Here is a 72,089-nt window from a genome sequence, read left to right on the forward strand (position 1 = left end):
ACGAGAAGAAAGGAGGCGGCTTCGCATCCGAGCGGGAGAAGGGCAGAGTTGAGTCGACAATCTAGAACTTCGGGTGATAGCCACGGGGAAGCTCGGAACGAGCAAGATCAAGGTTACAACACATACCCGAAGCAGAAAGAGAGCACCTGGTCCAAAACCTCGACATGTCCTTTATGTCGATAGATACAAGAGGAAACATCATCCCTAAGACACCAGAGGCTGGGTATATGGCGACATATGCTTTTATCCTCGCATCTAAACCACCTCCAGGGGATCCAAGGGAAACACTTTACAACATGGCGATAGCAGGAGTTGGAGCCATGGGGACGGCGTTTGTATCAACACCTCCCGAAGGAACAGCAAGGCAAAATAGTCCACGACTCGCGGCGAGCAGCAGCAGCGGCTCCCGAAGGACCAAGTGGAGCAAGAGATACGGCAGCACAAGCAAGGGGGTCGACGGAGCGCGACAAAGCGAAGAGAACATCGGCGGTCCCAGAGTTAAACGACGAGGATATGTGCGGTTTGCCGTGCTTCACGAGGAGAGTGCGAAAAACTCGAGTACCTTCGGGATTCAAATTGCCTGATAATTTCAAAAAATTCGACGGCCTTCAAGATCCAGAAGATTGGCTATTTGATTATCTCGAGACGGTGAAACTCACAGGAGGAACCAGAGCAACAGCTATGCAAAGCATCCAGGTGCATTTGAGTGGAGCCGCATGGTCTTGGATAAAGAAACTCCCTCCAGGATCTATCGACAGGTTGGGAAAGCTTCGAGGACGTGTTCGTCAAGAACTTCAGGTCCACGTGCAAAAAACCTGCGTCGTTAGAGGAGTTGAGAGCATGTCGACAAAAGCCAGACGAGCCAATGAGAAAATATATCCAAAGGTGGAACATCATCAAAAACTCGGCGAGAAAATATATCCGACGAGAGAGCGATAGATGCGTTTGTCGCAGGAATCGGGCATGGAGATTTTGTCGAGGACTTGGGAAGGACCAACCCAAAGACGAGTATCCGCGTTAATAGAAATAGCAAACGAGATGGGCAGATGGAGAAGATGCTGTCCACAACAAACGGCACGAGTCGCCAGAGGAGGACCGTGGTTGAAATTATCAACCGAGGCGACGATTTCCTCGGCAGTACCCGAACTATGATGCTCCAGGACAAATTTCGGCAGGTTTTCGGGCAAACACAGGAGGAAACAACATAGATAATTATCAGAGAAGCAATGAGCAGCGAGGCGATAATAGAGACGATTCTCGAAACAACAGGCAAAATAGCGGGCCTAGGTTCCCGAGGCCTTTCGTGTCTCCTGAAGAGATGATGAATGGGCCGTGTCAGATGCACTTTTTCCTCGACAGCAACGGAAAAAGACAGTCAGGACATCTGCAGAAAGATTGTCGCAATTTCCAGGCAATGTTAAGGTGGGCAGAGCACGCTAACGCTCGGGCAGCACAGAGAAATCCTCGAGAACCCAGGAGCGAGATTCACTTGCCACCTCCTCCCGCGATTACGAGAAGATAATCGACATCAGCTCGGAATAGCGGCAGCACCTCCACCACCACCTTACGTTGATCCTAACTCCAACGGAGCGGTGTCGATGATTCAGAAGGGAAGGCCATCCAATAGAGCTCAGAAAGTAATCTCACCACAGGTGTTCATGGCAGAAAAAATGCCTCCACCAACAATCGAGTATCTTAATTGGTCAGGGCAAGATATTGGCTTCACCATAGCAGATCATCCGCAGCAAGTTCCTCGACCAGGGCAGTCAACACTTATCTTACCAGCAGTTATTGCGGGATTTGATGTCTCTCGAGTGTTCATAGATGGCGGCAGCAGCTTAAACCTTATGTATGCAGATACGTTGAGGAAGATGAACATATCCCTAGCAAACTTGAAGCCAACAGACACGAGGTTCCATGGTATCACACCGGAGAAACCAAGTTATCCATTGGGGAAGATCAATCTCGACGTTCAGTTTGGAACCCGAGAGAATTATAGAATCGAGAAGCTGGAATTTGAAGTTGTGGATTTTCCGTCGCGAAGTACCACGCTCCGTTGGGACGACCAGCATATGCTAGATTTATGGCGGTACCACACTATACATACCGTTGTGGAGGATGCCTGGACCGAAGGGACCAATCACAGTCAAAGGAAGCTTCGCCTTAGCCGATAAGTGCGATAAGGATTTTCATCGGATATCAGAAACTTTCGGGATGCAAGCTGAGTATTTGGCGTCAAGGAGTATGACTGACTACGACGTGCTGCCAGACGTTGGAAGGCCAAATAAAGAATCAACTTTCAATACCGAGAAAAATTCTAAGGAGGTGCAGATTCACCCGACAGACCCGAAAAAGACGACGTCCATCGCAAACGACATGGACCTCGCATAGGAAAGCGCGCTCGTCGAGTTCCTCCGTGAGAACTGGAAAATCTTCGCATGGTGTCCAGCTGACATGCCAGGAGTACCCAGGGAACTTGCCGAGCACCACCTAAACTTGGATCCACTAGCGAGACCAATCAAACAACCCTTGCGGCGTTTTTCGGAACCAAACCGCAAGGCCATGCTGTCAGAAATCGATCGACTACGAGAAGCTGGTTTTATCAAGGAGTTGCACACGAAGCCACATGGGTAGCAAATCCTGTGTTGGTGCCGAAGAAAAACACTAAGGTCCTTCGCATGTGCGTCGACTTTACGTGTCTCAATAAACATTGTCCAAAGGATCACTTTCCCTCCCGAGGATCGATCAAATTATCGACTCCATGGCTGGATGTGAACGTCTTTCCTTCCTGGACGCATATTCTGGTTACAACCAGATCAGATTGAAAGAAGAAGATGAAGTAAAGACAGCGTTCATCACACCTTATGGCGTGTTTTGCTACAGAACAATGCCCTTTGGTCCGAAAACGCGGGAGCAACATATCAGTGGATGATGCAGAAGTGTTTGGCGACACAGATTGGGAAAAACGTGCAAGTATACATCGACGATGTCGTCATAACGTAAAAAAAGGGGGCAACGCTGATCGAGGATCTCAAGGAAACCTTTGACAACCTCGATAAATTCTGCCTCAAGCTGAACCCGACGAAGTGTTCTTTTGGCGTTCCAGCAGGAGAACTTCTGAGGTTTCTAGTTTCAGCAAAAGGGATTGAAGCAAATCCCGACAAAATACAAGCTATCGTAATAATGAGGAAGCCAACAAAGTTGAAAGAAATACAGCAGCTAACTGGGCGAGTCGCAGCTTTGAGCAGATTCGTCGCCAGGCTGGGAGAAAAAGCGTTACCATTTTACGCTCTGATAAAGCAAGGAGAGAAATTCCAGGTGGAACGAAGAGGCCGACGAGCTTTCGAGGATTTGAAGCGCACAATCTCGACACCACCAATCTTGGTGGCGCCGAAGGAAAAGGAACCTCTCCTGCTGTATATTGCAGCCACGCCCCAAGTGGTTAGCACGGTGCTAGTTGTTGAAAGAGAAGAAGAAGGAAAACTCCATGGAGTGCAAAGGCCAGTATATTTCATCAGTGAAGTTTTATCGCCTTCCAAACAGCGGTACCCGCAGTACCAGAAACTAGCATATGGAGTAATTGCAACAGCAAGGAAGTTGCGCCACTATTTTTCGGCACACCCGATAATAGTAGTCAACGAAGCACCTCTTTCAAATATACTGAACAATCCAGAAGCTACAGGGCGTGTCTCCCTTTGGGGAATAGAACTTTCCCCTCGGGACATCACGTATGAAAAAAGAAAGGCAATCAAGTCGCAAGTTCTGCCGGATTTCATTGCAGAGTGGATGGAGCTACAAAACACGGGACCCCCAGATTTGTCGAGAACTTGGACCATGAACTTCGATGGGTCCAAGAGAGTAGAAGGAGCTGGCGCAGGAGTAGTACTTATATCACCTGAAGGCGACAAGTTGAAATACGTCCTTCGGATGACGTTCCCTAACGCATCCAACAATGAAGCAGAATATGAAGCCCTCATACACGGGATGAAGATGGCGAAAGCTTGCGGTGCAACTCGACTAAAAATCTTTGGCGACTCACAATTGGTGGCTTAGCAAGTTATGAACCAATGTGACGCAGTCAATGATAGCATGATGGCATACAAGGAGGTGTACAATCAGCTTGAGAAGCTGTTTGATGGGTGTGAGGTAAATCACATCAGTAGATTGAGCAATGATGAAGCCGACGTTCTCGCAAACATCGGATCGCAGTGCCTCCCAATCCCGCCAGGAGTATTTTGGGAAGAAATAGCGGAGAGATCCACGAAGCCGAAAAAGGTGCAGAAAAAAGCAAAGGAAGGAAAAACTTCGGCGCCCCTCAAAGAAACCACGGAGGATGAAGAGGACCAAGAACTTTTGATGATGGTAGAAGTTGCTTGGATGCAAGCCTATATATCATATATCCTCAAGAAAGAAATACCCGACGATCCAGTTGAGGCCAGGCGAATTATTCGACGATCCAAAGCTTTCACAGTGATCAAGGGGGAGTTATACAAGCGAAGTATTTCAGGCGTTCTGCAAAGGTGTGTCACACCCGAGGAAGGAAGAATAATTCTGAAGGATGTACACGAAGGAATATGTGGCCACCACGCAAGTAGTCGAGCTATTGCAGCCAAAGTTTTTCGGGCAGGATTCTATTGGTTGACAGCAATCGAGGATGCCAAGGAAATAGTAAGAACTTGCGACGCGTGTCAAAGATTTGCCGCAAAACCTCACTCTCCAGCGGCGGAATTAACACCAATACCATTGTCGTCGCCCTTTGCCCAATGGGGACTTGATATGGTGGGCAAGTTGCACAAAGCTTCGCCAGGAGGATATGAGTACTTGCTGGTCGCTGTCGACAAATTCACCAAGTGGGTAGAAGCGAAGCCAATAAATTCACCAGATGCAGCGTCGGCAATAAAGTTTGTGAAAGGCCTCGTTTTTCGGTTTGTGGTGCCTCATAGCATTGTTACAGATAATGGTTCAAACTTCACATCCAAGGAATTCAAGGAATACTGCGCAGAAGTATGCATTAAATTGCACTTTGCATCAGTTGGGCACCCGCAAACTAACGGACAAGTCGAGAAAGCCAATGGTATCATCTGCAACGGCCTCAAAAAGCGCCTGCTAGGACCGCTTGAAAAGCTCGACATACTTGGCCAGAGGAACTGCCAAGTGTTTTGTGGAGCATCCGAACAACACCAAATACGGCGACACAAGAAACTCCGTTTTTTCTCGTCCACGGAGCCGAAGCAAGTACTACCAATTGAAATAGAGCATGATTCTCCAAGAGTAACAGAGTATGACGAAGAAACATCACAAAAAGCTCGGGAGGATGATATGGACGCACTCGACGAAGCTCGCAATGAAGTACTTTCACGAGTCACCAAATACCAGCAAGACCTCAAAAACTACCACAGTCGACGGTTAAGACCAAGATCTTTTCAAGTTGGGGATTTGGTTTTGCGGTTAAATCAAAAAAGTACTGAGAAGCTCGAATCACCATGGTTGGGGCCTTACGTTGTCACGGAAGTCATCGACGGAGGCGCATACAGGATCAAGGACAAGAAGACAGGGGCTCCCGAGAAAAACCCCTGGAACGTAGCGCAGCTCAGGCGGTTCTACGCCTAGAGTTGAAATATAGTCCTTCTCTGTAAAAATACAATGTACTGAAACGCCCGTGAGTTTTCAGATGCACTCTTTTCCTTTTCGGGGCACCGAGTGGGGCCGGAAAGGTTTTTAATGAGGCGGGCTCACGGTGCTGCAATATAATAAAGATAGTGGAGATATACTTCTTATTCTTCGACACGCTCGGGGGCTCAACGCCTTCAAGTCTCAAAATATGTACAATATAGACAAACTAGACTTACCGAAATATTTCGCCTTGGTACACTAATACCTCGCCAAATATAAAAATCGGAAGCTAACAATTATAAATATAGTGTACACGTCAAAAATCTTATTGCTTTGGTCTAAGAACCTCGCAACAAAAATATAGAACTTCGACACTAAGATACTCGGGGGCTTGCAACCTATTTGATGAAAAAATAAAGATATCTTCTTACGGCAAGAGGAAAAATCTTCGAGATGGAAAAAACAGTACAAACTCTAGCCGTAAGGCTCGGGGCTCCAACAATATAGAGCACTTTACAATATACAACAAATTTCTTCGGAAATAAAAAAGAAATCAAAAAAGATACAGACACAATGTTTTGCAATATGGTACAAATCAGTCAAAGCCTAAAATACTATCTATGGACAAGCCTCTGGTTGTTTTATGTTCAGCATAGGACCCCTTGACGAAGAATTCTGAGTCCATCCGAAGAAGCTCATCTATCATCGACTCGGCCACAGGAGTTACCATCTCATTGATTGTGTCAATATCATTTTTTCGCCGCGATTTCTTGGCCGTACAATCAGCAACAATCTTCGTCAGGTCTAATTTTGGATGGCAAATATTTATCATAATCATGGCGAACCTTGCTCCAGCAGTCAATTGAGCTCACACAAAATTATGAATGCGGGAGCATCTCTGAATATCTCCAGCAATTCAGGAAGAGTTTTGGGAACTTCATTTCGAGGAAACAAAGTCTTGTAAACAAGGGTTAATGTTGTCGTGCAAAAATTGAGAAATTCGCGCACTTGGCAAGCACGATCTTGGAACCTGACAATTCGCTGGGTTCGTTCAGGGGTGGCCCGGAATAAACAGCCATGGTTAAGGGAAAAATTGACAAGAATATTTGTTCTCTCGTTTACTCTTCGATCTTCGGCGGCAGCATCAAGAACCGAGCCTATTAAGCGACAAGGCAAGAAATTTGAAGGGGGGCACAACAAAATAAAGAGGAGGCATTGTGAGGTTGGAAAAACATACCTAACATATCTGTGCTAGCTTCCAACATTAGCTCGAGCATGCTATTTTCTCGGGTAGTGGCTTCCTTTGCTTCCAATACAGCAGTATCCTTGGCAGCCATAGCCTCTTTGGCTTGTTGGAGAGCAAGTTTTTCTTGTTCGGATGCTTTCCGAGATTGTTCCATCATTGCCAGAGTTTGTTTCTTCATGGATTGAAGTTGTTGTCGAAGTTCTTGCAAATCTTCCGACAAATGTTTGCTCGAAGAACCTTCATGGGGGTCGTCATCAACTAGCATTTTCTTCGAGAAGGAAGAAGCAGGTGAAGCATCGGCAGAGCAAGGATTGGTCGAATAGTTATCAAATATTAACTGAAAAAGAAAGCGCCAGGATCAATGATAGTGCCAGAAGGAATTTCATTAATTTCTAGAAAAATTTACATAGACATTACAAAAGAAGTTTCTCCAAAAGGACTACTAGGATAATTGTCGCCACAGCTAAATTGGCGACAAGGGCAAAAGAGACAGAGAAAGCAAAAAACAAAGAGGCATGCAACTAGACCTCCGGCCTCGATGAGCTAGGAGTTGAAGATGGCTTGATCCCGAGATAGGCCAGAATTTTCTTCGTATTGGGCTTGGCTGCCTTGATCAAAGACCGCCATTTTGTTTGCTCTATCTGCTCGGTGTCGCCAACCTTCATCCAGTCAACAGTTTGTTGGCTGTCAGCGACCAAGGCAATAGTGCTCTCGACAGCAATCTTCATGTTCTCCTGGCGTATTTTCAGCCCAAGGTCCTCTGATGGATTGAAGCTCTGGGCAAAGGCAAGGAAAGTCTTGGGCTCCTCTTTCTTCGGGAAGAAGTAGGGGAATAGCTTTGACAATCCCGCGTCAGCATTCACCACGCCTTCACGAATTTCGGATCCATGAAACTCCAGATAAGAAAGTGCGTCAAGGAGAGGATCATTGTCGGGATTCTCCAGATCAAACTCTTGGTTTGTTTGGCCTGCCACAGGAAATAAACGTTGGTCAAAAGCAAGAAAAAGCAGGTCCTATAAAAAATAGAAGGGACCGATAAAATTACCTTGGAAGCGCCGATTTTGCGAATTCAGGCGCTTGAGGATCCCCTTTTCACGAGTAGCATGTGCGGCTTTGTGCTCGTTTAAAGCAGTTTCAGTATCCTCAAGTCTCTTCTGCAGTTCCTCGACACTAGCAGCTTTTGCCTTGGCTTCATTAGCCTCGCTTTGGCTTCGCTAGCAACAAGTTCGGCTTTCTTGCGGGCCGCTTCACTTTGCTCCAGTTTTTGAGCAAGAGTGTCGGCAAGCTTGTTGGCCTCTGCAAGTTTCTCTGTCGAAATAGAAAAGAAAGGTCAAAATTGCGACAAAAAATAGGAGCAAGAAGTCAGAAACAACGACATCAAAAAAGTTATTACCTTCAGTTCTGCTGGCATACTCACGGTACCCAATGAATTGGGATCCGATGCGAATAAGCTCTTTGATCATGGGCTGTCAAAGAAGAACAAAGAAAGAGAAACATCGGTATGGAAAAAGAATGAAGGCGTAAAAAAGCAAATAGAGGAAATATAGATACTGGCAAGAAAATTAAAAAACTTACATCATCCAAGAGCGGAGTAGAAGAGCTACCCAATTGAGGGGTAGGCTCAATGATCGTTTCAATCCTTGTCCTTTTTGGTGAAGGAGCAAGGGGGCTTGAAGGCGGAGTAGTGGTGACGACGTTTTGTTGAGGAGGCGAGGATTCTTCTCCTTCAACTGGCGTATCCGAGACAAGTAAAGTATGTGACGTGCTCGTCCGAGGAGCCACGTCAAAAGTTGGTACTTCTTCCTCATCATCGCTGTGATTAAAAATCGACAGCATAAAAAGCAAGATAAGACAAAAATTTCGAGTACGTAAATAAGGAGAAATAAAAATGACTTACGAGCTGACGAGGGATTCAAGATAAGGATCATAAGTTGCCTTCTGACGTGAAGGATCAACTTCTTCGGCTTTGGAAGTGCCGGAATCTTCGACGTCATTCCTCTTCCTTTTGCCTTTTGGAGAAACAATGGGAGGAGGAGATAGTGCCGACACAGTGTCTTCGGAAGATCCCGCAGATTTTCGAGAATCCACGGGTTCATTCACAAAAGACGTGAGCTTCTTGATTGTCATTAGTGACAATGGCCCTTTCTTCGACTTCTCCACCTTCGGGAAGAGGAGGAAGCGAGACAAGGTCCGGATGATTCCGTGCAAAATAAAACAGGAGAGATGTCAGAAAAGAAGTTACAAAAAAGATAGCAAAGCAACAACAAGACAATAGACAAAGATTACCTTGGGAAGTGGATTGGCGGCGCTGAATGGTGTCACACGGCAAGAAGAAGGGATAGCATCTTTTTTGCTGAGAGATGAAATTTTTCGGACAAGTTTTTCTAAATCCTTGACCTCCAAATTCACCGACAGCCGATCTACGTCCTTGTCGCCGGCATATTTCCAGAGAGGATATTTGCGAGCCTGAAGCGGCTGCACTCTAGTCCTAAGAAAGTATGCAGTGATTTGGACACCCGATAACTCTTTGCCGCGAGTATTTTGCAACTCGTGGATACGAGCCATCAAGGTTTCTATCGACGCCCTTTCTTCTTCGGTGGCCTCCGCGTCCCAGGAGCGGCGGCGAAAGATTTTCTCGACGCCATCAAAAGGAGGGATGTTGTCCTCCGCACATCCATGGTTCTCCTCCTGAATGTACAACCACTTCTTGCGCCATCCTTGAACTGAGTCAGGAAGCTTGACGTCGAAGTAGTCAACAGTGGGCCGAACAGAAATTACAACGCCGCCTATATTATAGGCGACATTGGGCGAGCCATTACGGCGGCAGAAGAAAATGCGCTTCCATAGCGCCCAGTTAGGCTGGACGCCAAGGAAGGCCTCGCACAAAGTGATGAAAATGGAGATATGGAGGATTGAATTTGGCGTGAGGTGGTGGAGTTGCAGACCGTAGATAAAAAGAAGTCCACGGAGAAAAGGATGAATGGGGGCGGAAAGACCGCGGATGAGGTGGTCGACAAAACTTACCCGGTACCCCATTGGAGGGGTTGGGTAGCTTTCCTCACCGGGGAAGCACAGCTGCCTTGGGTTTCTTGCCGATCCCCGCCTTCTTGAGCATGTTGATGTCTTGAGTGGAAATCTTCGATCTTTCCCACTCCGCCGCCCCAAGATCCACGGCGGCCATGGAGGACTCCGGCGTACTCGTGCCTTGTCAATCGACGAGGTGGCATCAACAATGGCGCAGTGGTTTGCAGCTTGGAGGCGAGGAGCTTAGGTGGTCGTGGATCGCAGGAGGAAATTTGCAGATGGGAGCAGGAGGACGGCGCGAGCGGAGGTGCTCGAGGAGGAAGAAGAAGACCTTATATAGAGGTGCGCTGAAGCGGCGGACCGTTGGATAAGGAAAATGTGTGACAGATGATAGCCACGTAACAACAAGGGTAAAAAAGTAATTCAACATTGGGGAAGTTACGGTGCGTGCGCCAGAAAAAGCGGAGGACGTGTGTCCCCCACTTGCACGACGTGTCAAGATAGTGGATCAATTGGGCCCGCATGGCAGCGAGAAAAGACTTGTCGCAAATTTCTGACTAGCAATCGTGGCTATCGTCAGCAACAACGTCACCTTGGCAGAAGAAAAAATTCGACTCAACAGCTTCATAAAAGGCGACACGGAAAAATAATGCTGAGCCTTTGATCAAATACAAGTTTTTGATCAAATGCTCGGGGGCTACTTTGGAAAAAAGGAAAAGATCCAGAAGGACAAGATAGAAATGGCGTGAGCCTATGACCAAATACAAATATTTGTTCATAGCCTTGGGGCTACTCCCATCGGGAGCGCTGTTCGCGCACCCGAGAAATTATAAAACTTCGGGAGATAAAAGAAAATATAGCGGCATAAGGCGTGGAGCCTACACCCAAGTACAAGTCCTTGGCTATAGCCTCGGGGGCTACTCCCATCGGGAACGCTGCTCGCGTGCCCGATGAAATTATAAAAAAGAAAGAAAGAAAGAGAAAAAGAAAGATAGAAGAGCAAAAGAGTATATTTCGAGTTATAATCAACTCTACATATACTCCCATCGGGAGGGCAATATAAGTCATCTTTGACTCGATAAAATGTGCCATTCCAACAGCCGAAAAAGCACTCGACAATATATTCTCGTAACGCCAAAGTTGCGATCAATTTCTGAATGCCGCAAATTTGCGAAGGTAAGACCCCAGATCCGTTTCGCTGGGCGTGGCATCGCCGAAGACTCGCGCTCGCTACTTTTATCCGTATCAACAGATACGAAGAAAAATCCTAACGGACGCGTTAGGTACTCAATAAATTTTACTGGGACTCGACAGAATGGTAAGACCTTAAGCGGCACCTGTCGAAGTTTACACCGGTATCCCGAGGTCATGTCCAGGGACGTGATCTTGAAGTAGGTTTTTGCGGATTGCCACTAGAGCAGTTAACTAGTACCTGATCCGTCAGATGAACTAGCCCCAACTACCATTATCCATGTACAATATAGATGTTTATGAGAAGAAATATAGAAAAATCAAAGCTGTCGAATAAAAATAAACGGTCGAGATTTTCCTTGACCCTACGATTCAAGCAAAATCTCGGGGGCTACTGACATAGGCATCCCAAATGGGCCTGCCGAAGATAGTACCCGGGGTTTATCAAGGCCCACTACCCGAAGAATAAGAAGATTCGGAAGCCCAAGATATTATTAAGGAAAGCTAGAGTTGTAATAGAAAGTCTTATTTGTAATTTTATGGGATGAGTTAGAAACCTTCCCGGACTTTGTAACTTGTACAGCACGAATCCCTCGGCTCCGCCTCCTATATAAGGGGGAGTAGAGGGACGCGGAAATCATCGAATTATTGTTTACAAACCCTAGTTTTCATAATCATCGAGTACTTTTCGGCTGAAACCTTCGAGATCTACTTGCCCTCTACTTCCAACTAAACCCTAGCCTACAATCCATAGGCATTGACAAGTTGATACCTTGTCAGTCGCCATCGCGGACAGCGGTGTGAAAGATGTTGGCGGAGACTGTCTGAAAGAACCAGCGGATGATGGTGGCGTCGATGGTGCTCCAGTCATGCGGCAGGGCGAGAAGGTTGATGGTGCCGTTGATGTGGTCGAGGAGATCGTACTCACGGAAGAGGAGGCCAAAGTATGTCTTCCACACGAAGAAGTTGGCCGCGGTGTGGGAGAGCTTGATCGGCACGCGCTCGAGGACGGGAATGTCGCGGATGATGACAACGGAGGGGCCAGCGAAGGGGGTGGAGCTCCCAGACCGCGAGGAGTTGAAGGGGTTGGAGAGGCCGGAGCTGGAGAGGTCGGCCATGGTGGCGGAAGCGGGGCCGCGGCGGCACCAAGGGGAGGCCGCGCGGCTAGGGTATGGGAAGCCGGCGCGGCGGCGGTGCCAAGGAGGAGCGACGGCGGCTTGTTGACGCATAAAGCACACGCCCGTTGGGAACCCCAAGTGGAAGGTGTGATGCGTACAACAGCAACTTTCCCTCAGTAAGAAACCAAGGTTTATCGAACCAGTAGGAGTCAAGAAGCACGTGAAGGTTGTTGGTGGCGGAGTGTAGTGCAGCGCAACACTAGGGATTCCGGCGCCAACGTGGAACCTGCACAACACAATCCAAATACTTTGCCCCAACTTAACAGTGAGGTTGTCAATCTCACCGGCTTGCTGTAATAAAGGATTAAATGTATGGTGTGGAAGATGATGCAAAGAACAGTAGAACAAGTATTGCAGTAGATTTTATTCGATGTAAAAGAATGGACCGGGGTCCACAGTTCACTAGTGGTGTCTCTCCAATAAGATATAGCATGTTGGGTGAACAAATTACAGTTGGGCAATTGACAAATAAAGAGGGCATGACAATGCACATACATATCATGATGAGTAGTGTGAAATTCAATTGGGCATTACGACAAAGTACATAGACCGCTATCCAGCATGCATCTATGCCTAAAAAGTCCACCTTCAGGTTAGCATCCGCACCCCTTCCAGTATTAAGTTGCAAACAACAGACAATTGCATTAAGTATGGTGCGTAATGTAATCAATACAAATATCCTTAGACAAAGCATTGATGTTTTATCCCTAGTGGCAACAGCACATCCACAACCTTAGAACTTTCTGTCACTGTCCTAGATTAAATGGAGGCGTGAACCCATTATCGAGCATAAATACTCCCTCTTGGAGTTACAAGTATCAACTTGGCCAGAGCCTCTACTAGCAACGGAGAGCATGCAAGATCTTAAACAACACATATATGATAGACTGATAATCAACATAACATAGTATTCCATATTCATCGGATCCCAACAAACGCAACATGTAGCATTACAAATAGATGATCTTGATCATGTTAGGCAGCTCACAAGATCCAACAATGATAGCACATGAGGAGAAGACGACCATCTAGCTACCGCTATGGACCCATAGTCCAGGGGTGAACTACTCACACATCAATCCGGAGGCGATCATGGCGATGAAGAGTCCTCCGGGAGATGATTCCCCTCTCCGGCAGGGTGCCGGAGGCGATCTCCTGAATCCCCCGAGATGGGATTGGCGACGGCGACGTCTCTGGAAGGTTTTCCGTATCGTGGCTCTCGGTACTGGGGTATTCGCGACGAAGACTTTAAGTAGGCGGAAGGGTAGGTCAGGGGGCGTCACGAGGGCACCACACGCCAGGGCGGTGCGGCCCCACCCTTTGCCGCGCGGCCCTGTTGTGGCGGCGCCTCGTCGCCCCACTTCGTGATCCTTTCGGTCTTCTGGAAGCTTCGTGGAAAAATAAGACCCTGGGCGTTGATTTCGTCCAATTCCGAGAATATTTCCTTTGTAGGATTTCTGAAACCAAAAACAGCAGAAAACAACAACTGGCTCTTCGGCATCTTGTCAATAGGTTAGTGCCGGAAAATGCATAAATATGACATAAAGTGTGTATAAAACATGTGAGTATCATCATAAAACTAGCATGGAACATAAAAAATTATAGATACGTTTGAGATGTATCAAGCATCCCCAAGCTTAGTTCCTACTCGTCCTCGAGTAGGTAAACGATAACAAAGATAATTTCTGAAGTGACATGCTATCATAATCTTGATCAATACTATTGTAAGCATATGTAATGAATGAAGTGATTCGAAGCAATGGTAAAGACAATGATTAAACAACTGAATCATATAGCAAAGACTTTTCATGAATAGTACTTTCAAGACAAGTATCAATAAGACTTGCATAAGAGTTAACTCATAAAGCAATAGATTCTTAGTATAAAGTTTTAAAGCAACACAAAGGAAGATATAAGTTTCAGCGGTTGCTTTCAACTTCAAGATGTTTATCTCATGGATAATTGTCAACACAAAGTAATATGATGAATGCAAATAAGCAAGTATGTAAGAATCAATGCACAGTTAACACAAGTGTTTGCTTCTAAGATGGAAGGAAATAGGTAAACTGACTCAACATAAAAGTAAAAGAATGTCCCTTCGCAGAGGGAAGCATGGATTGCTATATTTGTGCTAGAGCTTTTATTTTGAAAACATAGAAACAATTTTGTCAACAGTAGTAATAAAGCATATGTGTTATGTATAAGATATCTTATAAGTTGCAATCCTCATGCATAGTATGCCAATAGTGCCCGCACCTTGTCCTAATTAGTTTGGATTACATGGATTATCATTGCATAACATATGTTTTAACCAAGTATCACAAAGGGGTACCTCTATGCCGCCTGTACAAAGGTCTAAGGAGAACGCTCGCATTGGATTTCTCGCTTTTCATTATTCTCAACTTAGACATCCATACCGGGACAACATAGACAACAGATAATGGACTCCTCTTTAATGCATAAGCATTCAACAACAGATAATATTCTCATAAGAGATTGAGGATTGTTGTCCAAACTGAAACTTCCACCATGGATCATGGCTTTAGTTAGCGGCCCAATGTTCTTCTCTAACAATATGCATGCTCAAACCATTCAACTCATGATAAATCGCCCTTACTTCAGACAACATGAACATGCATAGCAACTCACATGATATTCAACAAGGGTAATAGTGGATGGCGTCCCCAGGAACATGGTTACCGCTCAACAAGCAACTTATTAAGAAATAAGATACATAAGTACATATTCAATACCATAATAGTTTTTTAAGCTATTTTTCCCATGAGCTATATATTGCAAAGACAAAGAATGGAATTTTAAAGGTAGCACTCAAGAAATTTACTTTGGAATGGCAGAGAAATACCATGTAGTAGGTAGGTATGGTGGACATAAAGGGCATAGTTTTTGGCTCAAGGATTTGGATGCACGAGAAGTATTCCCTCTCAATACAAGGCTTAGGCTAGCAAGGTTGTTTGAAACAAACACAAGTATGAACCGGTACAGCAAAACTTACATAAGAACATATTGCAAGCATTATAAAACTCTACACTGTCTTCCTTGTCGTTCAAACCCTTACCAGAAAATATCTAGACTTTAGAGAGACCTATCATGCAAACCAAATTTCAACAAGCTCTACAGTATTTCTTCACTAATAGGTGCAAAGTATATGACGCAAGAGCTTAAACATGATCTAAATGAGCGCAACAATTGCCAAGTATCAAATTATTCAAGACATTATACCAATTACCACATGTAGCATTTTCTGTTTCCAACCATATAACAATTAACGAAGCAGTTTCAACCTTCTCCATGAACATTAAGAATAAAGCTAAGAACATATGTGTTCATATGCAACAGCGGAGCGTGTCTCTCTCCCACACAATGAATGCTAGGATCCAATTTTATTCAAACAAAACGAAAACAAGAACATAATGACGCTCCAAGTAAAGCACATAAGATGTGACGGAATAAAAATATAGTTTCACTAGAGGTGTCCTGATAATTTGTCGATGAAGAAGGGGATGTCTTGGGCATCCCCAATCTTAGATGCTTGAGTCTTCTTGAAATATGCAGGGATGAACCACGGGGGTATCCCCAAGCTTAGGGCTTTCACTCTCCTTGATCATATTGTATCATCTTCCTCTCTTGATCCTTGAAAACTTCCTCCACACCAAACTCAAAACAAACTCATTAGAGGGTTATTGCATATTCAAAAATTCACATGTTCAGAGGTGACATAATCATTCTTAACACTTCTGGACATTGCACAAAGCTACTGAAAGTTAATGGAACAAAGAAATCTATCAAACATAGCAAAACAGGCAATGTGAAATAAAATGCAGAATCTGTCAAAACAGAACAGTCTGTAAAGACGAATTTTTCTGGGGCACTAAACTTGCTCAGATGAAAATGCTCAAATTGAATGAAAGTTGCATACATATCTGAGGATCACTCACGTAAATTGGTAGATTTTTCTGAGTTACCTACATAGAATACTACTCAAATTCGTGACAGCAAGAAATCTGTTTCTGCGCAGTAATCCAAATCTAGTATGAACCTTACTATCAAAGACTTTACTTCGCACAACAATGCAATAAAATAAAGATAAGGAGAGGTTGCTACAGTAGTAACAACTTCCAAGACTCAAATATAAAACAAAAGTGCAGAAATAAAATAATGAGTTGTCTCCCATAAGCGCTTTTCTTTAACGCCTTTCAGCTAGGCGCAGAAAGTGTGAATTAAGTATTATCAAGAGATGATGCATCAACAGAGGGGTTCGGAGTTTTCTCAACTATGCATTGTATCTTATCTATGTAAGTTTCAGAGGCTCATTTTTCATTACTCTTAGGCTTGCTATTCTCATTAAATAAATTTTCAGGAAAAATCCAATCAAAATTCCTTTCTTGCGCCTCGCACATTCCTAAGAGCTTTCAAGGTATTGAAGTTTTAATATCCCCCTCATAATTAACTTTATTAGTGTACTTTTGTCTATCTTTTTCCATCTTTTCAAGGGTACTAGCAAAGTTGGTATAAGAGCCAAGCATCTTATATTTAGTAAAGACTTTTCTAGCTTCTCTTGCTACATCACCAAATTCTTTAAGAAGGGTTTCTAAGACAAAATGGTTCTTTTCTCCTTCTTCCATATCACAAAGTGTAAGAAACATGTGTTGCATTACGGGGTTGAGATTAAAAAATCTAGCTTCTAACATGTGTACTAAAGAAGCGGCAGCAATTTCATAAGTAGGAGCAAGTTCTACTAAGTGTCTATCTTCAAAATCTTCAACCGTACTAATATGAGTGAAAAAATCTTCTATATTATCTTTTCCAATGATAGACCCTCGTCCTACCGGTACATCTTTAAGGGTGAACTTAGGAGGAAACATGATGAAATAAGTAAGGTAAATGCAAATAACTAATTTTTTATGTTTTTAATATGGAGAACGCAAACAATATAGTAAATAAAGTAAATGCAAGTAACTAATTTTTTGTATTTTGATATAAGAAAGCAAACAAAGCAGTAAATCAAATAAAGTAAAGCAAGACAAAAACAAAGTAAAGAGATTGGAAGTGGGAGACTCCCCTTGCAGCGTGTCTTGATCTCCCCGGCAACGGCGCCAAAAATTTAGCTTGTTGACGCGTAAAGCACACGCCCGTTGGAAACCCCAAGTGAAAGGTGTGATGCGTACAGCAGCAAGTTTCCCTCAGTAAGAAACCAAGGTTTATCGAACCAGTAGGAGTCAAGAAGCACGTGAAGGTTGTTGGTGGCGGAGTGTAGTGCGGCGCAACACCAGGGATTCCGGCGCCAACGTGGAACCTGCACAACACAATCCAAATACTTTGCCCCAACTTAACAGTGAGGTTGTCAATCTCACCGACTTGCTGTAACAAAGGATTAAGTGTATGGTGTGGAAGATGATGCAAAGAACAGTAGAACAAGTATTGCAGTAGATTTTATTCGATGTAAAAGAATGGACCGGGGTCCACAGTTCACTAGTGGTGTCTCTCCAATAAGATATAGCATGTTGGGTGAACAAATTACAGTTGGGCAATTGACAAATAAAGAGGGCATGACAATACACATACATATCATGATGAGTAGTGTGAAATTCAATTGGGCATTACGACAAAGTACATAGACCGCTATCCAGCATGCATCTATGCCTAAAAAGTCCACCTTCAGGTTAGCATCCGCACCCCTTCCAGTATTAAGTTGCAAACAACGGACAATTGCATTAAGTATGGTGCGTAATGTAATCAACACAAATATCCTTAGACAAAGCATTGATGTTTTATCCCTAGTGGCAACAGCACATCCACAACCTTAGAACTTTCTGTCACTGTCCCAGATTAAATGGAGGCATGAACCCACTATTGAGCATAAATACTTCCTCTTGGAGTTACAAGTATCAACTTGGCCAGAGCCTCTACTAGCAACGGAGAGCATGCAAGATCTTAAGCAACACATATATGATAGATTGATAATCAACATAACATAGTATTCCATATTCATCGGATCCCAACAAACGCAACATGTAGCATTAAAAATAGATGATAATGATCATGTTAGGCAGCTCACAAGATCCAACAATGATAGCACATGAGGAGAAGACGACCATCTAGCTACTGCTATGGACCCATAGTCCAGGGGTGAACTACTCACACATCAATCCGGAGGCGATCATGGCGATGAAGAGTCCTCCGGGAGATGATTCCCCTCTCCGGCAGTGTGCCGGAGGCGATCTCCTGAATCCCCCGAGATGGGATTGGCGGCGGCGTCTCTGGAAGGTTTTCCGTATTGTGGCTCTCGGTACTGGGGTATTCGCGACGAAGGCTTTAAGTAGGCGGAAGGGTAGGTCAGGGGCGTCACGAGGGCCCCACACGCCAGGGCGGCGCGGCCCCACCCTTGGCCGCGCGGCCCTGTTGTGGCGGCGCCTCGTCGCCCCACTTCGCGATCCTTTCGGTCTTCTGGAAGCTTCGTGGAAAAATAAGACCCTAGGCGTTGATTTCGTCCAATTCCGAGAATATTTCCTTTGTAGGATTTCTGAAACCAAAAATAGCAGAAAACAGCAACAGGCTTTTCGGCATCTTGTCAATAGGTTAGTGCCGGAAAATGCATAAATATGACATAAAGTGTGTATAAAACATGTGAGTATCATCATAAAAGTAGCATGGAACATAAGAAATTATAGATACGTTTGAGACGTATCACGGCTCGGCTAGGGCTAGGGTAGAATCTTTTTTTAGGTTGATACCATGTAGAGAGATTATTGAAGATTGCACAGCTCCAATAGGGCTGACTGTCACGTATATATATAGGAGCAAACAAAAAATAAGTTTTCTCTTTTTTACATAGGCCACAAAAATTATTATTTTTTCGTGAAACTTGACGCACACACATATATTATGGAGATGTACATGTAGAATTTTTTTAATTTTTTTTTCCACACTTCAAAATATGTTTTCTTGGTAGAGGAAGCATACGCACCCGGGAGCCGAATTGAATTTCCGCAAACATATTACAAGCCTTGATGTATAAGGAAAATACCAAAAAAACCTATAAAGATACGTATATCTCAAAAAGAATCAGTGGGTATAATAGAGTCTGATGCACTCGCTTGATGGCGGTCGTATGGGCCATCTTCAGCCGGGATGGATATGGATGACAGGGTACTAATATGATCCAAAATGCATAGATATATCATGTATCTTTTATTTCGTTGGTTGATCCATGTAGCCATTTTATGTGATCCTTCAGTTTGCAATTCTTTGAGAACGAAAACTTGATTTTATAAATGGTTCATAAGTTATTGTCGCTTACCAATGGTGATGCTCATGTTTGAGCTCACTCTGCGGAGTTTTGTTGTACTTTATCTTTACTAGTAAACATGTCTATGCGTTGCAACGGGAAAAAATACGTCAAATATAAGATTTCATGTGTAAAGCCACTATTGCATTATGGTTGTCTATCTGATTGCCATGTCGATGTTACCGACACCATTGACCAAGACCTTAGTGAGTCGACACTGCATGATCCTCCTACGTTGCGGCCAGGCTATGGGACCTAGCAGTAGTCGGGCGGCACGTCACGATGCTAGGATTGATCTCGGACGGCGGGAGTCAAATTTATAATATGATGCTAGGAGAAAATGATCCGGCATGTAAATAAAATAACGAACTATCCAACTACATTTTTTGTTTTCAAATTAACTATCCAACTACATGTTAAGGAAATAATGCACTTTGTTGCTACATAATTTAAATAAATGCATTTCAGGTTCTATGTCTCGTAGTACCCCAATTTGGAATTCAGAAATTCTAGTAGCTATATGAGGAAACTAACATACCTATGTGCCTCCATTGACTTGTTCTTTTACCTCTCTAAATGAAAATTTACATAGTATTGAAATCAGCAAGAGATTAGCACATAAGTAGTAAAATTTTGCATTTGAACATTATCAAAGTTACCGATAGCAAATCCGTACTTAGTTAAGAGGAATTAAGACCTTCATTGCAAGCAATGCAAATGTTGCTTAATTATCAGCTTGATGCTATCTCACATGAATTAGCTTTTGTCAACGGTGCACTTTTAAGAAAAAAGCTCAAATTATTGTTGTTTTCTAGAAGTTTAGTTAAAATAACTTCACAAACTAATATCAAGTGCACCAGATTACATTTATGGTACATATTATTATTGACAGTTTTCCTGAAAATTTGTATACATCATGCATGTAGCAGCCAAGATCATCGTGTCTAGTTTAACATGATGTGCGACAGAGTGATTTTGAGCTCACTCTGCGGAGCTTTGTTGTACTTTATCTTTATATGTTATCCCGGATTGCATACAGAAAGTACTTTGTAGTGATGTTAAGTAATCAATAAAGTGTTGTTGTTCTCTAAACAAAGGTACAACCAATCGAACCGATATAATCTTGGCCAACCGAGAGCTGTCCATGTGTTCAATACAATCATCATTTTTCATTTTCTGGCAAAATAAAAGATGCTCCTGCCCTGGTGTGCTGCCGGTGCGAAGAGTTGTCTTTTGGCAGTTTGCAGAGTTGTAGTTTTTTTTTCATCACACGTGGTTTGGAAGTCCATCGGCTGCTATTTCACGTGTTTTGGTTGTTCTACAAATCGAAACTCCTCCTCCTGATCGCCAGCACTAATAAGCCGAGCAGGCGAGCAGCGCAGGCCGCACCACCACTGCCTGCATTTCCTCCTCCCACCCCCCCTGCTCCACACCCGAGCTGCACACCAATGGAGTTCTTGCTGACTGCGATCCCCGGCGGCGGCGGGGGCGCTGTGGCCGCCGCGGCCGCGGCTGTCGGCACGGTGGCAGCGGCCGCCGCGCTCGCCGAGAAGGCCGGCATCGTCGAGATGGGACACAAGGGCCGCTCCAACGCGCCACCAGGTGACCAACAGCTCAACTGACTCCCGGCGATCATGTTCTCTTCTTCTTGTTTGCGCTGCGCCTTTCTTGGCCGCTATGGTTTCGATCAGCACTCTTTGTTATATTTGATGAATCCGTTGGCGCGCGGGTTCCTCTCTGTGGGTTTTAAACATATGGCAGTTTCGGTTTGAACATTATATTCTCTTTTTTAAAACTACACCCATTGTCATATACTGATCTACTGATCAAAGACATACACTATCAAAACATTTCTAACGGATTGCTTAGTGAATATGTCTAGTATAAAGAAAATAAAGAATCACTTCTTTTTAAGTATAAGCATTAATGCACACACGTAGCAATCATACACGGGTATGCCATCCTTAGAATGTTCTGTTTTGAGATGTAATAAGTCCACGCACGTTTCGTCAGAGGAGACACACACGCTACAGTATTTGATCTGATCCATATAATATGGCGGCGACCTGAACGACGACCGAGACCAAGTGGTGAGAGTTCCTTGTTGACTCTCCCGTGCTACTCACCATCACCGTCGTCGTCGTCGTCGTCGTGCTGGATGGGCTTTTCCTCACTGACTCATATTCCTCGGCCCGTGGCCTTGGTCGCTTACCCCAGCCTTTCCGGCCTTTGCTCCTCCCGTGATACCAGCCGACACGGCCGCATGGAGCTTCTGCTGACCGCGCTCCCCCCGAGCGGCGGAGGCGTGGTGGCTGCGGGCGCCGCGCTCGCCGGAGGCAAGGCCGGCATCACCGGGATGGGGCACGAGGACCGCTCCAGCCTGCCCCAGGTGAACCATCATCTCGCCGGATCTCGTCAGAACACGCGCGCGCGCAGACCTGCGCTCGGCCGGTCGTGCGACGTGCCCTTTATTGCTCTGCTTCCTTTTTTGGATGCTGTGATCTCAGCCCATACTTGGGCTCTTAATGGCATTTTTCCCTATACATTGCTGATCAAACCCACTTCGGAAAATACCTATTTGGCAACTTATGCTCCCTATTTTCTGGCTGCGCGCACGACGGCTTTAATTTTATGCATGGGAGCACAAACCGATTATTTGGTTTACACTAGCAAGCTGCAGCTACTGTGGATCTGAAAACAGGAATGTCCTGAACAGAAGATGTTTTGCCGCCATATATTGCACCACACGATAATTTTAATAATTTGCATATCATAGGTTGTATCTTTCTAGATACATACATGCTGAGCTAATTGTGATCCTGATTATTCTAGTGTTCCACAGTTGCCTCTTTTTCCATAATCTGAGCCTATTTAAGTCCCCTAATAATATATAAAGAGAGAAAAATAGCATTACCTCTTCTGACACCACTTGGTTAATTGTCATGCAGCTGTCCCTGGTTTACCGATTATTGGAAATCTCCACCAGTTGAGAGAAAGGAAGCCCCATAAGACTTTTTCAAAATGGTCTGAAACTTTCGGGCCGATATACACTATAAAGACCGGGTCTTCCTCTGTAGCTGTGCTCAACTCAAGAGAAGTAGCCAAGGAGGTAATATAGAAATTTTATATCTCACTTCTGTTAAATTAACTTGATAACATATCTTTATGTTGTAATGAAAAATATTCTTTGCACATTTGGATTATTCTGGAAATTAAGTCTTTTAGTCTTCTGGGTATGTTTTTTTTTGTAATATTACCTGTTTCATGTTAAGTAAGTATGCTTTTGTTGACCTTATCTTATTAATTGTTTCGCTGAAATGGTAATTTAATAATTCAAATCTAGGTACTGTAGTTCTTTTTTTCACAGCAGAAGTCGAAGTTTAACATGATTATTATTTTTACCTATATTTTTTTCATCACGGATTCTATTAATATCTCTCACAAATAAAAAAGATAATTGAAGCATATAGTTCTTGTTGGTATTGGCTGCGATGCAGAACAGAGAAATGATAGCAGCATTGTAAAAAATATGTCAAACTTGACTATAAATTTACAAGAACATATATCTTACCCTGTATTTACGTACAGGCAATGGTTACGAAATTCTCATCCATATCCACTCGAAAGCTACCTACAGCAATTTCAGTGCTGAGTCATGATAAGTCGATGGTTGCTGTGAGTGACTACAATGACTTCCACAAGATGGTGAAACGTTTAATTATGGCGGGCATGTTGGGTGTTTCTGCTCAGGTACAAGTCTTAACACTTCCGAAGTTACACAGTTTAGTTGCTACCTCTTGGATATGTTTAGGCTTTCCGTTAACTAATGGACCACAATAAAATGCTTACAAAATATAGAGAAAATTTCGGGAGACAAGAGACACGATGATGAATAATTTGTTAAGCACTCTCCGTGCCCTGGTGAATGACGACCCACATTCTCCTCTGAACTTCAGAGAAGTTTTCAAGGACGAGTTGTTCCGCCTGTCCTTGATCGAGGTAAGTCTACAAACGTCATGATATGGTGTGCTCATCCATATATCACTTTCTTGATCTGAATCAAACTTCAGATGCTTTGTTTAGTATTTGCCATACTGATTGTGCACACTGCAATTACAGAGCATAGGTGAGGATGTGAGTTCAGTTTACGTCGAGGAGTTTGGGAGGGAGGTATCAAAGGAGGAAATATACCAGGCAACGGTAGTTGACATGATGATGTGCGCAATTGAGGTTGATTGGAGGGATTTCTTCCCATACTTCAGCTGGGTTCCAAACAAGAGCTTCGAAGAAAGAGTTTTTACCGCAGAATCTAGGCGAACAGCGATGGTGCTAGCCTTGGTCCGTCAACAGAAGAAAAGAATTGAGCATGGCGAGGTAGTACATTTGCATATCGGGTGTATCTGTTTTATTTTGATGAGCTCTTCTGTGTGTTCATTGATCATCTTGAAGTAATACAATTTTGATATGCAGGCAAAGGTATCCTATTTGGACTTGATGCTATCGGAGAACGGCGACCTCACAGACAACCAATTGACGATGCTCGTGTGGGAGGCACTCATCGAGTCTACAGATACGACATTGGCGACGACAGAGTGGGCTATGTATGAGCTTGCCAAAAACCCAGAAATACAGGCAAGTTTTCTACTATTCGGTGCTGATATGTACTGTTCTCTAGCCGGAACCAAAACTCTTGACAAAATGTATCCTTGGCATGCCAGAATCGACTCTATCAGGAGATCCAACAGGTATGCGGTGACAAGACGGTCACCGAGGATGACCTTCGTCGGTTGCCCTACCTGAACGCGGTGTTCAACGAGACGCTGAGGTATTATTCTCCCGTCCCACTGGTGCCTCCAAGGTTCGTCCATGAGACCACCGAGCTGGGTGGCTACGAAGTCCCTGCCGGAACACAGGTAATTGACCAAAGCAATTAATGACATTTTTTTCGATAAAGGGAATATATTAATATCAAAAAGATACCAATTACACCCAGCCTCTGCAACAACGCACCACCCTAATGGCACTACGGATGCACACAGCCAAAAAAAGGAAAAGAAAACTAAGAAACAAAAGTCCCGCTACAGTATCTCGAGCCTAACAACAGCAGTACAACCACCGCCAAGACAACACCTGAATTACGGACTCTCCAAAAAACGACGCCTCCAAGAAGGGAACAGTGCTCAAACACCATCGTCGCCCGATCAAAGATCTTAGGTTTTCACCCTGAAGATAGTCCGCGCTCTCAAAACAATGCCTCCACCAAGGCCATTGTCAACCAGTTAAGGCCAGACCTTGGGTTTTCACCCTGAAAGGTAGGACTCTACGCTTCACCTGTGTTGTCGCCCCCACTTTCATACCGCTGTTGTGAAGCCCGGAACACCAAGCCAGTCTCTCAACAGCGCGGAGACTTGAACCTCCCTTAGCTAGTCCTCCCCACCGGCCTTCATGAAATTCTCTTCTTCCGACTTTCATCATGGATCCATAGTCACTTGATGTCAACACAGAAAAAGAGCTTCGCGCCGCTCCCTCCAGAACCAAACGGTCGGAATAAAAGCATGGGTGCGCACGACCGAATACCTCCGATCCAGCAAACTCCAGGCAAAGCACTGTTACATTCGCCGGCGGAGCCTTCCGGAACTCAACCCTCCGGCCAGATCACGAGTCCAAGCCTCCGGTAGGTCCTCCTCTTCACGCAAGAGAGGCCCTAGGACCGCCGCCTTTATACAGGTCGGACCCCCACATCGGCGACCATCCCGGGCTGGCCAATCCAGCCCTCCACCGGCGACACCATCGCCGGCTTCCATGCTCCTCCATCTTGCCGCCGGATCGCGATGATAGATCAAAAGATCCACCACCACCAACCGCAGGCCGACCCTCTCCGGCGCAGAAGAGAGCCACCTCCTCCGTCGAACCCAAGGCTGCTGCCCCGGGCGCCCTCGTGACGCGGAAGAAGCCCGAGATCGCCTCCACGACCGACTAGAGGCGGGGAGGAGGGCATGGCGCAGACCGAGGGCCTGGCCGCCGCCCACCACCAGCCCCTGCCGGTGTGCTGCGGATGGAAGCCTACGAGAGGGGAGGGGGGGACCGTAGCGCAAGAGCCGCCGCCGCCCCATCACCATCCGCGCCGGCCGCTGCCGCGAGCGTCGAGGAAGGGAGATCCCGTCCGCCGTCCCCCACGCCGGCGAGGAAAGGCCCCCACCGCCGCCACGCCCCGTGGGTCTTTGCCCCGACGGCGCTACCGGCGGCGGCGGCGGTTAGGGTTGGGGAGGGGTCGGGAGAGGAGGGGTTGGGGAGGGGTCGTCGAGTAAATCCACATTGTCCACCAGCAATTAATAACATGGAGATAGATGAACACACTTGAATTGGACCATGAAGTTTGACTGCTTAAAATTTATTTCTGAAAAGAGCTGCTTAATTTATGGTGCTAGATGTTCATCAACCTGTATGGGTGTAACATGAACAAGAAGGACTGGGAGGAGCCCGAGCAGTGGAGGCCGGAGAGGTTCCTGGACGGGAGTTTCAGTGACGTGGACTTGTTCAAGACCATGGCGTTCGGCGGCGGGAAGAGGGTCTGCTCCGGGGCTATGCAGGCGACCAACATCTCGTGTACCGCCATCGCGCGCTTGGTGCAGGAATTCGCCTGGAGGCTGAAGGAGGGCGATGAGAACAATGTGGAGACCATCAGCCTCACAAGCTTCAAGCTCCACCCGCTGCATGTGCATGCCTCGCCGAGAGCAACGAAGTGAAGTGTTTTTTTTTTTGGGTGAAAAGTCCACCCATCTATTGATAATCATTAACAGTAGCACAAACAATTTTAAATATAATAAAATTACTATTAGGTCCTTTGACGACCTGCATTTGTGTGCTCTCATCACCTGCATTGTGTGCTATTTCTTCTATTATCACTTGCATTGTGTGATCTGCTCACTGGTGTTAGTATATGGCAAGGAACTTAAGCCATAATGAGACACTTACTGTTACTCCTGGCGCTGTTTGTAAACTAGTTGTGTTAATTATGTAGTTCAATTATTAGTTGTTGAGATGAGTATGTGTGCCACTGGCATGGTAACCTCGTTACTTTCGAAATAGGTGGTATGGTAACCTCATCACTTTGGAAATAGGAGAGCGGATCTGATTGTGTGTGCCACTGATTATAACTTCCAGGCAACCAAACAATACTGCTTTTGCATCTGTCGAGCCTGAGAACGAAAAGTCCATGCAACCAAACAAGTTTCACCTATGTTGTCAATGATACAATGTAGGGGACCAAACGAGCTGCACAACATGGCCTAGAGGTTGTATCAGTTAGCTAAACTAATATAAGACTATGCATGATGAGTCCATCTATCCCACTTATTACCATTCAAAGTTCGTCTAATACGTATATTTAAAGGGGCTGAACCAAAATATTTGATACAGTAACATTTTTATGATGCACTATAACATAAAGCGTCAGGTGGGTACTCTTCAGCAAGAGACTTGTATCCCAACCAAATATCCTCCCAAAACCTAGTACTACGTCCATTACCGACAACAAAAGACCCTCTCACAAAGAACTCCTCTTTACATTCATTAAGCCCTTCCAAAAAGGTGAATTAACCTAAGATAGTGTTTTAGAGTGCAAATGTGATTTATGCAGCAGCTCTTCCCACATACCATTTTCGTTCATGAGTTTAAATAATCACTTGCTAAGTAAACTATTGTTTTCAACTCTAAAACCTCCACTCCTAACCCCATTGATCTTTTGGTCTACAAATATTATTCCACTTGGTCAACCAATATTTTTTATGTCCATCATTTTGCCAAAAGAAACTTGAACTAAAAAAATCTAACCACTTCTGAACTTCTTTCGATATCTCGAGGAAATAAAGCATAAGCATGGGTAGACTAGTTTAAACTGACTTAATGAGCACAAGTCGATCGCCACATGTTAACATTTACTGACCCAGTTTCTTAACTTCTTCTCAAATCGATTCTCAACAGGTTTCTATTCTCCATTTTTCAGTTATCGAAATGAATCGGGGTCCCCAAATATCTAAAAGACAATGTAGCTACATCACAGCCGAAAATAATCGTGTACTGATTTTCAACCTCTTCTGCTTTCCAGAAACAAAATAACTCACTCTTGTGAAAATTTATTTTTCGTCTAGCAACTGCTAAAAAATGCATAAAACTAGCTTCATGTTCGGCGCTTTATCTAAATCATGCTCCATAAAAAGAATAGTGCCGCTGCCAACTAAGGCCGCCGAGACCACCCATGCAATTAGGATGGCAATCATATCCGCAACGATATTGAAACAAATAGGTGACAGTTGGTCTCCCTGCCTAAGGCCTTTTTGCATTTTGAAAATAATTTCCCATGTCACTATTTACCTTAATACCTGCACTACCTTTCTCAACGTAATTCTAAATCCAAGTACACCTTTCAGGACCAAAGCCGTTCGTACACAACTCTTGTTGCAAAAAGGATCAATTTACCTTGTCATACGGATTTTTAAAATCAATCTTAAACAGAACCTCATCTATTTTCTTACTATAAATAGCATGAATGGTCTCATGAAGTATTACTACGCCTTCAATAATATATCTACCAGTCATAAAAGTTGTTTGAGTCGGATGCACAACACTTTCGGCAACACCAGAAACTCTATTTGTCCCAACCTTGGTGACCACTTGAAAGCTTACATTTAACAATTAAATTGGTCTGTATTGCTGAATTTGGATTGCATTGTATTTATTAGGGACTAAAATGATCATCCAAAAGTTAAGATGGAAAAGAGGTAGCTTCCCTCTTTGAAAACTATCAAACATTGCCATCAAGTCTATTTTTATTACCTGCCAAATTTTTTTATAGAACTCCGCGGGGAACCCTTGTCCCAGAGCCTTCTTATTTTCCATTTGCATTACGGCCTCTTGGGCCTCTTTCTCAGTAAAATCCGCAACTAAAGTAGCATTCTTGTCATCGTATATACATTTTATGTCATGATTCGTCGTCTCAACGAGCGAAAAAGAACTAGATAGGGGCGGCCCAAAAAAGTTCTTATAATATTCTGAGATGAAAGCTTCAAATTATCTTGATCAATAATAGTGCCTTCATCTTGTTCCAACTGAAAAATTATTTTTCTACAATGTTTACCATTCAGAATTAAGTGAAAATATTTAGTATTATCAACCCCTCTCCTGCACATGCTAAACCTTTGCCCGTTGATCCCACTCAGACTCCTCTTCACGCCGCAACTTAGCTAACTCATCACTGGCTAAATGCTATGGTTTTCTCTTATCCACATTAAGCGGAACTATTTCTGCTTTTCGATCAAAAATTTCAATTATATTTAGAAGTCCATCTTTTTCAATCCTATATTGACCACTTAAATTACGCATCCACCCCCTAAGAAACTGCCTAAGGTGGCAAATTTTATTTTTCCAAATTCCCATGGTGTTAGAAACTATTTAATAGAAGCCCACTCCTGGGCCACCATTTCGAAAAAACTTTATCTTTTCAGACAAGCCAATTCGAAAGAAAACGTTGATTTTTGGCCAAGAAAAGCTTGTTCCTGGGAGTGTAAAAGAAGAGGTGTATGATCAGAACTAGATCTAGTTAAATCCCTAACAGACACCAACGGAAATTTATGTTCCCATTCGACACTCGCAATAATTATGTACAATTTTTCATATGTGGGTGAGTCTATACGATTATATTGCCTTCGGGACAGCACTAGGTCTTTTAGATCTAGGCTTTCAATGATGGCATTAAAAATGAAGGGCCAGCTGGCAATAAAATTGATTGCTTTCTTTTAGTTGCGTCTAATAATATTAAAATCTCCACCAACGAGCATATGCAAAGGCTCATCCTCACAGATTCTTACTAGCTTGGAGACGAACTGCTCATCTTGAGCAGCCCCATAAACAACAACTAAAACACATTTAAAATTATTTACTTTTGAAGTTACAAAAAAATTGCGCATATATCCCGGTAACCACGTGTTGAATGGATAGAGTTTATGCATTAATACCAACCAAAATTCCCCTCAATCTCCCAATAGGGATCCCACTTTCTATATGTAATCCAGTTCATTTTTTTTGTTCAAAACATGACTATTGGATTGAAAGTAGAATTAGAAGTAGGATAAGTGGGATCCTACTTGTATCGTAGATCCTTAGGTCCAGATTGTTCTAGTATTTAAAATTCACCTCACCTTTTGAAAGTATAGAGATGGTAAACCTAGAGGGGGGGTGAATAGGTTTCTACAGATTTTAATCCTTTCTTTGCAATATTAGGCTTTGCGGAATATAAAGGTGAGCCTAATGCAAACTAGGTGAAGCAACCTATATGAAGATACAACTATCTCGAGCACGAAGGCTCTCTCAGGCAGTTTAAATCACAAGTAAGGAGTTCGGTTAGAGATAACCGATAGCACGCGGAGACGAGGATGTATTCCCGTGTTCCCTTGCTTTGCAACAAGGTACGTCACGTTTGGAGGGGTGGAGGTCCCACGAAGGATTCCCCACGCCACGAAGGCTCACCCTATTCTCCGGAGCCTATCCCACGAAGGAATAGCTCACTCACTTGTGGTAGACTTTGAGGTAGCCTCCAAACCTTCACAATCTTGCCCGGAGCAAATCCACAGCCCGGATGCTTCCGGACTCCTCTTGCCCACCTAGGGTTTCCAAGGAACCCTAGGAAGCAAGCTTCTCGATGAATACAAGGGGGAATGAGATTTGGCTTGGTAGAACAAGTAGATCGGGTCCTCCTCTAGTGATTCCCCGGAGGGATTTGAGTTTGGGTGGAGGAGGAGGGAGATCGGAGGCTTTTGGTGTTTCTAATAATGGAGTAAGAGAGAGAGAGCTCAAGAACAGCTTGTAGTATGTTGCCTAACCCTTCCAAGGTAGGAGAAGGGGTATTTATAGTGTTCTTCAAAATCTGGCCGTTGCAACTTGCCACCTCAGCATTTTCCTCGACAAACCCGGTTGACCGGACCACAGACCGGACAGCCCGGTCGTGAGGCCGGTCAGACCGGATTAGCGACCGGATCCCCTTTGCGTCGTCCTGGCGCTTCTTCGGTTGGTGGCCGGTTGGCGCCCGGTTGGCGCCCGGTCGACCGGACGGAGCGCCGGACCCGCCGGTCAGTAGCCCGGTTGACCGGGCGGCAACCGGATCTGCTGGCTCTTCGTTTGAAGCCCGGTTGGCGCCCGGTTGACCGGCCAGCACGCCGGACTGGCCGGTTGCTGGCCCGGTTGGACCGGGCTGCAGACCGGATTTCTCCTGTAGACCCTTTTTGATTGTTGTCGAAGTGGGGGTCTCCTTTAGCCTTCTTGTTCCTTTGATACACCATTTACGCCTCATTGCCTAATACCTGAGATTATCCTTATAAACATATTAGGCCAAATACTTTAGCACGGTGTCATCGTTACCAAAATAATGGATAAGGGTAAAATACCCTTACAATCTCCCCTTTTTGGTATACGATGACAAACCGAGCTAGAGTCACAAATAGATATTATGATAAGCTCTAAACCTTGATTCCATATAAGATATTACGACAGCTCCCCCATAATGTGTGCACTTGGAGAATTTGCGTTTGAATGCAAAGTGCACCATTTGTGAAACATGAGAAGCTCCCCCAATATCTTTAGGAAACAAGCATGGTATGGAGATGTGCATATCAAGATATATAAGCATAGCACACATAATCATCCTAACATAGAGTAGCACACATAATAGTCGTCCATACACATCCATACACGAATTATTGGAGATAGCAAATGGTTCTTGAAAAACTCAAAGTAAACAAGCACAAGCCATATAAAATCCAAATAAAGCAACTCCCATGGCTTGTGGCAATCAAAGAACCCCGTGGTCCTAGACTCTACTCTCTTCCCCCCTTTGGCATCGGAACACCAAAAAGGCGAAGAAAAGAGGAGAGATGCTATCGCACCCATCAGTAGTGACCAAGCCCGATCGAGGAGGAGCTCTCGCCATCACCATCGCGTGCAGCCGCATCAACCTCATCGTCATCACCATCATCATCATCAGCAGGAGTGGGAGCACGAGCAGTCCTAGGAGGGAGAGCACCATGAGCGTAGACGGAGAAGTCGAAGTTCTGGATCATCTCATCGGTAAGAGGAGGCATCTCCCACTGAGGTGCTACCACAGGCTCCATCTCAGGTCCAGGAGGAGGAACAGGGTGGTTCCTAGAGGCCATGAACTCAGTCTGGCGCCTCCGTGTCTCCTGGGTCATAGTAAGGGTCTGATGTGCAACATCATTGCTGTTCTTGCACATTTGCCACATGCTGGAGAAGAATCGAGCGGCCCCATGCTGGGAGCGCCGAGAGTGACTGGAGCTAGCATCATGATCATGGTGTGCCTTGGAACGGCGCTCAGTGGTGGGCATCATGGAGGGAACGTCTGGACGAGTGGCCTCCTGAATGGGTATCCTGAATGGGTCCATGATGACTCTTTCACCAAGAACGTTTTGAGGAGCGGGAACAATGTAGTTGATGAGCCGCTGAACATACTGAGCGTAGTTGGGAGTCATGCGGTCCATAATTGCTCTCTTCAGTTCACAGTAGATAAGATCACAGCCATCAATCTTCCTTACCCTGTCAGGATGACAATAGTACATCAAGTTGAGGTGATAGTTCCGGACTTCACTGGAGTCGCCAGACTTGCTGATGAGGCTCTCACGGAACATCTTGGCAAGTACCAGATAGGAGTAGTACATCCCAGAGATAGTGGGAGGTCCAGGCGTAGGGTTCGCAGGATAGCAGAAGGAGATGTCACCCTTAGTAAGCTTGGACCGTGAATGAATCTTGTACCCTGGAACACTGTCATCACCACAACCCATGGCTGCACGGAACTGAGAGTAGGAGCATGAGTACTTCTCCTTGCCGGTCATCCAGGTGAGGGTGCGGTCCGCATCATCATGGAAGAAGACGGTGCAGTGAAACTGACGGACAAGGAGGGGACAGAAGGTAGGATCGTCTTGGTGATCATCAGGCTTGAGGCACACAAGGTCATACAATCCCATACCCTTCAAGGTTTGAACCACAAAGCGGTACTTTGTGGCGTCATGCAAGGCAAACTCGTCAGGATTGATGGCCTTGGGTGATACAATATTACCATGCTTCATAAACTCATGAGAATCATAGTAACCATCCCAGAGGGCTGCTTGTGTCTTGGTCCAGAAGGCCTTGTCCCCACGAGTGTAAGTCCGTTGCTCAAAGCGATACGGATTCACTGTCCTCCATTCCTGCCACTCAACACGGTTTGCATTCCCAACATTGATAGTTGGTACTATCTCATCATCCTCTTGGGCGACATGCTTATCCTTTTTCTTGCCACCAACAGACTTGGTTCTACCCCGAGCTGAGCTGCCAATGTCAGTACCTTGATGAGCTTGAGGGGGTGCGCGACTACTAGAACGGCGGGGAGGATCAGCAGTCCTTCCTCTCTTGGCAACATTGCCACGTTGTGGCTCACCACTCCAACTACCTGTGAATGAGAAAATAGAGCAAGGATAGCAGTGGGGTAAGTGTACATGTCATCAGTAAGAGGGAAGCCAAAAGAGCATAGCATATATCCAAGTGTAGTGATGAGATTGTGCGAAAACTGGGCAAGCCGGCGCACAGGCCGGTCCAACCGGGCAGCAGACCGGACAAGCCGGTTGGCGCCCGGTTGACCGGGCCGTACGCCGGGCCGGCCGGTTGAGCGGCCGGTCGACCGGGCTGGTGACCGGATCTGTCGAGGTGTGAAGTTTTGCCCAGATTTTCTACCACAAATTCATGCAAAAACTCATAAACTTGAATATAGACTATAGCAATATAGTGGAGTAAGTGCATTGTGGTGTGAGACACTCTAAAGGCATGAGGACTTACAAACCCTAACCCTAACCCTAATTTTTCTCAACTTTCCTCAACATGTGGCAATGGGAGAGGGAAAGCAAGAAGGAGAGGGAATGGAAGGGAGATTTACCCGATGACATTGTCCTTGTTGCCCAAGTGAGCAAGAAGAACACGTGAAGAGGGCTTGAGGGCCAAATCCCCAAGATCTCCCAAACGAGCTTGAGAAGGACCAAATCCTTCGGTGAAGAAGCTTGAGAGATCCCGATCTACGGTTGGGTGTAGTTTGGGGAGAAACTAGTGGTGGGAAGGACCTAGGCTGTGGTGGAGATGGTCAGGGCGCCGGCCATGGAGTGTGGAGGTTGGGGAACAATGGGGAAGATGACCCCAAGGGGTATCCCTTCCCCAATATATAGTAGGCTGCGCGGCCGGTCGGGCGCCCGGTCGACCGGACCTAGCGCCGGCTGACCCGGCCCAGAGCTCGGTTGGCGCCCGGTCAACCGGACCATCCGGTCAGGGACCCGGTCCAACCGGGCCAGGGACCGGCCAGCCCAGATTTGTCTAATTTTGCCTCGTTTTTGCCCCTATGCTTTGTGTAAATGTGTGTGAGTGCTCAAATGATGACATGTACATATAGATAGATAGATGATGATGAGATGAGCATAGACATGGGGTTGGAAACACAAAGTTCTCTAGGCATACCCATTGGAGAGAAAATCCAAACAAGATGTGAATAGCAACAATGGGCATGATTCGAAGTATATATCAAGAATCATAAGTCATTTTGGAAATGATGTTCGCAATAAGATCATTTGGCCTTATATAGTCAAATCAAGTTGTAATGAAGGCTCAATGAGGGGCGGGGGATTACTCCCCCTATGTGAAAGCGCAAATGTCATGTGACCGCGAAGAGACATGCTTGGGTCCATATAATGACATTGGGTCTATTTATGTTGCACACATAGGTATGCATCATACCAAGACATGGTAGGATGACTATCCCCATATGTGCTATGCCTCTAAGCTAGATAGCAAGATAAATGCAAGAATATAGTGCAAGAAGTTAATCAATCCAAGTTTTTAGGATCAAGAATACCAAGTTCTCCTCTCAAGTTAACAAAGCGGGCTTCATCCAAAGGCTTAGTGAAAATGTCCGCCAATTGGTAGGTTGTTCCCACATGAGTGAGATCAATATCCTTATTGGCAACATGATCACGTAGGAAGTGATGGCGAATGTCAATATGTTTGGTGCGACAATGTTGAACCAGGTTATTGGCGATCTTTATTGCACTTTCATTGTCACAAAGAAGAGGCACCGTACCAAGAGACACACCATAGTCTTTCAAGGTTTGCTTCATCCATAACAATTGAGTGCAACAAGATGCCGCGGATATGTATTCGGCTTCGGCGGTGGATAGGGCGGTGGAGTTTTGTTTCTTGGATGACCAACTCACCAATGACCGGCCAATAAATTGGCAAGCCCCGGAGGTAGACTTCCGATCAACCTTATCACCGGCCCAATCGGAATCCGAATAGCCAATGAGTTCAAAGGTTGACCCCTTTGGATACCATAGCCCGAGAGTAGGAGTGAGAACAAGGTATCTTAGTATCCGTTTGACCGCCACTAAATGGCTCTCCTTGGGAGCGGATTGAAAACGAGCACACATCCCTACACTTAGCATGATATCCGGCCTAGAGGCACAAAGGTAGAGCAAGGATCCTATCATGGAGCGGTATACCTTTATGTCCACATCCTTCTCACCGTCACATGAACCAAGTTGCCCCTTTACGAGCATGGGTGTCTTCATTGGACTCGCATTGGTCATGTTGAATTTCTTGAGCATGTCCCTCACATACTTTTCTTGAGAGATGAAGGTGCCTTTTGCAAGTTGCCTCACTTGGAAGCCTAGAAAGAACTTCAACTCTCCCATCATGGACATCTCAAATTTCCTAGTCATCAATAGCTCAAAAGCTTTGTTATGATTGGGGTTAGTTCCACCAAAGATAATATCATCAACATATATTTGACATATAAAGAGGCCACCCCCTTTAACCCGCTTGGTGAAAAGGGTGGAATCGACCGTACCCATGCAAAACCCATCATGTAGTAAGAAATCCCTAAGGAACTCATACCAAGCACGTGGAGCTTGCTTGAGACCGTAGAGTGCCTTATGGAGTAAATACACGTGGTTGGGTCGGCATGGGTCTTCGAAACCCGGGGGTTGAGCCACGTATGCGGTTTCTTTTAGGGGACCATGATGGCGTGTAACTCACACGTTCGTTGGGAACCCCAAGAGGAAGGTATGATGCGCACAGCAGCAAGTTTTCCCTCAGAAAGAAACCAAGGTTTATCGAACCAGGAGGAGCCAAGAAGCACGTTGAAGGTTGATGGCGGCGGGATGTAGTGCGGCGCAACACCAGGGATTCCGGCGCCAACGTGGAACCCGCACAACACAACCAAAGTACTTTGCCCCAACGAAACAAAGTGAGGTTGTCAATCTCACCGGCTTGCCGTAACAAAGGATTAACCGTATTGTGTGGAAGATGATTGTTTGCGAGAAAACGAGAAAACGATATTGCAAGTAGATTGTATTTCAGTAAAGAGAATTGGACCGGGGTCCATAGTTCACTAGAGGTGTCTCTCCCATAAGACAAACGAGCATGTTGGGTGAACAAATTACGCTTGGGCAATTGACAAATAAAGAGAGCATGACAATGCACATACATATCATGATGAGTATAGTGAGATTTAATTGGGCATTACGACAAAGTACATAGACCGCCATCCAACCGCATCTATGCCTAAAAAGTCCACCTTCGAGGTTATCATCCGAACCCCTCCAAGCATTAAGTTGCTAACAACGTGACAATTGCATTAAGTATTGCGCGTAATGTAACTAGTGACTACATCCTTGAACATAGCACTAATGTTTTATCCCTAGTGGCAACAAGACATCCATAACCTTAGAGGTTCTTGTCACCCTCCGCATTCACGGAGACATGAACCCACTATCGAGCATAAGTACTCCCTCTTGGAGTTACTAGCATCAACTTGGCCGGAGCATCTACTAATAACGGAGAGCATGCAAGATCATAAACAACACATAGATATAACTTTGATAATCAACATAACAAGTATTCTCTATTCATCGGATCCCAACAAACGCAACATATAGAATTACGGATAGATGATCTTGATCATGTTAGGCAGCTCACAAGATCCGACAATGATAGCACAATGGGGAGAAGACAACCATCTAGCTACTGCTATGGACCCATAGTCCAGGGGTAGACTACTCACACATCACACCGGAGGCGACCATGGCGGCGTAGAGTCCTCCGGGAGATGATTCCCCTCTCCGGCAGGGTGCCGGAGGCGATCTCCTGGATCCCCCGAGATGGGATCGGCGTTGGCGGCGTCTCCGGAAGGTTTTCCGTATCGTGGTTCTCAGTATCGGGGGTTTCGTCATGGAGGCTATTTGTAGGCGGAAGGGCAGGTCAAGAGGCGGCACGGGGGCCCCACACCACAGGGCCGCGCGGCCAAGGGGGAGCCGCGCCGCCCTAGGGTGTGGCCCCTCGTGGCCCCTCTTCGTCTCTCCTTCCGACTTCGGAAGCTTCGTGGAAAAATAGGCCCCCGGGCTTTGATTTCGTCCAATTCCGAGAATATTTCCTTACTAGGATTTCTGAAACCAAAAACAGCAGAAAACAAGAATCGGCACTTCGGCATCTTGTTAATAGGTTAGTTCCGTAAAATGCACGAATATGACATAAAGTGTGCATAAAACATGTAGATAACATCAATAATGTGGCATGGAACATAAGAAATTATCGATACGTTGGAGACGTATCAGCATCCCCAAGCTTAGTTCTGCTCGTCCCGAGCGAGTAAAACGATAACACGGATAATTTCTGGAGTGACATGCCATCATAATCTTGATCATACTATTTGTAAAGCATATGTAGTGAATGCAGCGATCAAAACAATGTATATGACATGAGTAAACAAGTGAATCATAAAGCAAAGACTTTTCATGAATAGCACTTCAAGACAAGCATCAATAAGTCTTGCATAAGAGTTAACTCATAAAGCAATAATTCAAAGTAAAGGCATTGAAGCAACACAAAAGAAGATTAAGTTTCAGATGTTGCTTTCAACTTGTAACATGTATATCTCATGGATATTGTCAACATAGAGTAATATAATTAAGTGCAATAAGCAAGTATGTAGGAATCAATGCACAGTTCACACAAGTGTTTGCTTCTTGAGGTGGAGAGAAATAGGTGAACTGACTCAACATTGAAAGTAAAAGAATGGTCCTCCATAGAGGAAAAGCATTGATTGCTATATTTGTGCTAGAGCTTTGATTTTGAAAACATGAAACAATTTTGTCAACGGTAGTAATAATGCATATGCATCATGTAAATTATATCTTATAAGTTGCAAGCCTCATGCATAGTGTACTAATAGTGCCCGCACCTTGTCCTAATTAGCTTGGACTACCGGATCATCACAATGCATTGTTTTTACCAAGTGTCACAAAGGGGTACCTCTATGCCGCCTGTACAAAGGTCTAAGGAGAAAGCTCGCATTGGATTTCTCGCTATTGATTATTCTTCAACTTAGACATCCATACCGGGACAACATAAAAACCAGATAATGGACTCCTCTTTTATGCATAAGCATGTAACAACAATTAATAATATTCTCATTTGAGATTGAGGATATATGTCCAGAACTGAAACTTCCACCATGGATCATGGCTTTAGTTAGCGGCCCAATGTTCTTCTCTAACATATGCATGCTTAACCATAAGGTGGTAGATCTCTCTTACTTCGTACAAGACGGACATGCATAGCAACTCACATGAAATTCAACAATGAAAGTTGATGGCGTCCCCAAGAAACATGGTTATCGCACAACAAGCAACTTAATAAGAGATAAAGTGCATAATTACATATTCAATACCACAATAGTTTTTAAGCTATTTGTCCCATGAGCTATATATTGCAAAGGTGAATGATGGAATTTTAAAGGTAGCACTCAAGCAATTTACTTTGGAATGGCGGAAAATACCATGTAGTAGGTAGGTATGGTGGACACAAATGGCATAGTGGTTGGCTCAAGTATTTTGGATGCATGAGAAGTATTCCCTCTCGATACAAGGTTTAGGCTAGCAAGGCTTATTTGAAACAAACACAAGGATGAACCGGTGCAGCAAAACTCACATAAAAGACATATTGAAAACATTATAAGACTCTACACCGTCTTCCTTGTTGTTCAAACTCAATACTAGAAATTATCTAGACCTTAGAGAAACCAAATATGCAAACCAAATTTTAGCATGCTCTATGTATTTCTTCATTAATGGGTGCAAAGCATATGATGCAAGAGCTTAAACATGAGCACAACAATTGCCAAGTATCACATTACCCAAGACATTTATAGCAATTACTACATGTATCATTTTCCAATTCCAACCATATAACAATTTAACGAAGGAGAAACTTCGCCATGAATACTATGAGTAGAAACCAAGGACATACTTGTCCATATGCTACAGCGGAGCGTGTCTCTCTCCCATAAAGTGAATGCTAGGATCCATTTTATTCAAACAAAACAAAAACAAAAACAAACCGACGCTCCAAGAAAAAAAGCACATAAGATGTGATGGAATAAAAATATAGTTTCAGGGGAGGAACCTGATAATGTTGTCGATGAAGAAGGGGATGCCTTGGGCATCCCCAAGCTTAGACGCTTGAGTCTTCTTGATATATGAAGGGGTGAACCACCGATGCATCCCCAAGCTTAGAGCTTTCACTCTCCTTGATCATGTTGCATCATACTCCTCTCTTGATCCTTGAAAACTTCCTCCACACCAAACTCGAAACAACTCATTAGAGGGTTAGTGCACAATATAAATTGACATATTCAGAGGTGACACAATCATTCTTAACACTTCTGGACATTGCATAATGCTACTGGACATTAGTGGATCAAAGAAATTCATCCAACATAGCAAAAGAGGCAATGCGAAATAAAAGGCAGAATCTGTCAAAACAGAACAGTTCGTATTGACGAATTTTAAAATGGCACCAGACTTGCTCAAATGAAAATGCTCAAATTTAATGAAAGTTGCGTACATATCTGAGGATCATGCACGTAAATTGGCTTAATTTTCTGAGCTACCTACAGGGAGGTGGACTCAGATTCGTGACAGCAAAGAAATCTGGAACTGTGCAGTAATCCAAATCTAGTACTTACTTTTCTATCAACGGCTTAACTTGGCACAACAAAACACAAAACTAAGATAAGGAGAGGTTGCTACAGTAGTAAACAACTTCCAAGACACAAAATAAAAACAAAGTACTGTAGGTAAAAACCATGGGTTATCTCCCAAGAAGTTCTTTCTTTATAGCCATTAAGATGGGCTCAGCAGTTTTGATGATGCACTCGCAAGAAATAGTATTTGAAGCAAAAGAGAGCATCAAGAGGCAAATTCAAAACAAATTTAAGCCTAACATGCTTCCTATGAAAAGGAATCTTGTACACAAATAAATTCGTGAAAAGCAAAGTGACAAGATCAGGAAGATAAAACAAGTGTAGTTTCAAAAATTTCAGCACATAGAGAGGTGTTTTAGTAACATGAAAATTTCTACAACCATATTTTCCTCTCTCATAATAACTTTCAGTAGCATCATGAGCAAACTCAACAATATAACTATCACATAAAGCATTCTTATCATGAGTCTCATGCATAAAATTATTACTCTCCACATAGGCATAATCAATTTTATTAGTTGTAGTGGGAGCAAATTCAACAAAGTAGCTATCATTATTATTCTCGTCATCAAATATAGGAGGCATATTGTAATCATAATCAAATTTTTCCTCCATAACAGGCGGTACTAAAAGACCAATATCATTATCATAAATAGGAGGCAAAGTATCATCAAAGTAAATTTTCTCCTCAATGCTTGGGAGAATAAAAAGATCATGAAAACCAGCTTCCCCAAGCTTAGAACTTTCTATATTATTATCAACAATGGTGTTCAAAGCGTTCATACTAATATTACTACCAGACATGCAAATAAGATTCCATAGGTTTTTTAATTTTCGCATCAAACAATCCATGTTTTAAATCAGGAAATAGAAATAGAAGCTCATTCTTGTCCATTATGCCAAACTAGTGAAATAAAAACATGCATGATATTAAGTAAAGTAAAACAAGTAACTAATTTTTTTGTGTTTTTGATATAGCAAACAAGATAGCAAATAAAGTAAAACTAGCAACTAATTTTTTTGTATTTTTGATTTAATGCAGCAAACAAAGTAGTAAATAAAACTAAGCAAGACAAAAACAAAGTAAAGAGATTGAGAAGTGGAGACCCCCCTTGCAGCGTGTCTTGATCTCCCCGGCAACGGCGCCAGAAAAAGAGCTTGATGGCGTGTAACTCACACGTTCGTTGGGAACCCCAAGAGGAAGGTATGATGCGCACAGCAGCAAGTTTTCCCTCAGAAAGAAACCAAGGTTTATCGAACCAGGAGGAGCCAAGAAGCACGTTGAAGGTTGATGGCGGCGGGATGTAGTGCGGCGCAACACCAGGGATTCCGGCGCCAACGTGGAACCTGCACAACACAACCAAAGTACTTTGCCCCAACGAAACAGATGAGGTTGTCAATCTCACCGGCTTGCTGTAACAAAGGATTAACCGTATTGTGTGGAAGATGATTGTTTGCGGAAAACAAGAAAACAGATATTGCAGTAGATTGTATTTCGAGTAAAGAGAATTGGACCGGGGTCCACAGTTCACTAGAGGTGTCTCTCCCATAAGACAAACAAGCATGTTGGGTGAACAAATTACAGTTGGGCAATTGACAAATAAAGAGAGCATGACAATGCACATACATATCATGATGAGTATAGTGAGATTTAATTGGGCATTACGACAAAGTACATAGACCGCCATCCAACTGCATCTATGCCTAAAAAGTCCACCTTCAGGTTATCATCCGAACCCCCTCCAATATTAAGTTGCTAACAACAGACAATTGCATTAAGTATTGCGCGTAATGTAACTAGTGACTACATCCTTGAACATAGCACTAATGTTTTATCCCTAGTGGCAACAAGCACATCCATAACCTTAGAGGTTCTTGTCACCCCTCCGCATTCACGGAGACATGAACCCACTATCGAGCATAAGTACTCCCTCTTGGAGTTACTAGCATCAACTTGGCCGGAGCATCTACTAATAACGGAGAGCATGCAAGATCATAAACAACACATAGATATAACTTTGATAATCAACATAACAAGTATTCTCTATTCATCGGATCCCAACAAACGCAACATATAGAATTACGGATAGATGATCTTGATCATGTTAGGCAGCTCACAAGATCCGACAATGATAGCACAATGGGGAGAAGACAACCATCTAGCTACCGCTATGGACCCATAGTCCAGGGGTAGACTACTCACACATCACACCGGAGGCGACCATGGCGGCGTAGAGTCCTCCGGGAGATGATTCCCCTCTCCGGCAGGGTGCCGGAGGCGATCTCTCGGATCCCCCGAGATGGGATCGGCGTTGGCGGCGTCTCTGGAAGGTTTTCCGTATCGTGGTTCTCGGTACTGGGGGTTTCGTCACGGAGGCTATTTGTAGGCGGAAGGGCAGGTCAAGAGGCGGCACGGGGCCCCACACCACAGGGCCGCGCGGCCAAGGGGGGCCGCGCCGCCTAGGGTGTGGCCCCCTCGTGGCCCCTCTTCGTCTCTCCTTCGGACTTCCGGAAGCTTCGTGGAAAAATAGGCCCTTGGGCTTTGATTTCGTCCAATTCCGAGAATATTTCCTTACTAGGATTTCTGAAACCAAAAACAGCAGAAACAACGAATCGGCACTTCGGCATCTTGTTAATAGGTTAGTTCCAGAAAATGCACGAATATGACATAAAGTGTGCATAAAACATGTAGATAACATCAATAATGTGGCATGGAACATAAGAAATTATCGATACGTTGGAGACGTATCAGACCATTCAAAAATGCACTTTTCACATCCATTTGATATAATTTGAAATTGTGGAAAGATGCAAATGCAAGCAAAAGACGAATAGCTTCAAGACGGGCTACCGGCGCAAAGGTATCCTCAAAATCCATACCTTCTATTTGGGCAAACCCTTGCGCCACTAACCTTGCTTTGTTTCGTATGACAATGCCATTATCATCTTGCTTGTTCTTGAATACCCATTTGGTCCCAATGACATTGATGCGATGATCCTTGGGTCTCTCAACTAGATACCATACTTCATTACGAGTGAAACACTCCAATTCTTCTTGCATGGCAATTACCCAATCCGGATCGACCAAGGCTTCATGTACCTTAAGTGGTTCAAAACTAGACACAAAAGCATGATGTTGACAATAAGTGATAAGTAATGCATGGTGTCTACGAGTTACCACTCCTCTTGAGATGCTACCAAGGACTTGATCCACTTTCATGTCACTTGCCCTTGTAGCGGCCTTGATCTTCCGAACGGTCCCTTCATGATCAATGAATTCATCTCTTGCTAGTACTTGATCATGAGGGACCACTTGAGCTTGATCATGAGTTGAGGATGTTTCTTGATCATCATCATGGTCTTGCTCCGTGGAATGAGGATCTTCTTCTTGTTCTTCGGATTGTGACTCACCTTGAGTAGAGGATGGTTCTTGAGTTGCACTTGATGGTTCGACTTGAGTTGAGCTAGGCTCCACTTGTGGCGTGCTTGAAACATCTACTCCATCATCTTGATCATCATTATGAACCTCCATGGGCCGGATGTGTCCAATGCCCATATGCTTGATGGCACTAGATGGATCATCATCATTACCTGCAACACATGGAACAACTTGCTCCACTTGGGAGCCATTATCCTCCAAGAACACCACGTCACAAGATACTTCAATAGTCCCGGTGGACCGGTTGTAGTATCTATAGGCGTGAGAGTTCTCCGCATATCCAACAAATATACCCTCTATGGTTCTAGTTTCAAATTTACCGAGATTTCCTTTGTTGTTTTTAACAAGACACTTGCATCCAAAAACACGAATGTACATGACGTTAGGCTTGTTACCGGTAAGGAGCTCGTATGGGGTTTTGTTGTGGAGGGGACGGAGGAAGAGCCGGTTGGAGTAGTGGACGGCCGTAGAGATGGCTTCTCCCCAAATGTTGTGGGGTGAGTTGAATTCACTCAACATGGTTCTTGACATCTCAATGATAGTCCGATTCTTCCTTTCAACAACACCGTTTTGTTGAGGGGTGTATGGCGCCGAAAACTCATGCTTGATGCCCTCATCATCAACAAACTCTTGCATAGTGTAGTTCTTGAACTCGGTGCCATTGTCGGTCCTAATTGCCTTGATCTCGGATTCATACATACGTTGAGCTTTCTTGGCGAAGGTGATGAACTCTCTATGGGTCTCGTCCTTAGACTTAAGGAGAAAGACCCAAGAGTATCTTGAGTAATCATCAACAATGACAAGTCCATACTTGCTCCCACCAAGAGTATCATAATGTGATGGTCCAAAGAGATCCAAATGAAGGAGCTCCAAAGGCCTAGATGTGGTAACAATACTCTTGATGGGATGCTTCTTCTTGAGTTGCTTTCCGGCTACACATGCACTACAAACACGATCTTTCTCAAAAGAAATACCGGTTAGTCCCACAATATGCTCACCCTTTAGGAGTTGTTTAAGATTCCTCATGTTAACATGACCAAGGCGGCGATGCCACAACCAACCATCGTCATGCTTGGCCGCCATTAGACATGTGGAGAAGGAGGGGCTCTCTTTCGAGAGGTCAACCACGTAAAGGTTGTTCTCCACATATCCAACAAGGACCAATTTGAGATTGTCACTCCTAAAGACTTGCACATAATATTTAGTGAAATATGAATTGTAACCGGCATCGGCAAGATGATATATAGAAAGTAAGTTGTAGCCAAGGTGTTCAACAAGCATAACCGTCTCAAGGCACAAGTCCTTAGAGATTGCTACCTTGCCATACCCAAGTACCTTTCCCTTTGAGTTGTCACCAAAGGTGATGCTTGACTTCTTGTTGATATCTTCAATGAATTGATCAAGCACACCTTTTCCTCCGGTCATATGATTGGTGCATCCACTATCAAACACCCATTTTGGACCACCGGAGGAATACCCCTACAAAATCAAGTAGAGGATTTAGGAACCCATCGATTAATGGGTTCCTTTGCAATGGCAACAATATCTTTTGGTACCCAAATTGAGTACTCTCTATAAGCATAGCCATTAGGAGGGCCAACATAGTTAGCATAGACATCACCATAATAATCAACAAATAATGCATAGTGATCGTTTGGCCCCGTGCGGTCACCACTAGTGGCTTTGCCCTTTGAGGCTTTGCCATTGTTAGTGACCTTCTTGTTCTTATCTTGAGCGGGTTTCTCCTTCTTGTAGTTGTTCTTCTTGTGGGACTTGGGAGCATATCCAAGTCCATACTTTTGATTCTTTGACCTTTGCTTACTCAAGAGGTCATCCAATCCCATCTTGTTCTTGGCGGTGGTGAACTTTGCAAGTTCCTTTGTTAACCTAGCATTTTCCTCAAGAATAGATGCTTGCTCACAAGAAGATTCATTAGGGTGATAGTCAAGACCATATTTGGTCACCGAGGACTCAAGATATGCATTGGTCTCAATATGCAAAGAAAGTTCCTCTTGTAAACGAACATGTTCCGCAACAAGTTTAGCATGCTCACTAGTAAAGGAAGTGGAGGAACAAGCAAGCTTTTCAACATCAATGGGATCCTTCATTGATCCAAGAGCCCTTTTGTAGGATTCTTGAAGTAGATCATGGTTCTCTCCAAGTTTCTTGAGCTCATCCTTGACAAGCTTGTTAGCTCTTTCAAGGTGGTCAAGATCCCTAGTGAGAGAAGCATGAGCAACTTCAAGCTCCTCCTTTGAGGCATTGAGCTCTTGGGTCAATAATTGAGCCCTATCAATAGTTTCTAGGTCCTTAACTTTATCAAGTTCATAAGTTTCAATTTGTTGCTTAAGGCCTTGAGATATGCACCTTTCGGTTTTTAGCTCTTGTCTTAGGAGATTGAATCTCCGTTCCTTCTCATTCAAATGATATTCTAATTCCTCAATGGACTCATCCTTTTCTTTGAGTGAGTCCATCAAGAAATCAAACTTGACAAGAGCTTCACCACGAAGGGTGCATCTAACATCATAGAGTTCCTTAAGCACAATTAATTCATCTTGATTTTCGTTCTCATCATCAAGAACACTAGATAGGGAAGGTGGAGGTTCCATTACCTTGGTTTCCCTTGCCATAAGACAAGAGCCAATGGTTGTAGATGAGGTGGAGTCATCGGAGTCATCATCTTGAGTTATCCTTGCCATGAAGGAGGATCCAACATCATTCTCCGTGGAGTAGTCCTTGGAGTAGTCATATGTGAAGAGTGACCCGGGCTTAGAGAAAGCCAAACCGGCCACCCCGGCCTCCTTCTCCTCATCTTCCTCTTCATCATCTGGACAAGTACTCGGCCCCAACAAAGGCTCTTCCCTTGTTCTTCTTGTATCGATCATTGATTGGGTTTGGCTTCAATCTTGGCTTGACCCCTTTGATGAATCTTGACTTGTCCACCCTTTTCTCATAAGGGCACTCATTTGCAAAGTGGCTATCTTCATCACAATTGTAGCAAGTTCTCTTCTTCTTCTTGTCATTGAGGAGCATAGGGAACTTAGCCTTGTACTTCTTGGCAAAGAAAGCAAAGTCGGTAGCCATGTCACTAGTTGAAGTCATCTCTTCCTCTTCTTCAATCTCATATTCTTCTTCTCCTCCATGATCGGCCCTAGCCTTGAGAGCAAGATTGCGTGGCGCTTCATGGTTGTGTGAGGCTTCATCAACACGGTTCATTGCCATGAGCCTCTTTCCTGCTTTGGCCATGTTTTCATTGGCGGCCACATAGGAGACTAGATCATCGGAGTTGAAGTCGGCACTCTTGGTCATGATTTGTAAGTTGAGTGCAAGATTGGTGTCTTCTTGTTTGACGGCAATCATAGCAATGACCTTGGACTTTATAAATGCTTCATTCATCTCGAAGCCATCATTGTACTTCTCAACACCGAGTCCCTTGACCCTTACTCTAAGAGCACCGAGTCTTGCATAAGCATCGGCCACGGACTCTCCTTCTCGAATCATGAATTGATGAGCCTCTTGCTTTGCGGTCTCATAAAGAGCGGATTGGATCAAATCGGTTCCCTCTTGGAGTACTACGATTCGATCCCACAACTCTTTAGCGGACTCTATGTCATTGACTTGATCAAGAAGCTTGCGGTTGATGCCACTCCTAATCTTGTCACGGGCGGAGGCGTTGAGTTGACGGTTGTAGAATTCGGTGGAGGTCAACCGAATGGGATCTTGTGGCTCCCGGTATCCATGAACAATGATCTCCCACAACTCCACGCTGCAGCCTGCGAATATGAGATTCCATAGAAGATTTCCAAAAAGGAAAGTGAGTTCCATCAAAATGGGGAACATTCCCACTATGGTTTATATGAGGCATGGGTGAAGTGTTTTTGGGATAGTCATGGTTGACTTCGCGATAGCTCCCTAGTGAGGCCGAAGCCGTACTAGGAGGCCCACTAGTCAAGTTCTTAAGCATGGTAGACATTTCTCGCCATTTGGCTTTGTAGCTCATCCTCCTTTTTCTTCTTCTCGGCATCATATGCCAAGAATCTAGATTTCATCTCTTTAACCGAAAGGTTAGAGTTTTCATCTAGACCCTCGAATAGTTTTTCCAGCTCACTCTTAAGGCGGTGAAGCCCTTAATAAGAGTCCAAGCTCGGATACCAATTGAAAGTATAGAGATGGTAAACCTAGAGGGGGGTGAATAGGTTTCTACAGATTTTAATCCTTTCTTTGCAATATTAGGCTTTGCGGAATATAAAGGTGAGCCTAATGCAAACTAGGTGAAGCAACCTATATGAAGATACAACTATCTCGAGCACGAAGGCTCTCTCAGGCAGTTTAAATCACAAGTAAGGAGTTCGGTTAGAGATAACCGATAGCACACGGAGACGAGGATGTATTCCCGTGTTCCCTTGCTTTGCAACAAGGTACGTCACGTTTGGAGGGGTGGAGGTCCCACGAAGGATTCCCCACGCCACGAAGGCTCACCCTATTCTCCGGAGCCTATCCCACGAAGGAATAGCTCACTCACTTGTGGTAGATTTTGAGGTAGCCTCCAAACCTTCACAATCTTGCCCGGAGCAAATCCACAGCCCGGATGCTTCCGGACTCCTCTTGCCCACCTAGGGTTTCCAAGGAACCCTAGGAAGCAAGCTTCTCAATGAATACAAGGGGATGAGATTTGGCTTGGTAGAACAGTAGATCGGGTCCTCCTCTAGTGATTTCCCGGAGGGATTTGAGTTTGGGTGGAGGAGGAGGGAGATCGGAGGCTTTTGGTGTTTCTAATAATGGAGTAAGAGAGAGAGAGCTCAAGAACAGCTTGTAGTATGTTGTCTAACTCTTCCAAGGTAGGAGAGGGGGTATTTATAGTGTTCTTCAAAATCTGGCCGTTGCAACTTGCCACCTCAGCATTTTCCTCGACAAACCCGGTTGACCGGACCACAGACCGGACAGCCCGGTCGTGAAGCCGGTCAGACCGGATCAGCGACCGGATCCCCTTTGCGTCGTCCTGGCGCTCCTTCGGTTGCTGGCCGGTTGGCGCCCGGTCGACCGGACGGAGCGCCGGACCCGCCGGTCAGTAGCCCGGTTGACCGGGCGGCAACCGGATCTGCTGGCTCTTCGTTTGAAGCCCGGTTGGCGCCCGGTTGACCGGCCAGCACGCCGGACTGGCCGGTTGCTGGCCCGGTTGGACCGGGCTGCAGATCGGATTTCTCCTGTAACCCCTTTTTGATTGTTGTTGAAATGGGGGGTCTCCTTTAGCCTTCTTGTTCCTTTGATACACCATTTACGCCTCATTGCCTAATACCTGAGATTATCCTTATAAACATATTAGGCCAAATACTTTAGCACGGTGTCATCGTTACCAAAATAATGGATAAGGGTAAAATACCCTTACACCTTTATTATTTTTTCTAGAATAGGCTTAGCATGCATATTATATCTACTCCCCAAAATAAGTGACTTGGTTTTTTTTTATAGATACGAAGGTACATATAGCTAAAATGCATTTAGAAGCATCTATATCTAGATGAAATTGAGTCACTTATTTATAGACGGAGAGAGTATAATTGAGTTTTATTTCTGTTCTAAGTTGAACTAGTTTAAGTTTGATCAAATTTATATGAAAAAAGCACCACAGCCTCTAGAACACCAATTTTGTTTTATCAGACTCACCATGTAACGAATTACCATGCTATATAGATTATACATTGTAAACATTGACATTTTTTCTTTAAATCTGGTTAAACTTAGAGAACTGATCTAAAATTAGTATTTAAAAAACAGAGAGCACCTTATAGAACATATAGATGAAAGAAAGCGGTATCTTGCTGCATTGTCTGCATAAATCAAAAGGGTGATCACGTCACATGTGCATGCATACTTGTCAGCGATTAGGATCTTAATTTTAGCAGACATGTCTTGTTACTACTCGCCCACTGCAGCTCGTTTTCTTCTTCCTTTGGCCACGTCCCTAAGAACGACGAGCGGGCGATGAGAATGTAGTTTTCGTTTTTGCGATGGGGAGAGACAGCTAGGGATCCAGTCGCTCACCTCTGCTAGCTCTCGTAATCATCGCCCCTCAGGCTTGTCGCTTTGCCACTACGGGCCAGTGTCGCCGTCCCGTAACACCAATAAGAACGGAGTAGTGCTACTACTGGCAGTGTCTCTCAGCCACTGTTTATTTTGATTCTTTCAGCCACCACTCTTTCCAGACCAGCCAGCACGGCCGCGGCCGGACATCCTTACCGATGGAGGCACTGCTGGCGGCGCTCGCCGCGGCCGACTGGGGCGTGGTGGCTGCCGTGGGCGGGCTGGTCGTGGTCGTCATTCTCGCCGCCAAGGCTGGCCTCGCAATGGGACACAAGGACCGCACCAACGGACCCCCAGGTGACGGTTATTTCACCGGCTCTCGCGCAACGCTCCAAAATATGGGGCCGGTTGTGTGTTGTTGTTCGTTTCAGTTTTTGTCCTTTTTAAGTACAAACGGGATCCATACCAGCTATGCATGTGCATGAAGTAGCAAACATGAACAATGAAGTTGTCAAGCGGCTTGAAATTACAACTAATGTTAAAAAAAAGTTAGCAATGAAGTTGTGATTGTGTTGGTGTTAAAGTTACTGAATACTCCTTCTGTTCAAAAATAATTGAAGTTATATATAAATGTTCTAAGTCAAATTTGTCTAAGTTGACTTAGCACAACCTTAGAACTTAAATCATTTTGAAATGGAGGGAGCAGTATTCTTTTAATAGGTTGGCAACCAGTACATTACTGTCTGATAATACAAATAGCATATATATTATTTTGAAACATTCTCACGTGAGATCTAATTTTGAAGAGATACAAAGCAATAATGAAATACGACTGCAACTTGGGCAGACCGTTTAAGTTACGGGACAATTTTTAGTTTGGAAATCGTTTTAAAATGTGACAGTCAATCTATTTCATTTTTATTACGTGCAATTTAAAGTATTTGTTTTAAGGCATGTTTCGTCCTGGCTCCTTTGTTTCATCCCGCCACTGAGTCCAGATGATCTCCTTCCACTGAAGTTAGAGAGAGAGAGAGAGAGAGAGAGAGAGAGAGAGAGAGAGAGAGAGATTCTATCATTGTATGGTCCTATGATACTTGCTCAAAATAACTAATTAAGAAAAGACAAGAGAGTTAAGTTAATTGCATGAATCTAAATTGAAACCATATATGGGAATTATGCATCGACATTACATTTAAAATAGCAATTCTACTCTTAAAATAACAGTATAAACTCTATGTGAAGGCAAAAATTAAATCTTGTGTTTTATTAATTTTTGATGTAGTTGTTCCCGGTTTACCAATTATTGGAAATCTACATCAACTCAAAGAAAAGATGCCTCATAAGACATTTGCAAAATGGTGTGATATTTATGGGCCAATATATACTATAAGGACTGGAATTTCTTCAGTTGTTGTGCTCAACTCAGCAGAAGTAGCCAAGGAGGTAATATAAGACTCCCGGTTTCAGTTCTTAACTTTGCTTGAAAATGTATATTTATCTTCCGGTAACTCTGAGAATATGAATTTTTGTCATCTGACCATGATTTTTGTAACACTGTAGTACACATTTATTCAGTAAAATCTGTATGTTTTTGTTGTGGTTTTTCGTCCAGATAGCAATGCAATAATTCAAATTAGGAAACAATTTACCAGATTCCGTTTTTTACCCCCAAACTTGACCCTCTAAACGAATAAGATGCTGTTCTCATTTCTCTTTTTCTTTAGGTTGGAGATGAATCAAGGATTCTAATGCGTTGTGAACTGGCCTCTTTTATTGCAAATTATAAAACTGAAAACAATGCTAATAATAGCGAAATCAACAAAAAAAAATTGCTTTTTCTTGATAGTCACTGGCTGTGATACAATAACTAAACAATGATTGCAGGTGGTACAAGTGTCTCACATCTGACCAAAGTGTAACAGAAAGTATACGTTTATCCTGTATTTGCAGGCAATGGTTGCAAAGTTCTCATCTATATCTACTCGAAAGCTATCTAAAGCATTGTCAGTGCTCACTCGTGATAAAACTATGGTTGCTACAAGTGACTATGGGGACTTCCACATAATGGCAAAACGCCATATCATGGCGGGTGTGTTGGGTTCTTCTGCTCAGGTGCAAGTCTTGGAGCTTTAATACCTATTTAAAATTTTCTTTTCACGAAAACTTATTTAAAATAGTTACCCCCTCTATGATTTCAGTTAACTAATCTAACAATGTCCTTATTGACAATGATCTAGAGAAAATTCCGGAATACAAGGGATGTTATGATTGAGAACATGCTAAGAACTTATCATAAGTTGGTGACTGATGCTCCAAGTGCTCCTCTGAACTTCAGAGAAGTTTTCAAGGCTGAGCTATTCCGCTTGTCCGTGATCCAGGTTAGTCTAGAAATGGCATGATTTTATTTTACATAGTGACGTTATTCCTGCAATTGTACTGCCAGAACGAATGCACTTGGCGACCGAAAATACTGAGAATTAATGGACACTGCAATTTTAGAGCTTAGGTGAGGATGTGAGCTCAGTCTATGTCAAGGAGTTCGAGAGGGAGGTATCAAAGGAGGAAATCTACCAGACCATAGTGGTTGACATGATGATGTGTGCAATTGATGTCGACTGGAGGGACTTCTTCCCGTACCTCCGTTGGATCCCAAACACGAGCTTCGAAACAAGAGTTCTGAGAACGGAATCTAGGCGAACTGCGGTGATGCGGGCATTGATCCATCAACAGAAGAAAAGAATTGCGTGCGGAGAGGTGAAAAAAATACGCACACTAACAACATTGTGCTGAAGTGATTTGCCTATGTGCTCTAATGAAAAAGATTGTGATATGCAGTCGAAGGTCTGCTATCTAGATATGTTGCTGGCAGAGAACACACTGAACAGACGAGCAACTGACGATGATGGCGTGGGAGGAAATCATAGAGTCTGCAGATACCACTTTGGTCACCACCGAGTGGGCTATGTATGAGCTTGCCAAGAACCAGGAAAAACAGGCAAGTGCCGCTGCAAGTCTCTGCAACTTATTCCCCCGATTTACTATTCTGTCGATTGTGAAGTCGCCGGGTGGCGCGCGGGTGCAATGTTAACAAGATTTTTTTTTCGTGACACGTCAGGATCGTCTCTACCGGGAGATCCAAGATGTCTGCGGCGATGAGATGGTCACAGAGGATCATCTGCCTCGGCTGGCGTACCTGAACGCCGTGTTCCACGAGACATTGCGGCGCCATTCTCCTGTCCCGCTGATACCTCCGAGGTTTGTCCATGAGAACACCAAGCTTGCCGGCTACGACATCCCAGCCGGTACGGAGGTAATTGACCAGATAAATAATGGCACCGTACATAAAAAAGCACGCCATGATGAACATGAAGTATTGGTTGCTAGCTGAGCATGTATTTCTGAAAATAAAATTGTTTAACCAACTGTGGTAGATCATCATCAACCTGTACGGATGCAACATGAACAAGGAGGACTGGAAGGAGCCCGAGGAGTGGAGGCCGGAGAGGTTCATGGAGGGGAGTTTCGAGGACGCGGACATGTACAAAACCATGTCGTTCGGCGCCGGGAGGAGGGCCTGCGCAGGGGCCCTGCAGGCGACGACCATCTCGTGCACGGCCATCGCGCGGTTCGTGCAGGAGTTCCGATGGAGGCTAAAGGAGGGCGACGAGGACAAGGTGGACACCGTTCAGCTCACAAGCTACAAGCTCCACCCGCTTTATGTGTATCTCACACCGAGAGTGGGGAAGTGAAGGGCAATTTTGGTTTGATAATGAACCGGTACGGATCTGGCTATTCTTCGAGCCATGGGCATGGCCAACTATGGATGTATTAGATAGGGCCGGATGCTTGTCCGCCTACGCCAGGCAAGCAGATATAAATACGGTTTTGGTAGAAATCAGACGCCTGATTTTTATTAAGTCTAAGTTGATTTTTTAGCCATCTGATTTGTCTCGTGATTCATGCTGATATGGGAAGTGCAAATGAATTTCAACTAGCATTTCTTAGTTGCGCACGAGTTGCAACTCATATTTTCTCAATTACACACGTATTGTACGTTGCAACTGATATTTTGTCAGTTGTGCATAAGTTGCAACTGATATTTTCCTAGTTGCGCATATATTGCAACTTGTATTTTTTTCCGGTTGCGCGTGGGCTGCAATTGGTATTTTCTCACTTGCGTACTAGTTGCAACTGATATTTTCTCAATTGCGCGTAAGTTGTAACTAATATTTTTCAGTTGTGTATAAGTTGTAACTAATATTTTTCAGTTGTGTATAAGTTGTAACTAATATTTTTCTCAGTTACATATGCGTTCATATTTTCTCAGTTACGTATGGGTTGCAACTTGTATTTTCCTAGTTACATATGCAAATTGAATAGCTAAAAAATCAACTTAGACTTAATAAAAATCAGTCGCCTGATATGTAGACGCTCCCATATAAATAACCTTCGAAAACACATAATTGGAATTACCATTAGGTTAGTGACAAAGGATTAACCTTGTCAATAACCATGATGATAGATTTGGGTTTCTAGGAAGCATGGCAGTGGTGAATCAAACCAGTCAGCCAAACTAGGCAGCCGCCGAAAAGTATGAACAAAGGCACTCGTTGAGATTGTATTTTCTGAATCTAGCGTTACAGGGTGTATCGTCTGGTTGAATCTATCCCCTCTCGGTGGCTCCTCTTAGCCCTTATATAGCAGGGTAGGTCTCAGAGTCCGCCTCGAGGTCGAGTTACAACATAAGTCGGTTCACCCGATATGGACCTAGCTTTTCTAATTTACATAATGTGAGACCTTTGGCTTCATCTGGATTTTTTCATGGGCTTTCCCCCTATTTCTTCATGGGCTTTGTACCATAGACAGTAATGTTGAGTACCCGATATAGCATACCCATGTCAGCTGGCAAGAGAAATTTACATTTATCTCCATATTTTTGTAATATGCGCACATAAAATGCTATTATAGGCAAGATAATTTTATTTTAAGAATCCACAACATATTAGTAGAACATATGATGTCTTAGGAGTTCATCCAGCTCGCAGTCAACATACATGAACATCATCCACATGTGATACAGGGTTTCCGCTTGTGTCATGTGAAAGCTTGGTCCTGATCATCGTCTCGCCAAAGTGTTTCCATCAAGCATTCTCTTGGTTATGTTGGCCCTCTGCACAAGTTGAACCAATGCATGAACCACCTTACATCACTGACCTTGGTCTGAACCCTATAAGACGATAGCCTCAATGACCCATACGATTCTAATTGAATCAAGGCGCGCTCTAGGAATCAGCCGGCTGATCCCACGCCCCGGATCAACCGGCTCGGTAGCCGTCCGATCGTTAAATGCGTGATACGTCGCTTTCAACCTGCATGATACGACTAGTCCTTTTCGTAGGCGTGATGTTGTGTATGCATCTCTCTGTCCCATGCTTGACATATGCATCTCACTTTCTTGCCTTCCACCGATCCAATGGAAAATGGCCCACTAATTATTTGACAAAACCCTCGCATGCATGGAGCCACTAGCCCACGACCATGGTTTGCTAGTGTTATGTGCAGTCCAATTTGAAGTAGATCCTACTATTGCTAGAAAAAAATCTGGTTTTAGCTGTAAAAAACACACAGACCAAACTTTTTTTTAATGTATGTAGCATGTTTTGAAATGCAAATTTGAACTGCTAATCCAAGTGTGAACCCTCAATCATTAATGAAAAAAATGCAAAGTAGCATTTTTATGTTGAATTTCTAGAAACGACAAAACATCAACATTCTCCTGAGCCGTCCGATGCACCTACATGAGCATTTTTCGTGCTTACGATCATCTAACAAATTTATTTTATATGTATCAATTTTTTCAAAGTATGTAACATCAGTCTCCAACATTTTTCCAACAATCTGTCAAAATCGCCAAATTTGGTTCAAAAAGAATCCTTCAATGGTACAAAATAATCTTAAATATAATATTTTTCTCTTCGTATGTATCAAATTGTGTTAAAGTATGTAACATTGGTCTCCAATATTTTTTCCTACAGTCTGTAAAAGTCACGAAATTATGGTGCAAAAAAAGGTCATCAATGGTACAAAAGAAAATACCAAATGTAATGTTTTTCTCTTCGCATGTATTAATTTTGCTTAGAGTATGTAACATCGGTCTCCGGCATTTTTACCTATATTCTGTCAAAAAATTGCCATCGTTTTGTAACATTTTCTGCAGCATATCTAATATTTGATTCTGACTTTTCCAACGTTATATAAACAAGTATGTAACATTGGTGTAATCTCCCTGTAGCATACAAACAAAAAATATTGTATCACTTTGCACGTACCTACAAAGCAAAAGCGAGCAATAAATGTAGCAAATTGTGACACCATATGTAACATTGAAAAACAACCACATAAATTGGTCTTGTCTACTGAAAATAGAGGCGCTATCGTGAAATAATCGAGCTTGTCGGCCACCAGTTTGCCACGTTAAATACCATTTGAAAGTTGATCGAATTTTTTGCCAATATTGAATAAATATGCTTTAGCTTGCCTCGGTAGATATTGACGCGCATCAGTCATCTCTCGTGCCTCCCAAAAAAAGGTACATGCAGTGTGTATGTACCCATGCGAGCCCTACTACTACTGACCATGTGCACGATGCAGGGAACCACCAATGTTGTTCAGGGCTTAGCTTGGCAAAAGTAGCCGTGCAATACAAACAAGCATCCTAAGGCCTTGTTTACTTCTTGGGTATTTTCACACCCTAGGGGTTTGGGGATGGTAGGGGAATTGGTGAAACCCCCATTTCACCCAATCCCCACATTCACCTTCCCTTATTTCCCAACCCCCTCTAGTTACTTTGAATCTGGTGATGAGAGGAGATAAAAAAGAGACACTTTACACCCCACAACATGACATTGTACAATCACACATGTAAAAACTCAATCTGTGCACTACATGTATGATTGTCTATTGCACAACCAGTTCATAACCAAACATTAGTCCTTATTTTGCAGGCTACGTAAACATGAACTCGGTGTCATTCAAATTTTATCGAACATTAACAGAGTATATGCTCGGCAGATCGAAGCTCAAACACATGCCTCGTTATGTTTACAAGAATATTTTTCTAGGTATAATCTTTTTATGCTCCTTCCAAAAAAACATTTGATTGGATCATGCATCCGTCCAACAGCTTCCAAACATTGTCATTGACATTGACCTGTTACACAAAGTACAACTTGTCAAATCATCAGCCGGGCTTGTCAATTCACCCAAGCAATGAAGAATGTACAAGAATGACATGTGTAAGTCCCTGAACTGAAAAAGTCAAGATATATTATTTTGTAGCCAACATTGAACAATGGTATGTGCTGAGCTAAGATTTTAAAACATGATTCCATCATATGGTACTATTGGACAACAAAAGACACCACCTGGTACTCATATTTTAGGACCTTGGTTGACACATCCATACAATGCACAATTCTCAAGTTTAGGGAGCAACAGATCAAAGGGATATGCATGTGCAATTTCAGAGCATTTGGGACACTTGGCTACATTCTTTCCAGCGTAACCATGTTGTGTTTTGCACATACCAACCTATTAGTCTGATGAATATTACATTGGATGAAACTTAATGCTACATGTTTATTCCGAGGGCTGATGAGATCAAGCTAAATAGCAGAGAGAAACAAAAATAGATTTCTCTTATGAGCTAAGCTCTTGATATGTATACATCTAATATCATTTGAGCCTCTCTTGAACCAGAAGGCAGGCATTCATTACGTAACCTAGCATGCTTGTCTGAGAAACCCAACTGGACAGAAGAGCACCATCATAAGGATAGGCTCCAAGAAACATTCATCGGCACTAAAAAAGTGCTTCAAAGTCTCTCAAGGTATTGCCTGCATGGTTGTGCCCTTGGTGGTTATCATCCGCATTGGGCATATCAATATAGTTAGCAACAGGAATAAGGTCTTCATCTTCATGGTCAAACCACTCTTCATCATCATGTTGCCTTCTGTTTATGTTGTGCAAGATTGCAGTAGCCGCATGGATCTTCACTTGGTTGTTCAGTTGGTGGAATGTTGCAACATATGTAGGATCGGAAACCTCTTCTTCAGTATTCCTATGTTCCTTTCAACGCGGTTTTGCATCAGAGCGTGACGGTGATTAAACAACTCTTGGTAGTTCTGTGGGCGATGGTGTCCATGGCCCCATTCCTTCAAGTGATACCGCACACCACGGTATGGGGTGAAGAATGACTCCGTTTTTGCGTATCCTATGTCTACTAGGTAAAACTTCCCAGGAGGTACTGTAAAATCAGTGGCCTTTCCAGAGCGAAGCACTCGAGCATCTGTGGCCGAACCCTCCCAACCGCAAGAAATGTACGTGATGTTAAGTTCAAAGTCAGAGACTATCATTATGTTGTGGCTGAGGGTTCCCTTTCTATTTCGGAATGGTGCAGCAAGGTGCGGTGATATGGAAATAAGCACATGTGTTCCATCAATTGCCCCTATGCAATTCTGCAAAGTAAGAGGTGAAATGGTGATATAAGCAAGGATGTGGATTAAGATAATTAAGGTAGAAGTTTGGGATTTTAAAATAAGAACCTCGAAATAGGGGAAGAATCGGTCATCACTAGCTATTCTTGGATGTGGATGGTCAATAATGGGAGGCTTCAGAAATCGCCTACTTAGGACAGGGATGATGTTGAAGAACTCTCTTATACACTTGTGGAAGGTGCGGTTGTTGTGTTCGAACTCCAATTGTAGAGCTTTGAAAGAGGCATTGTGTGACAACATGTAGAGGAAAAAAAGCAAGTTTTTCTTCAAGCTTAATACTCTTGTCCCTCAATAAATTTTCTCTTCTAAGACAGGATGCCAAGGATCTGAAAATGTGTGGCTCCATCCTATAGGCTACGCGGCAATTCTTAACATGTCCGTCAAGGAATCCTTGAACACGTTGCATGCCATACAAGACAGAGCTATGCCGCTGCGTTCTCTCTACTTGCCCGCTTCTACTCCTTTGTGATGGTGCAATATTGGTAAAAGTAAGAACATGAAGTCCTCGTCGGCTTGCTCTCTCCTCTTCCTAATAAGCTCTAGCCTCTTTGTATTCATTGCAGCACTAAAACAATAGCAATTAAAGGCGGGCAATAAGAATACAAGAGCTAGATTGCATGATTTCACATCAAGTACATGTAGTAAATATGATTCATACTAAAAACAGGCATTCTCACAAGTTCCCAAGATGGAGGTGGTTCCAATCCAAGAATAGGACAAGGTGCAAGTATCTGTCAAAAATACATTAAAATTTGATGTATGAGACCAACGTACTGCAAAATCTGAATTCATCTTGAATAAATCCAGTATAGGCACAACTAGTATAGAAGTGAGAAGTGAGAACAACAATTGGTCTCTCTGCCTATTTTGAACTCATCACGTGGGTTTCCTTCTTATACTAGCTCCTAATTATTCACCACTATCAATTCTCATCTACTGCATGTGTGTAAATTTTCCTACTTTCATCGATCACACACTCAGCGGAACACACTTGGCAAGTATACCAATAAGGTACATTTAATTCTCAAGTATGCAGGCATCAAATACTATCAGTTAAGTAGCGCACGGCAGGAGCTAACATCCTATTTGGAATACCACTTGGCAATCCGGACCAATTTAAGTCTATAGCTTTTGTGCCATACCTAGTAAATTTCAGGTATCCAGTAAATTTAACTCTACAATTTTTATTCAATTTGCGTGCCATACCTAGTACATTTAATTAAGTTTCAGAAATCAAATAAACATGTTATATCCAACTAAAACGAACAAGATATGTTTCAACTATGATTTCAGGCATCAAAGAACTACACATATATTTCGTTAATTTCTGAAAGTTGGTTCATACCAAGTGATAACCCACAAGTATAGGGGATCGCGTGTACCTTTTCGATAAGTAAGAGTGTCGAACCCAACGAGGAGCTAAAGGTAGGGTAAACATTCTCTCAAGTTCTATCAACCACTGATACAACTCTACGCACACTAAGCGTTTACAATATCTAGGAAATAAAACTAGAGCGATAACGGGTATGAGAGGTGACTTTGTAGAACAATAAAATACATGGAATAAATGTTAGTGTTGTAGCAATAAAACAAACTAAACTAACAGTACCATGAGTGTGGAAAGAAAGTGATAATAGTGGTGGCTTTGTCCAAGATCAATTAGTGAAGATCGTGGGTTCAATATCTTCGATGCAGCTTTCTATGTAGGAGAGGCTAAATATACATGCTCTCCCTCCGGGATTACAAGTACTATATGATTGGCTTGCTAGCAAACATCCGTAAATACTAGCAAGCATTAAGGTTTCCCCAACCATAGCCTTAAGTAAATAGTCCTCTTACTACCATACATGCAACTATCTGGTTCGCGTCCTTAGGTTTCTGTCACTCCGACAGAACTTCCCCCTTCTAGTATACAAGTACTACCAACCCTATGGTGCTTGATCCATGCGCGCACAAATATAATGGGCACCAAGGACGGTAACGTATCAACATACAACTCTAATGAACCAAAGAGAAACAACCAATCAATCAAAGAACAAATAAACTATGGCAACATGACATAGATCATAGGATTATAACTTATAGCATCAAACACCATGTTTACATAGGGCGGTACAGAGGTTTGTGAGAGGATGGACCACTGAATACTATGAGGAGTTGGTGATGGAGATGGCGGTGAAGACGTTGGAGGGCTCAGCGAGGAGCGCCGGGAGGCGGAGGCGTGGGCGGCGGCGCGGGGGACTCCTTCCCCGCCGCCGGCATCATGGGGGAGCGCCACCCCTTTGCCTTCTTCTTCCTTGAGTTGGTGCTGGTGCTGCCAAGGAGGAGGATTTTCGTGACAATGCTTGGGGGCCTCCAAAAATAGGATTTCCCATCAATATATAGTGTTGGAGATGCAATCTAGGCCATGGGATGGATGCCCCTTTGATCCAAGGGCTCTTGGGCACCTCTAGAACCTTCCTAAGACTTCCCTCTGTCCTTCATGAGCCTCACAACTCGTGGCTGGACCGAAATATCCAGGTATGGAAAGATTTTGTGTCAAATACGTCACCAACTTTCGGAGTCCCGAGACTGCACGAACCTCCGCAGTAATTCTGCTCTGCCGGATGCATCCGTTGTCCGTTATGGACAAATAAGATGTCCAAATTGTTCGGTTTGAAATTTTCTACAACTTTGTAGTTTACGAAATTTTCATTGGACGTTGTTTTGATGGAGTTTCGAAGCAATCTTTGAAAAGTATTCAGTAGGGACAGATTCCGGGAAATTCCAGATTTCACCATAATGAGCTATTTCCTTCCATATTTGCCTATTTCCTGCACAACAAAGTTGAAACCAATAACTTGTGCACTTTTACAACTATTAATAGGTTAGTCCCTTAAAACATATAGTAATTGGTGTAAAAAAAAGCATGGAACATCAAAAATTATAGATACATTTGCGACGTATCAACATTCCCAAGCTTAACTCCTGCTCGTCCTCGAGTAGGTAAGTGATTAAAAGAATAATTTTTGAGGTGACATGCACCTTCAAAGTTCAAAGGATGACTAGATACAAATAATTTAAGAAAAATTAATAATACATTCATGATTCAATCAATAATAATTTTGGGACCATGCACATAGAACTAAGAATGACAACTATGCTCTCATAAGACGGTGCATATAACTTAGAAGATGAAGACTCAACATAAAAGTAAAAGAATGGCCCTTCGCAGAGGGAAGCAGAGATTAAACATGTGCTAGCGCTTTTTATTTTGAAAACATAGAGATATAAAATTTTAGGAGAAGCAATTGTGTCAACGGTAGCAATAAGTAATATAGGTTATGTATAAAACTTCCTATAAATTGCAAGCCTCATGCATCGAATACTAATAGTGTCCGCACCTTGTCCTAATTAGCTCGGATTTCCATGGATTATCATCGCATTACATATGTTTCAACCAAGTTTCACAAAGGGGTACCTCCATGCCACCTGTACAAAGGTCTAAGGAGAAAGTTCGCATTGGATTTGTCGCTTTTGATTATTCTCAACTTAGACATCCATACCGGGACAACATGGACAACAGACAAATGGACTCCTCTTTAAGCTTTTGGCAACATAAATTTCTCATAAGAGATTTTTGAGGTTTTAATGTCCATGCTGAAACTTCCACCATGTAAACATGGCTTTGGTTAGCGGCCCAATGTTCTTCTCTAACAATATGCATACTCTAACCTTTTATCATGGTTATCTCCTTTACTTCAGACAAGACGGACATGCATAGTAACTCACATGATATTTATAAAAAATATGATGATGGTGTCCCCATGTCAGCATGGTTGCCACACAACAAGCAGCTTATAAGAACTAAGATACATAAGTGACATATTCCTCACCACAATATTTTTTAGGCGGCTTTCCCATGAGCTATGTATTGCAAAAACAAGGAATTATTTTGAAGGTTTTAAAGGTAGCACATGTAAATTTACTTGGAGTGGCGGTGAAATACCACATATAGGTAGGTATGGTGGACACTTTGGGCATATTTTGGTTTTTGGTGGTTGGATGCACGAGTAGAGATCATACTCAGACAGTAATGAAGGCTAGCAAAAAGAAAGATAGCGACCAACTAAGAGAGCAATAATGGTCATAATCATGCATAGCGACAAAACTTATTAATTAAAGCATATGGTGATATTAAAATTCTAAACTAAATGATCAATTCAACCCAATTGAAACATCAGAGGAGATCTTCCATTTGCATCACTATTAATATGAAACCTTTTTTACTCGTACCCAACACCAATCAACTTATTTGAAACAACTCTCATTTATAATATTCATTAAAGATCAGAGAGTTAATCATATATAACTGAAGCATACTAACAAGCTCTGAACAAAATAGGAGTGAAAAACCAGAGCTAAACGCAGTACTAACAAAAATAAAACGCTCGTTGAACAATAAGAGTGAAAACTAGAGCGTTCATACAATTAAAACGGAGCGTGTCTCTCTCCCAAAAAAACATGGTATGATGGTGCCCACTTTATTGAAAATAAAATACACAACAGAAAATAAAGACGCTCCAAGAATAACACATAGTATATGAAGCAATAAAAATATAGTGAACGTAAACAGGACCTGGTATTTCTATTGATGAAGAAGGGGATGCCTTGGGCATCCCCAAGCTTTGACGCTTGTACTTCTTGAATATATCTTGGGGTGACATGGGCATCCCCAAGCTTGAGCTTTTGTCCATTCTTCATCTCATCTCATCATTCTTGTTTCCTACACTTGAAAACTTCCTTCATACAAAACTCATCACAAATCTCATTAGCAGCGTTAGTGCAATGATAATATTAATCAAATCTACAAAGTTCATTATGACATATGAAAAGCATTTTAATAAGCATTAGCTATTGTAGCACAACTTCAATAAGGTTCTTTTATCAAGAGAACTCAAAAAGGTGGGAAAAAAGATGCAAATGCAAAACAGTGCAAGAATCTGTCAAAACAGAACAGTTCAAAAAAATTGATTTTTTAAAAATAGTTACGCTGCGTAACTCGAAAAACTCTGAACTAATGAAAGTTAGATAAATACCTGGGGAAGATGCTCGTAAATTGGCAGCTCAAACTTACGTTCTGGTGATTTTTCGCGATTTTTCTCGTGACGAACCAGAAACAGTAAACAAGATTGCAAATCTCCTAAATACCACTTTCTTACCATTAGAGGAAATTCTTGGCACAAAAACAAAACAAACATGATAAGGAGAGGTCATTACAGTAGTAATGACTTCCAAGACTCAACAAAGCAGTAAATAAAATAAATATAAACATATTGGGTTGTCTCCCATAAAGCTCTTTCTTTATAGCCATTTAAGATGGGCATGATTATTTGATGTAGCTCTCAAACCCCCTTTTTTGTTGTTGTTTTCCAATTATAAGTGAAACTGACAAAGAAACAAGAACGAAATAAAGAACCTAATAAAACTAAATAGGATAAAACCAAAGATAATAAAAGCAACTATATACAATGCTTACATGTGGATGGGTAATATTGAGATTGAAGGAGACAACCTCATGTTGGTTGATGAATAGGGGATGCCTTGGGCATCCCCAAGCTTAGATATTTGCATCTTCTTGAATATTCTTGGGATCCATCTACACATCCCCAAGCTTGAGCTCTTGCATCCTCTTGCTCATCACATATCACCATATTGATTGGAACTTAAAAACTGCATCCACATAAAGCTTCACAAAACTCATTAGTAGGTTAGTACTCATTAAATAAAATCCACAAGTGTTCAAGTATCCTAATTTATATAAAATCTATCAAATATTTAGCCACTGTAATACTGAGGTTTCTTATTATTTCAATCGTACGTCGAAAACGAAGGAAACTTTTGAATCCTAAGTACAATATTTCAACAAAGAGAATAGAAATCTGTCAAAACTGAACACTCTGTAAAGATGTCACTCAATGAGATAGTTACGTAGCTCAAATCGAAAAACTCATGATTAATGAAAGACAAATCATAACCTCAGGTCTATGCACAAAAAATTTCAGATCAAAATGCCATACTGAGATTTTTCACGAATTTTTGCAGCACAGCACAGGAAATCTGTCTCAACAGAATCAATCCGTAAAGATTAAATTATTAGATCTGTCTATGTATGACAAGGTATTAACTTGTCAATGCCTACAGATAGTAGACTAGGGTTTCGTTGGATGTAGAGAGCAAGTAGATCTCGAAGGTTTCAGCCGAAAAGTACTCGATGATGTAAAAACTAGGGTTGTGTTGACAGTAGATTCGATGCTTTCTTTGTCCCTCGACTCCCCCTTATATAGGAGGTGGAGCCGAGGGATTCGTATTGTACAAGTTACAGAGTCCGGGAGGGTTTCCAACTCATCCCGCAAGATTACAAACATCATCTCCTAATACAACTCTAGCTTTCCTTAATAAAAACTTGAGCCTCCGATTCTTCTTATTCTTCGAGTCATGGGCCTTCAGTAAACCCCGGGTACTATATTCGGCAGGCCCATTGGGGATGCCTATGTCAGTAGCCCCCGAGATTTTGCTTGAATCGCAGAGTCAGGAAAAATCTCCCCTGTTTATATTTACTCCACAACTTTAAACTTCTCTATATTTCTTCATATGAATTTCTATATTGTACAGGGATAATGGTAGTTGGGGCTAGTTCATCTGACGGATCAGGTACTAGTTAACTGCTCTAGTGGCAATCCGCAAAAACCTACTTCAACATCACGTCCCCGGACATGATCTCGGGATACTGGTGTAAACTTCGACAGGTGCCGCTTAAGGTCTTACCATTCTGTTGAGTCCCAGTCATATTTATCGGGTACCTAACGCGTCCGTTAGGATTTTTCTTCGTATCTGTTGATACGGATAGAAGTAGCAAACCGACGTCAGAGACGGTGCCACGCCACTCAGAACGGATCTGTGGTCTTACCTTCGCAAAGTTTTGCGGCATTCAGAAATTGTTCGCAACTTTGGCGTTCTGAGAATATATTGTCGAGTGCTTATTCGGCTGTTGGAATGGCACATTTTATTGAGTCAACGGATGACTTATATTGCTCTCCCGATGGGAGTATATGTAGAGTTACTTTAACTCGAAATATACTCTCTTGTTCTTCTATCTTTCTTTTTTATAATTCCATCGGGCACGCGAACAGCGTTCCCGATGGGAGTAGCCCCCGAGGCTACAGCCAAGGACTTGTGCTTGGGTGTAGGCTCCACGCTTTATGCCCCTATATTCTCTTTCTCTCCCGAAATTTTCAAATCTCTCGGGTGCGCGAACAGCGCTCCCGATGGGAGTAGCCCCCGAGGCTATGAGCAAATATTTTGTATTTGATCATAGGCTCACACCATTTCTATTTTGTCTTTCTCAAACTTTTCATTTTTTCCAAAGTAGCCCCCGAGCATTTGGGAAAAAACTTGTATTTGATCAAAGGCTCTCGAAATAATCAACAATCTTCTGCTGTCGCCATTCTTACAACCCTTCGTAGCCGAAATTTTCTCTTATCAAGGTGACATCATTGCTGACGATAGCCATGATCACTGTATCGGGAAAACGCGAGAACTTCTCTTCCTCTGTCTCATGGGCCCAAATTTTTACCACGTTGACACGTCGTGCAAGTGGGGGACACACGTCCTCCGCTTTTCCTGGCGCACGTACTGTAACTCCCCCAGGGTGAAATTACTTTTTATCCCTGTTCCACGTGTACATCATCTGCTGCACACTTTTTCCATCCAACGGTACGCCGCTTCACCGCACCTCTATTTAAGGTCCCCTTCTTCTTCCTCCAGCACTTTCGCTCGCGCCGCTCCCCTGTTCTCCTCTTGCAAAAATCTCCTCTTGCGCCCCACAGTTCCTTGAGCTCAACTTCTCTCGAGCTGCACTCCTGCGCCATTGTTGATGCCACCATGCAGACTGACCAGGCACAGCACACCGGAATCAGCGATGGCTTCCACAGATCTGGGGAGCGCCGAGTGGGAGAGATCCAAAATCTCCGCCCAAGACATCAACCTCCTGAAGAAACTGGGGATCAGCAAAAAACCGAAGGCGCTGTGCTTCCCCAGCGAAGAGAGCTACCCAACCCCTCCAATGGAGTATCGGGTTAGTTTCGTCGATCATCTTATCCGTGGCCTTTCTGCCCCCATTCACCCTTTTCTTCGGGGGTTGCTTTTTGTTTATGGACTGCAGCTTCATCACCTCACACTCAACTCTATCCTCCACATTTCCATCTTCATCACCCTTTGCGAATCCTTCCTCGGCGTCCAGCCTAACTGGGCGTTGTGGAAGCGTATCTTTTCTCGTCGCCGCAATGGCTCTCCCAATGTCGCCTATAACATAGGCGGCGTTGTTATCTGCGTGCTCGCCCTGATGTCGAGTACTTCGACGTCAAATTCCCTGACTCAGTTCAAGGATGGCGCAAAAAATGGCTGTACATTCATGAGGAGAACCATGGGTGTGCTGAAGACAACATCCCTCCTTTTGATGGTGCCGAGAAAATCTTCCGCCACCGCTCCTGGGATGCAGAGGCTACCGACGAAGAAAAAACGGCGACGGAGGCATTGATGACCCGCATCCACGATCTGCAAAACACCCGCGACAAAGAACTGTCGGGTATCCAGATCACGGCATATTTCCTTAGAATCAGAGTGCAGCCTCCGCGTGCTCGCAAAAATCCCCTCCGGAAGTATACCGGCGACGATGATGTTGATCGTTTGTCGGTGGATTTATCGGTCAAGAATTTAGAAAAACTTGTCCGGAAAATCTCCTCCTCAGCAAGAAAGATCATGTCCCGTCTTCTTGTCGCGTAAAACCATACAGCGCCACCAATGCGCTTCCCAAGGTAACCTTTGTCGATTTTCTCATATTTGTTTGACATCTTTTTCATAACTCTTTTATTGACATCTCCTTTTGCTTATTATATATTTTTTATAGAACCATCCAAACCTTGTCTCTCCCCCCCCCCCTTCCTGAGGGTGGAGAAGTCGAAGAACGAGCCGTTGTCACTGATGACAACCAAGATGCTCCTTCTTTTGAGAATGAACCCGCAGGTTCTCGAAAATCTGCGGGATCCTCTGAAAAGGAGGCTGCCTCTGAAGCTACTGCATCGGCACAGTCTCCTCCTCCTGCTGTTTCTCCAAAGAACAAAAGGAAGAGGACAGACGTCGAAGATTTCGGCACCTCTAAAGCCGAAGAAGCTGCACCTTCACGTCAGAAGGTGGCTTTCGATCCATACCTTGACACCCTCGTCAGTTCGTAAGTTACTCCTTGGCTCTCGCTGTTTTAATTCTTGAAGGTTTTCGTCTATCTAGCTTCTTATACTTCCGCAATTTAATTGTAGTGGTGACGAGGAAGAAATGCCAGCTATTGATGCGCCTGCTCGAATGAGTACGTCGCATACTCTAGTTGTTTCTGAAGTGCCAGTTGAAGGAGAAGAATCTTTGCCTCCTCAACAAAACACCGACGCACTTACTCCTCCTGCAAGCCCTCTTGTCCCTTCTCCAAAAAGGGCAAGGGTTGAAACAATCACGGAGCCTACCTTGCAATTGGGTAGCTCGATCGTCGACTCCTCTTTTGGATGATGTAAGTCCTCAACTGCTTTCTGATGCTGTCAATGTTTTCTCTGTTTGCTTCTTTGTTGATTTTGTGCTATCGCACTTTTTTCCCCTACCGACGCTTTCTTTCTCTATCATTCTTTTAATAGCCTTTGATTAAGGAATTCATCCGCTTCGGTGCCCAATTCGTTGGGTACCGCAATTATGCTAGCAAAGCTGAAGGTAATGTCTTTCTGCTTCTCTTTACCCTTGCCTTCTCACTCCTTTCTTGTCGTGATTTTAACTAGATTTAACTATCTTGGCAGAAAAACTGGCGGAGGCCAACGAGCGTGCCAACACACTTGCTCAAAAATTAGAGCAAAGTGAGGAGGCTCGTAAGAAGGCCAAATCAGATGCTAGTAAGGCTAGGGCAGAGGCTGACAAGGCCAAAGCTGACGCTGCTGGTGTCGAAGAACTTAGGAAGAGGCTTCATGACGCCGAGACTTCGCTGAGCGAACATATAACCGCACAATCTGCTCGCGAAGAGGCGATTATTAAACGTCCGAAGTCGCAAAACCGTCGCTTTGTCAGTTGATACGTCTCCGACGTATCAATAATTTCTTATGTTCCATGCTACTTTTATGATGATACTCACATGTTTTATACACATTATATGTCATATTTATGCATTTTCCGGAACTAACCTATTGACGAGATGCCGAAGGGCCAGTTGCTGTTTTCTGCTGTTTTTGGTTTCAGAAATCCTAGTAAGGAAATATTCTCGAAATTGGACGAAATCAACGCCCAGGGGCCTATTTTTACACGAAGCTTCCAAAAGACCGAGAGGGGAAGCAAGTGGGGCCACGAGGCGCCGCCACACTAGGGCGGCGCGGCCCAGGCCTTGGCCGCGCGGCCCTAGCGTGTGGGGCCCTCGTGTGGCCCCCTGCATTGCCCTTCCGCCTACTTAAAGCCTCCGTCGCGAAACCCCCAGTACCGAGAGCCACGATACGGAAAACCTCATCGAGACGCCGCCGCCGCCAATCCCATCTCGGGGATTCAGAGATCGCCTCCGGCACCCTGCCGGAGAGGGGAATCATCTCCCGAGGACTCTTCACCGCCATGATCGCCTCCGGAGTGATGAGTGAGTAGTTCACCCCTGGACTATGGGTCCATAGCAGTAGCTAGATGGTCGTCTTCTCCTTATGTGCTTCATTGTTGGATCTTGTGAGCTGCCTAACATGATCAAGATCATCTATCCGTAATGCTATATGTTGTGTTTGTCGGGATCCGATGGATAGAGAATACTATGTTATGGTGATTATCAATCTATTACCTATGTGTTGTTTATGATCTTGCATGCTCTCCGTTATTAGTAGAGGCTCCGGCCAAGTTTTTGCTCTTAACTCCAAGAGGGAGTATTTATGCTCGATAGTGGGTTCATGCCTCCATTAAATCTGGGACAAGTGACGTAAAGTTCTAAGGTTGTGGATGTGCTGTTGCCACTAGGGATAAAACATTGATGCTATGTCCGAGGATGTAGTTATTGATTACATTACGCACCATACTTAATGCAATTGTCTCGTTGTTTGCAACTTAATACCGGAAGGGGTTCGGATGATAACCTCGAAGATGGACTTTTTAGGCATAGATGCATGCCGGATAGCGGTCTATGTACTTTGTCGTAATGCCCAATTAAATCTCACTATACTTATCATATCATGTATGTGCATTGTCATGCCCTCTCTATTTGTCAATTGCCCGACCGTAATTTGTTCACCCAACATGCTATTTATCTTATGGGAGAGACACCTCTAGTGAACCGTGGACCCCGGTCCTATTCTTTACATCGCATACAATCTACTCGCAATACTTGTTCTTTACTCGTTTTCTCGCAAACAATCATCTTCCACGCAATACGGTTAATCCTTTGTTACAGCAAGCCGGTGAGATTGACAACCTCACTCGTTTCGTTGGGGCAAAGTACTTTGGTTGTGTTGTGCAGGTTCCACGTTGGCGCCGGAATCCCCGGTGTTGCGCCGCACTACATCCCGCCACCATCAACCTTCAACGTGCTTCTTGGCTCCTCCTGGTTCGATAAACCTTGGTTTCTTTCTGAGGGAAAACTTGCTACTGTCTGCATCACACCTTCCTCTTGGGGTTCCCAACGGACGTGTTAATTGCACGCATCAAGCTCTTTTTCTGGCGCCGTTGCCGGGGAGATCAAGACACGCTGCAAGGGGAGTCTCCACAATCCAATCTCTTTACTTTGTTTTTGTCTTGCTTTATTTTATTTACTACCTTGTTTGCTGCACTTAAACAAAACACAAAAAAATTAGTTGCTAGCTTTACTTTATTTATTGTCTTGCTCTCTATATCAAAAACACAAAAAAATTAGTTACTTGCATTTACTTTATTTACCTTTTGTTTATTTCATCATGTTTCCTCCTAACTACACTCTAAAAGACATACCGGTAGGCCGAGGGTCTATAATTGGAAGAGATAATATAGAAGATTTTTTCACTCATGTTAGTACCGTCGAAGATTTTGAAGATAGACACTTGGTAGAACTTGCTCCTACTTATGAAATTGCTGTTGCTTCTTTAGTACGCATGTTGGAAACTAAATTTGTTAATCTCAATCCTATAATCCAACACATGTTTCTCACACTCGGTGATATGGAGGAAGGGGAAAAGAAAGATTTTGTTTTAGAAACCCTTCTTAAAGAATTTGGTGGTGTAGCAAGAGAGGCTAGAAAGGTCTTTATTAAATACAATATGCTTGGCTCTTATACCAATTTTGTTAGTATCCTTGAAAAGATGGACATGGAGAGAGTAAAGTACACTAATAATGTTAATGATGTAGGGGATATTAAGACATCAATACCTTGCAAGCTTGCAGGAATGTTTGAGGCATTAGAAAATAACTATGGTTGGCTTGTTCCTGAAAATTTGTTTGATGAGAATAGCAAGCCTAAGAGTAATGAAAAGGGAGCCTCTAAAACTTACATAGATAAGATAACATGCATTGTTGAGGCAACTCCCAACACCCAAGGTAATGCCGATGCTTCATGTCTTGATAACACTTGATTTACACTTTCTGCGCCTAGCTGAAAGGCGTTAAAGAAAAGCGCTTATGGGAGACAACCCATGTTTTTACTACAGTACTTTGTTTTATATTTGAGTCTTGGAAGTTGTTTACTACTGTAGCAACCTCTCATTATCATGTTTTTGTGCCAAGTAAAGTCTCTATGGTAAAGTTGATGCTAGATTTGGATTGCTGCACGTAAATAGCATTGCTGTCTGTCACGAATTCGCGCAGAAGTCTCTCGTAAAAAAATCAAAAAAATCTGCAAATTTACGTGCGTGATCCTCAGATATGTACGCAACTTTCATTAGTTTTGAGTTTTTCCGTTTGAGCAAGTTAAGTGCCCCTTCCAGGTTCGTCTTTACGGACTGTTCTGTTTTTGACAGATTCTGCCTTTTATTTCGCATTGCCTCTTTTGCTATGTTGGATGAATTTCTTTGATCCATTAATGTCCAGTAGCTTTGTGCAATGTCCAAAAGTGTTAAAAATGATTGTGTCACCTCTGAACATGTGGATTTTTATTGTGCACTAACCCTCTAATGAGCTTGCTTAAAGTTTGGTGTGAAGGAAGTTTTCAAGGGTCAAGAGAGGAGTATGATATACAATGATCAAGAGGAGTGAAAGCTCTAAGCTTGGGGATGCCCCGGTGGTTCACCCCTGCATATTTTAAGAAGACTCGAGTGTCTAAGCTTGGGGATGCCCAAGGCATCCCCTTCTTCATCGACAACATCATCAGGTTCCTCCCCTGAAACTATATTTTTATTCAGACTACATCTTATGTACTTTGCTTGGAGCGTCTCGTTTGTTTTTGTTTTTGTTTTTGTTTGAATAAAATGGATCCTAGCATTCATTGTGTGGAGAGAGACACGCTCCGCCGTTGCATATGGACAAATATGTCCTTAGGCTTTACTCATAGTATTCATGGCGAAGGTTGAATCTTCTTCGTTAAATTGTTATATGGTTGGAATCGGGAAATGCTACATGTAGTAATTCTAAAATGTCTTGAATAATTTGATACTTGGCAATTGTTGTGCTCATGTTTAAGCTCTTGCATCATATACTTTGCACCCATTAATGAAGAAATACATAGAGCTTGCTAAAATTTGGTTTGCATATTTGGTCTCTCTAAAGTCTAGATAATTTCTAGTATTGAGTTTTGAACAACAAGGAAGACGGTGTAGAGTCTTATAATGTTTACAATATGTCTTTTATGTGATTTTTGCTGCACCGGTTCATCCTTGTGTTTGTTTCAAATAACCTTGCTAGCCTAAACCTTGTATCGAGAGGGAATACTTCTCATGCATCCAAAATCCTTGAGCCAACCACTATGCCATTTGTGTCCACCATACCTACCTACTACATGGTATTTCTCCGCCATTCCAAAGTAAATTGCTTGAGTGCTACCTTTAAAATTCCATCATTCGCCTTTGCAATATATAGCTCATGGGACAAAATAGCCTTAAAAACTATTGTGGTATTGAATATGTACTTATGCACTTTATCTCTTATTAAGTTGCTTGTTGTGCGATAACCATGTTCCCGGGGACGCCATCAACTTTTTGTTGAATATCATGTGAGTTGCTATGCATGTTCGTCTTGTCTCGAAGTAAGGGCGGTTTTCACAACCAAATGGTTTGAGTATGCATACTCGTTAGAGAAGAACATTGGGCCGCTAACTAAAGCCATGAATCATGGTGGAAGTTTCAGTTTGGACATAAAACCTCAATCTCTTATGAGAATATTAATCGTTGTTGAATGCTTAAGCAT

General features: G+C 43.5%; 1 protein-coding gene and 1 pseudogene across 1 annotated transcript; both read left to right on the plus strand.

Annotated features, from left to right (window-relative positions):
* Positions 1-21,006: 21,006 nt before the first annotated feature.
* LOC124683707 (ent-kaurene oxidase 2-like) lies at positions 21,007-26,304 on the plus strand. Its single transcript, XM_047218172.1, has 8 exons — positions 21,007-21,160; positions 22,507-22,667; positions 23,147-23,308; positions 23,417-23,557; positions 23,678-23,932; positions 24,029-24,190; positions 24,277-24,471; positions 25,987-26,304. The coding sequence occupies exons 1-8, from the start codon at positions 21,007-21,009 to the stop codon at positions 26,302-26,304; spliced, it is 1,548 nt and encodes a 515-aa protein (XP_047074128.1).
* Positions 26,305-49,355: 23,051 nt separating this feature from the next.
* LOC124683709 lies at positions 49,356-52,886 on the plus strand (annotated as a pseudogene).
* Positions 52,887-72,089: the final 19,203 nt, after the last annotated feature.

This window comes from Lolium rigidum, chromosome 1 (genome assembly GCF_022539505.1).
Source record: "Lolium rigidum isolate FL_2022 chromosome 1, APGP_CSIRO_Lrig_0.1, whole genome shotgun sequence".
Classification (NCBI taxonomy): domain Eukaryota; kingdom Viridiplantae; phylum Streptophyta; class Magnoliopsida; order Poales; family Poaceae; genus Lolium; species Lolium rigidum.

What these genes read in the sequence shown, in the direction of transcription:
- LOC124683707 (XM_047218172.1), top strand. Translation starts at nt 21,007, where the DNA reads ATGGAGTTCTTGCTGACTGCGATCCCCGGCGGCGGCGGGGGCGCTGTG. An exon ending in CCGCTCCAACGCGCCACCAG is followed by an intron (nt 21,161 to 22,506) that starts GTGACCAACAGC and finishes ATTGTCATGCAG; the next exon opens with CTGTCCCTGGTTTACCGATT. An exon ending in TCCGCCTGTCCTTGATCGAG is followed by an intron (nt 23,558 to 23,677) that starts GTAAGTCTACAA and finishes CTGCAATTACAG; the next exon opens with AGCATAGGTGAGGATGTGAG.